At 38.6% G+C, this 72,089-nt stretch overlaps 1 long non-coding RNA gene across 1 annotated transcript; it reads right to left on the reverse strand.

Moving 5' to 3' along the window:
- Window positions 1–1,724: 1,724 nt before the first annotated feature.
- On the reverse strand, window positions 1,725–49,123 carry LOC143692225 (uncharacterized). Its single transcript, XR_013180112.1, has 3 exons — window positions 48,807–49,123; window positions 47,291–47,870; window positions 1,725–1,820 (listed from the first exon to the last, which is right to left on the reverse strand). It is a non-coding gene; the product is annotated as an uncharacterized LOC143692225 (long non-coding RNA).
- Window positions 49,124–72,089: the final 22,966 nt, after the last annotated feature.

A 72,089-nucleotide genomic window follows, 5' to 3' on the forward strand; every position in this document is an offset into this window, starting at 1 on the left:
CAGCAACAAAAACACCTCTCCTCAAATATAAAACAATTACTAAAGGAACATAACAATAGTTCATTTTTTCTTCACAATTAGTGCTATTTGAAAAAGACATGAAGGCTTCATTTTTGTTGCCCAGTTCTCTAACAATTCCTCGCATTATGTTCTTTGTCAATGGAGAGAGACTAGGCTGCAAAGGGTCAATGGTATTTTTTCCTAAAAGAGCATTTCCAAGATTAAAACTGCTCATGAAACTCAGCACTTGACAGCCTAAAGGTCATCTTCTGAAAATGCAGAAAGAAAGAAAGAGCTAACTGCCCCAGACATCCTTGAAAGCAGAAGGTAATGCCAAGGAACAATCTTTGTGACTGACAGAAAGCTTGCAAGTGTTAGAGTTATTTATAAATTAGCTTTAAAGATCTTGGCTCTTGTTGGTGTGCACTGGTAGAAATATCACAAAAGTAAACCATATCTGAAGCAAAGTTATGGACAAAGAAATCACCTTTCCAACACACCCTTTATTTAAGTCCTGCTGAAGAAAGTTGCATTACCTAGACCTTTCTAACTGCTACATTTCTTCAGCAGGACTGTGATTTATTATTTATGTTGTGAGATACTGTAATATTAATAGTTACCTAAAACATTTAAGAGTTTTTACTATTTAGCCTTGCTGCAGAAGGTTTCAAGCATCAGAAATTTGGACTTTAACTGAAAATTAACAGGCAAAACCTGATAAACTAAAAGGGGGGAAATGCTCTAAGCAAACAAAGTGAGCATTAAGATTCCTGAGCTGGCTTGGAAGACATTGCTATCATATCAACAGCAATTAAAGGCAGAACTAAAATCTTATAGAGAAGAAATCTTAGGACAATGACTGAAGAAGGTAAATGAGGTAACATGCAGAAGCCATACCTAATTAGATGAAGAATCTGGAAAGGCTTTCTCTGTTGGAGATGTGTCTGAAGACTTTGACTAATGCTGTAGGGCAAAAAACCATATTTTTGTGGCTCTGTAATAGTCTTAGTCATCATCAGAAACCAGAAACTGTCAATTTCCACTTAATTTTGCTTGTGCTGGTAAATGAAAAGTAGTTGCCAGCAACACCTTTTAGACTATGTTCTCTGTAAAAATCTCCCCATACTTTATGATGTTAGCAGCATCCTAAAAGGAACAGTTTTCACACAGAGAAGACAGCTCACTGAGAAGCCTGGGGAATATCTTGGGAGGTAAATATTATGGGCCTTTTTAAGCATCAGCAGCTTAGGCTGATGAAACATGGAGCTCTTAATAAAAGGATCTGGATTTATATAGGAAAAATACAGGGAAATATATGCAAGACAATGTTATTCTTTAAAAAAAATTAATTCACTAAAATCCAAACAAAAAACCCAAACAAAAAACCAACCAAACAAAAAACAAACAAAAAAAACCACAAAAAACCCCAAACAAACAAACAAACAAATAACAACAAAAAAATACCTCCACAAAGACAAGATAAAAACAGTAAAACAATGGTGGCAAATGTTTTCTGAGAATAAAATTAGTCTGCATCACACGGCAGAGTGCAGATAATGTACTGAAGACATGACTCTGCCAAAGTGGCAACATCTTTCTTCCTTAAAAGGTTAAGTTTTAAATTAAGTGGCAACACAACAAAACCAAACAGACTTGCAATCCTACCCACAAATCTTCCAACAATGAACAGCAGGCATCCTTAGCTTGGAATTACCTCCTGACACTTTTTCGTGGTCTTCAGGCAAAAGTCTAACTCACTGAAGTTATTGCCATTGCACTGAAAAATTATTTTTCCCACTCTTTGTTGAAGCTTCTTGTCACTGTTTAAAGAAATAAGTATGTGTCAGTTCATATTTGATGCAAAAAGTAAAGTTTTGAAAAAATATATATAAATAACACCAGAGGTACATGTATCATCCATGAAATGCTGGTAGAGATGTTAGTCCAGTTCCTGAGGTAAAAGGAAAAAAAGTGGGCAGAGTATTAATGTCTTTTTCTCTCGTTTCTTAGAAAAAAACTTAGTGGACATAAAAAGTAACTTTTGAACACACACATAAGAGTGTGATACACATAAACACACAGTTCCTTAATATTAATTACAGCTTGGGAAAAAAAAATCCAAGCAGATGACTCATAATTCTTCAGGACATAATAAGTGCTGAATGGGGACATTTTACTAAAAAACACAACAACATGTTTGATAAATCACATCTACAGGAAACATTTCCCAGTGGAACAAGATGATCTTTAAGGTCCTTTCCACCTATGATTCCATGATCTACCTTGCTATCCCACTCAGTATTAAATACAAACCTTGCAAAAATCTGCTCACTACTCCTCCAAAAATTTAAATATTACAGGCATATAAAAGTGGAAATTGATTTTTTGAGTCAAAAAGCATGATATCTGTAGATCTGTAAGGTATAAAATATCAGCAGGAGAGGAACAAGAATTTTCCTTATAACACTGTATGACTCATATACCTGAGATCACCATCTTACAGTAGACAGAAATGTATTGTTCAGAATTCATTAGACAAGGTAAACTGATTGCTATATCCTTTTTTTGCTGCTAGCTTCATATCTCTCCCTTGCAGTTTTTAAGCTGTTCCTCTGACAACTGACAGGCTGCACATCTAACTTTTTAAAATATTGAATATGAGACTGTTACTTTTTCCAGAAGAGACTTGGCTATTCTGAAAAGTACCCTTTTGTGATCAGGAGAAAATACAATGCTGTAAGCAAAGCAAAGGTGATGATTTTGTCTTTTTTTTTCCCGCTTTATTACCCTAATTACACAAAAGAAACTCAAGACTGAAAGTACCTCCCTTATTATTTCAGAAGCAATATTATGAAAACAGCAAACTAAGATCCCCTTCCTACAAGCACTAACTGGCTTTCATGAAATGATTTCCAACAGTGATTGTAAATCCATGCATAAATGCTTGTGGCAACTGTGGTCTTGTTTTTTGGCTCCTAAGTGTAAGCATGTTGCCGTGATGCACATTATGCTACTGCCAGATGTTAAATGACATTGCTTTTGTCATTACATTTACTCCCCTGTTTGTTTCCTTTGGTTTGGAAAGACACAGACTTTTGGAAAATCCTATTCTCATGTAATTCAGGACTGCTTGTACTCACAGTATAGCTTATTTGCCCTCACAAACTGCTTCATAAATATGCACTGACAAAAGCAATAAACCTGCTTAAAAAAATGATATACAGACTTGTTTTTTAGGTATTCTCATAAAAAAAAGCTTCACTTGCACAAATCCTCTGAACCAAGGGTTTAGCTGTTAATTGTGACACTGCATGCAAGAATAGTAGAGAGATCCAGAGACAAATTAAAACAGAAATTCTACATGACAAACTATTTCACTAAGTCCGGTCATGAATCACAACCTTAACCTTTCTGAAAAATTTATTGCCAACATGGGACTGAATATAAATAGTTTACAATGCTTGTGAATTTGAACTTTAAAATTAATTAGGGTCATCCAGAATTTCTTGAAGAACGTTCTTTCAGTTCAGAAGTAGCAGCAAATTTTGGACGAGAATATGGAAAAACAAGAACTGCTTTCTATCCAGGACAGGGATAGTATCACCAGATTCCCTGCACTTGTATATCTTCATCTCTCTTCCATAGAGGGAGAAATGTCAACCCCAAACCTTTTATGTCATGATATAAAAATTCAGGCCCAAAACTCAGGGAACAGAGCACCAGAACTTTTCTTTGTCTCCCGCTGGCTACAGCTGCTGCACACAGTTCACTTTGCTGCTTTGAAGCTTTGGGCAAAACATGAACATTGGAAGCAGGAGTGGTATATGAAGAGGTCACAGTGACTTTTTTTAAACTCAGAGAAACCATTGCTTTGTCAAATCAATACTCTCAATGACTTATAAGTGCACTTTCATAACCATTTAAATAAAGATTGGGATTGTTTGTAAAACTGAAATGTTTGAACTGTTAGGCATTTCACACATCTCACCAAATTGGTGTTGAATGTGGGTAAGAGCAGTTCACCTTGCACATCTGAGAGGACAGCAGCTTTCAGCTGGAATGGTCATTTGGGGATACAATATCTTCACTAAAACAGGACCTCTGACTCCATCTTAGACATAACTCTAGCAGGACATAAAACAGAAAGTCTTCTGCTCAAATGGCCTCTAAACTGATGTTTCTCCTGAGTCTTCAGCAGAAAACCTTCTGCTTTTCTGGACCATCTCCCTGTCCTCATTCTGTCACTCAAACCTCAAAGGAAAAAAATAGAGAGGAAAGGAATTCAAGTTCACAAACAATGGCAACTACAATTTAATGCAGAATTATCCTCATCTATTACTAGAAGGTATTAATTAATGAAACAAATTCTTTTTATTCTCATACACAGAAGTGTGTGCAAGGTAAAGAAGTTCTGTCAATTTCTACAGTAAGATAGGGATATAAAGCAGGACAACTCTGATTTACTGAAAGCAGATAACCCAATGTGAGCAGGTGAAGGCAGGAAATATCACTACTAAATATCCCTGTGGAAGTGGAATTTGTTCAGCTAGAATAAACTCCTGCAATAATCCTAAGCAGAAATTTTCTTCCAGAGTTTTTATTCCCCAGTGAACAAAAGTAAATATGTGTGTGTGTGTGTGTGTGTGTGTGTGTGTATATGTGTGTGTTTATGAGAGAAGCCCTCATCTCCTCAGCAATAGATATGTTAGAATGGGCTTGTTTGAAATGTCTACAAAAGTTATGGCCACATAAGAGGCAAAAGATTTGCAGAAAACACCTTATTATTTACAAGTGTCTACTGTAATTTTCCAAGCATTTCTTATTAATTTTGCAACTATCTTTATATCTAAAATGTGTTTCCTGCACAGGATTAGGCTCTACACTGTTATAAGACTAACACCAGAATCTGACTGACTTGTTTACGCTGCTTTTTTTGTCAACAAGGAGAAAAAGGGATTCTCTATGGAAATCTACATTGCAATGAAGCAAATTCATCATAATTTTGAGGCTAAGCATTTGTGGAATAGATTTGTTGGTGTTCTTTATGAGTACATTTATTCCTTTTTAATGATTCATTTCTTATTCTGTTAATAGCTTCTCCAAATCAAATGTTTTAATCAAAATTGTGTCTATTGTTAGATGGGTAGAAGACTAAAAGTTTGGGTTTTAAATTTTTTCATGCTAGGGTATATTTTATTGTTGAGAGTACATAATCCAACTGGCTTTTATTTCTTTTACTCAGAGACTTATGCAAAAGAGAAAATAATATGTCCAAACTGTGTCCAAGAAAGGTTAGTCACTCATCCTCTATTAATGTTGTGTTAGTCATAACAGAGATCTGACACTTAGAAGAACTCCTCCTTGGGATATCACAAAAAGTTTTTTCTCCTTTTCTTTACCCAGGGTTCATAGCCCTGGTGAGAGGCAGCTGCAGGTTTTCCTTCAAGTTTCAGCCCACAAATACAAGTGCTGGTGTTTTACATTTTGCTGAGGGCTCCAAACTTTTGGTTATTGAATGTAATGTAGAAAGGGAAAAAACTGACTGATCACAGCAAACACATCACTAGCTTGCAAAGACTTGGCTAAGCTGCTTTATGCATTTGACTCCATGAAAACCAACGTAGCTGTCATTTTCCTGAAAAGAGAAATGCCGTCACCCAGATTAGAGCTAAGCACTTAAGCTCTGAGTGACATGGACCTGGAAATCCAACACACTTAGGAGAAGTCTTCCACTCCTGCCTTCATACACCCATTCAAAGCCCAGTCTTCTTTGTGCATTTTAAATTGCTTTTCCAGACCACTGCTGAGGCTTAATGCTGGAGTGCCTCATTCTAAATCCCCTTTGTGGTCTAATTGGATTTCCAGAGCTTAGATACTGCTCCAATGAAAATCATTAGAAGCTAGTTCTCATTTTTAACCAGCTGTTCTCATTATCAACTATCCAATTAGGCTTTTGATAGCCCTACTTGACATCTTATTGCATGCTTGAAAAGCTAATTTTCTTTAAACTTTGGCTGTTTACAGTCATTTTCTTGATGTTTTGTCTTGAACAACAAATGAGCATGAAAATCAAGAGAGATCCGAAATGGTCAAAGCGTCCCTGTATTTACATCCTTACTCAGTTTGTCACCTCATACAATTCTTATTTCAGTGCTTCAGCGTTATTCAAGAACTTCTGTAAATCAGTAAATTAAATCAGTCATATTGTCATTGTCTCTCTATTTTTCTGACCTCATATCACATTAAGACTAAACAAGAAATCATAGGCTCACTAAGGTTGGAAAGGAAAGGGTGTTGAGTTCAGCCACTAACTCAGCACTGCCAAGCCCACCACTAAGCCATGTCTCTGAGTGCCATTTCTACGTATTTTTAAATCTCTTTTGGGATAGAACACTGCCCTGGGCAGCCTGTGCAGAGCTTAACAACCTCTGGGGGAAGAAATTTTTCCTAATATCCAACTTAAACGTACATTGGCAAAACTTGTGTTGATTTCCTCCTGTCTTATTACTTGGTACTTTGGACAAGAAATGAGCACCTACCAAATTACAGCATTCTCTCAGTGAGTTGGGCAAAGCCAGAACGTTCCCCCTGAGCCTCCTTTTCTCCAGGCTGAGCCCCTTTCCCAGCTCCTTCAGCCACTCCTTGTTCTCCAGATCCTTCCCCAGCTCTGTTCCCTTCTCTGGAGGTGATCCAGCCCCTGAATGCCCTTCTTATCATGGGGGGCCCGGAGCAGCACCAGGATGTGAGGTGTGGCCTCAGCAGAGCCAGCACAGGGGACAGTCACTGCCCTGCTCCTGCTGCCACACCATGGCTGGCACAGCCCAGGGGCCATTGGCCTTCTTGGCCACCTGGGCACCCCTGGGCTCATGTCCAGCTGCTGTCACCAGCACCCCCAGGGCCTTTTCCAGACACTTTTTCCCCAGCCTGGAGCTGCAGGGACTTGTGGCCTGAGGGCAGGACCCAACAATTCCCCTGGTTGTACCTCACCTCACTGGCCTCATCCCATGGATCCAGCCTGTCCAGAGCCTCTGCAGAGCCCTCCTGCCCTCCAGCAGATCCACATCCCACCCAGACTGGTGCTGTGAGGAACTGAATGAGGGAGCCCTTGATCCCCCCATGCAGAGCTTTAGTGAGGATGTCAAACAGGCCTGGCCCAGCACTGATCCCATGGGAGCTCCCCTCATGCCAGCCCAGCTGGGTGTCCCTCCATGTCCCGCAGCCCATTCTTCCCCCAGAGCACAGGGCCCTGTCCACGAGCAGCCAGTTCCTCCAGGAGATGCTGTGGGAGAAGCTGTCAAAGGCTCTGTAAGTTCAGGCAGACACATCCACAGCATTTCCCTCAGCCCTGAGCAGGTCACCTTGTCCCAGGAGGAGATCAGGCTGGTCAGGCAGCACCTGCCTCTCCTAAATCCAGGCTGGCCGGGTCTGATGCCCTGGTTGTCCTGCTCCTGCTGCTGATGGCACTCCAGGTGATCTACTCCATGGCCTCCCCGGCACTGAGGGCAGGTGACAGGGGTGTCATTCCCTGGATCCTTTTTCCAGTTTTACTGGTAGATTTTCATCACGTTTGCCAACCTCCAGTTAACTGACACCTCCCTGGTTAACCAGGGCTGATCAAAAATGATCAAAAGGTGCTTGGTTTGGTCTTCTGCCAGCTCCCTCAGCATCCTTTTGTGGATCCTATCTAGCCCCAAATGATCACTGTGATACATCATATTTACTACAAACATTCTTTGGGGGGGGTGGGGGGGAAGAACCACATGTTTATATTATGTTTTCAAGGATATTCAGTCATATCTCTGGTGTTGCAGCAGAGAATTACTCCAGTTGAACTGGAGGAGAGCCTCAAAATATGGCAGAGGAGAGCCTTAACCCTCTCCAGTCACATGAAATTCTCTCTATTAGTATAATACCTATATTTCATTACAGACCACAAAAAAAAAAAAACAAAAACAAAAACAAAAACAAAAAAAAAAAAAAAAAAACAAAAAAAAACAACAAAAAAAGAAACAAAAAAACCAAAAAAAAACACCCCAAACAAAAAACCATCACCACTTTTCAAGTTCATCAAAAAGATTAGCTCTTAGGATACTTCCTAAACCTTCCAGAAACTGAGTCAAGACCACAAATAAAAAGCTGTAGAGTTTGCAGACTCAAAATAACAGACAATTTATTAACAACCCATTATGTAGACTTTCTAGATGGGTTTTCTCCCATGTAATTTCTCCTTCCACTGACACCTTTAATGAAGGTTCAGCTATAAGGGATGTTTTTTTTTACCAAGTGAAATGTCATGTACAAGTCCCTAGCAGAGGTTCAACAGAGAAGGCCATGTTTAAACATCAATCTCAGCGATGCTTGCTCTGATATCTGTCCTTGTATATCTCCCTTATTTTTCCCTCTGCCAAAAACAACTGAAATAACAAAGAAAGATAAAAAGAGGCTACCAATTGAACCAGCAAGTTCAATTGTACTTACAGTTCACCTGTAAGTATGCTCAAAGCTCTTAATCAAGTAGAACAAAATAAAATCCTGTTGCATTCAAAGTGAAGCTCCTCTTTTTATTCATATTAATGAAGTCTCTGTTGAGAAAGGAGTCTCTGATTTGTAGCTCCAGCTAAGGCACAGTATTACAGACCATTTCTGGTTGTAGAAGATGTATTATACAAAGATGAAATCCCTGTGGATTTCTAGTAAGTACATTTTCATGCATACTAAGAAAGAACATCAATATTACCTTAAATTCCATATATATATATATTTAAAAATAATTTTCATTTTTTAAGTAAAACATGAAAATTAATCCTCCCATGATCCAAATGCTGTATCTGTACTTCTTGCGGGAATAAGGCAAGTTTCTATTTAGGGTTCTTCATATCAATCCCTCCTCACAGTCTGTTTTCATTCTTTTGCTGCTTAAATTGTGGGCAAAAGTTTCAAAAATTGTTACCTATTAGCTGATAGATTTCTGAAATTTATTCTATTTTTACTACTGTAATCAGCAAATCAAACAGATGGAGAAAATATATTTGAGACACGTCAAATTAAAATAACTGCAACTTTCATGGCTCAGCAAAAGTTGAATTCACAATAGAAAAGACATTTAATTTCTCTAGGATCTTTTTGAAGTAGTTAGATATTTGGACTTGAAGCAAAACAATCTGTTGACAAGAACATATTGCAGTCTAAAAGAGAGTTGATCTGGGAAAGGCATAATTCAGAAGTACTTTTGCTCAGTATTATGATGGGGTTGCATCACTTAAGGGAGTTGTATTCTACTGGTGTTTTTCATCTGGTTTTGCATCAGCTGACATATGTTGGTGTTTCTACTCTGGGTTTAGTTTCACTGAAAAAAGTTTAAAAATATTTCTATTAATTGCAGCACTATATGATAGCAAACATCCATCACAAAACTCTAAATTCAACACTGAAAGTTCCTGTTTAAAAATCATTAACTCAAAATTTAAGGAAATTGGAAAAGCCATCTGAGTTACTTTGTGCACATCTGGATTGCACTTGCTTGGCTTCTTATTTTAACTGAAGACATTTACAACACAGAAACTTCACATTTTTGTTATTTAAAATTCAAGAAGCTTGAATTATCCCAGAAACTGTGACTTTAGAGAACTATTATCAGGCTATCAATACAGTAATGAGAAGTGGCAGCTCTGAAACTAAGTGTGGGTGCTCCCAACACAAAAGCGCTGGGAAGCACAGAGCTTCAAAGGCAGGCAGTGATGAAACAGGGTGTTGCATTCTCAGAGGTGTTAAAAAACAAAGCAATAAAACAAATTCTGATCAGCTTTTCTCTATTATATTTTATATTCCAGAAAAATTCCCTCAATTAAATACCACATGACTAATAAAATTAGTAAAAACATTTAAACAAATAAACAAACAAGCTTATATCATGAATTCAGAGAGGTCTTTAGTGGTGCCACTTAGTGGGCAAAAAAATATTCCAATGCACTTGCAATAGGCAGTTGTGGAATTCTGGTAAAAATTAAAACCTTTGCAGCATTTATAAACTGAAAGCCATAAACACATATCACACCCATGAGAAAGGGGTGGGTTGAACTGGAGCTGGGCGGAAACAACACTTCAAAGAAAAAGGAGGCATTTCCTACAGGGATAAAGAGTAAAAAACTAAATTTGGACCCTGATCTCACTGTCAGCCCTCATTTAACAAGCAATCAGCAAGTTTTCTATTTCAGTGAACCATTTCCATTCTGGTACTTCTTTTCCTAGTTTTCATGGCTTTGCTGCCCTTTGTGGCTGTAGCCCTTAAAGCTGCATGATAAAAGTTTTAATCAGAAAGTTCTGTGAAACCATCTGCCTGACACACAAAATATTTACATTTCAAATGATCTGTTACAAATAAGTGTTTGATTTTAATAAAGCATTTATTAAAATTTAATTGCTAGCTGATAAAAGTACTTGCTTTGGTCAGTGGGAAGGAAATATGAATCTAGTCAATCTACTCTTATCTAGGAGTAAAACATGGAATAAAACTATGAAGTCCTTTTAATATGTTTTTGGGTTGTCTTTTTTTTAATTTCATGCTAGCACTTGGAAATAAAAGGATAATCTTTAATTCTCTGGACAGACCTTACAACAATGCTTGCTGAGATTAAATCGCATGACCTTAATACAGATCTGGCACAGAACAGGCCCAGCAGAAAACTCATTAAAGTTGAAAAGAGTCTAAAAAAATCCACAAAAGTTGTCTTTGTTTTCTCTGAACTGTGTGAAAGTCCACAATTTGTCAAAGGTAAAATACTATACCCATATTAATTTCTTCTCCCAGTGCCACAGGGGACAGAAATGTTTCCATTTTCTCAATGCAATTAATAACAATGAATAATTGACTCTTGTGACTTTGTCACTAAGAAGTATTATTTTCCCTGTTCCTATATAATGTACATCCTGAAATGCCTGTGCAGCTACTCAAGACAGATTCTAACATCCAGAAATAGTGTCAGAGTCCCTGAAAATTTGTTTTCTTTCTCTTGTTCCTCTAGTACCTTCTTCTCTAGTATATAGAATAAAATTAAAAGAAGAAAAAAGAAAAAAAAATAAAGCTGTTCTCAGTATCCCAAAAACTCACATTACTTTGTGGTTTTGTCCCCTTCCTTTCTCTTTTTCAAAGTCTTTCCTGTAATTCTGATGAAACGAACTTGCTCTTTTTGATAGGCTCAGGCACAATTCCAAGGTGGGTTGTTACTGCAGCCACCTGACTCTGTATTCATAGGAAACAGCTCTGTAAATTCTATTGCATGACAAATTTGCCACCTGGAGACTTGCAATTAGGAATCTTATAGGTGTCTTTATTTAAGCTGAAAGGCAACTAAATTATCCTAAACTTCTTCAGCGGAGCTGAGCGTTGATTCTTTGCCATTTGCAGGTTTGTGGAAGATTCATTCCCTGCAGGGAAAGGAGGAAGAATTAGATGAGTGTCCTCCTTCTTGCAGGGAAGATGGAGCAGCATAACTAGTTCACCATTCATAGAGTTTAATATTGAATGAAAATCTGGCAAAATCTATGTACTCTTGCAAAATTTGATTGTTCTAACAAAGCAAATAAAGTTTAAAAATTGTTGCAAATGCCAGTCATCCTACATGTCAGCACAGGGCAGCATTCTCTGTGTGATTAACCAAGGAGAGACAACAGCCACACAGCCAAATGTGAGCTCAGATGTGCAACAAGAAGTTGTTTTGTGACAGGCTCTTGGTGAAAGAAAATCACTGAAATATTTCTGTAGAAGTATTATAAATTATCAAATTGGCAGCGAAATTTATAAGAAAATTTAACAATTATTTATTAGATCACTAACAAAAATAGAATTTCAAAAAACCACCGCAGCCAAGGCAGCGTCAACCCCAGGTGCTGGCGCTGGGTGAACCGAGATCCGACCAACAAAGTGTCAGCGTCTCCCCAGTGGTTCACCCGGACTGCTTCACGCCGCTAGCTAATATACAGTTTATTCTGCCTGAGGCAGAAATGACCAAACGTTCCTTTGTGTCTCTTCACAGGTAGAACTGGGGCCATACATGAGCAGAAATAGACAAAGGTAAGTCCAGGTGTCCAGACGGATGTCTGAGCACTTGGGCAGAGCCTGCATGTAGCAGAGTGGTGCCGGTGCTTGAGTGTGGTAGATGCAATCTTCCCAGGTGCAGGTCCTCGTGAGGGGGCTTAGGCGTTCCAAGGAAGTCAGCACTCATGGCCCAGGAAGGTTTCATTCATAGTTAACAGACTTGATATTATCTTAACGTTGTCCAGGAACTACTTGAATAAACATAAGACTTTGCTCCCAGCCAGGATGGTCAAAAGACATACTTTGGATTTTACAATATTTTATACATATATAGCATGAATTATCTCTACCATATACTACAGAAGCCTTCAGCTTGGAGACTTTGCACCCAAATTCCTGAGGGATGCAGAGCTCTCCTGAAGAGGATTGTTGCTTGCCAAGGGCATGTTTCCTGCTGATGGAAGAGCTGGTGCATCTCCAGCTGCCCCAACAATTGCTTTTGGTTTCTATATTGTTCAGATCCTCAGGTGACATTATCAAGGGGATCTTCAGATGTGCTTGAAAGGTTTTGTTCTATCAATAAAAATGGTAAAATTAGCCCTATGATGGGATTATTTGAAGAGTGTGGATAGCTGAAATCAGTTGGTCCTACTGGGACTACTTGATGTTTACGCTCAAAAGACTGAAATTTTAGGAAGTGTTGAACCTACATTAACTTGTATTAACACCTTTCTGAAAACCAAGCCCTGTGAAAGTTTCTTGGTTTTTGGAATTTTTACAACAAGGCACTTCAAGTTGTTAGAGTCTTCTGAAAGTCTTAGCCTTGAACAAAATAAAGCCAATCAGAATGAGATTTGAAAAAGGAAAAAGAGATGAAGATCTGTAACACTGGATTTTCTTCGTTAAATATCCTGGGCACTTGCATTACAAGCAGAAAAATCAACAATCCCCACAAAAAGGAGGAACATAGGAAAAAGGCGACCCCTTCTTGTATTTTGATTAATATTAATTCCTTCTTCTTCCAAGCAAAGAGACAGGGGGAAAAGGGATCTTTGCAGGGCTCTTACAGCCTCCATTTTTATTTATTAAAGTCAAACTTCCACCAGCTAAATAACTTTGTGTCTTGCAAACTGCAGAAGCCACTGGAAGTATTGACCAAAAACTACTCTTGCTGTGATGTTGAGAAGACAAAGGTCACTGATGGCCACCTGCAAGAAAGAGCATTAGGCAGCCAATGACTGAAACCCTAGTGCACATTTCCATCTGTATTCCATTCAGCACCCAGCCCTTATCACTTATTCCCTTTAATGTCACTTTCCCAAACCAGCTGCTTTTGCTACAAAGTTGCCTCTTTGCATCATGTCTTGATGTCCTGTTCTTGCAATTAGCAGCCAGTGCTAATTGTACTCAGCTGCAGGTCATTTTGCTACTGCCCCTTGCAGGGAGCTGGCTAAGACCCTCTGTCAGTTAGATTTATCCCACACTCATCCTTTAGCCTATATACAGCTGGGGAAAGAAAAACTACAACAAAAAGAGTACTTACCGCTTAGCTGCTAAGCAAAAATAGATATATTTGTGAAGAAAAATATTGTATTTCCAAAACGCCTCACTTGCATTCTAAATTCTCTTCTACCAATACAAATTTTCTAATTTCCAAATTTTCAAGAATAGAGTCCTTAAAAAAAGGAGTAACAGATATGCTGCCAATTAAAAGTATCACAATGCACAAAATCAAAAGGACACATAGCTATTAATTAGAAAAAAAATTGAAATAAATGGATCTGTGTTAAAAATTTTTCTGAAGGAAATAAAACTGCCAATTCTTTTGAAATAAATTCACTTCCAGAGTCCCATTAAAAAAAAAAAAACCTCTAGTATGTATAACAATGTATTAATATTTTGAGATGGGCAAGTAAATGATGAGGGGGAACAGTTCTTAAGAACCACAGGTTCCTAAATTTGGTGACTCTATAAGTAGGAATTCCAGGCAATTTCATGATCCTTCTTTCTGGTCATACTAAGAATAAGAATCTATTCTGTTCAGCTGTAAGGTTTGAGGTTAGGCCTTTTTCAGTACTGGATCAGTCATGGAGAGTTCAGCCAAAAAGCATGTAGAAAGAAGTAAAATTAAAAATTAAATAGAAATTCACTTCCTACACTATTTCTACAAATGAAATTTTTCTAAATCATTAGGATTAGCATCCATTCATAAAGCTTGACAATTAATAATTACTTAAACATTTTCTGCATTATATTATTTAGATCAGTTTAAATACTTCTGCTGAACTCTAATGTCATGACAGGTCTTAAGACCAATCACTTTTTTAAAAGATTTTAAAGATGATCTAGAGCTAAATGTCACAGAGGATTACTGAATGTGAAAGCCTGAAATGCACACTGCTAATATTTCCTAGCCTATGGTAATAACTTAGACATTTTAAATGAGCCACAAATTTTGTTAAAAGAGACCATTCAGTGGTGAGACACCACCACTTTTGAGGCAGGCATGCTGTCCTGTCCAGAGGTAAAAGCATCTAGGCAGATTGATTCTGTGATATCCACAAAACAGACCAGTCTTAACCATGTATTTGATATTCTTGACACCCTAATAAAAACAGAACAATTAGTAAACACATGAATTGTAATAGTGAGGTCATATATCTCAGAGGCCTTTTCCAACCTAAATGATCCTGTGAATCTCTAAACATGAGTTTCTTTCCTTCTGGTGTCCCCCCCCTTCCTGTTACTGTGCTCCAGGTTTGTTTTCTTCCCAAAGCACACATCTCCTTCTCTCCTCCTCCCTGCCTCAAGCCCCTGTGCTCTGCTCTGGACTGACCAATTTGCTGCCATCTATTTGGCAGAGGTAGAAAAGGAGTTCTGTCACTGGCACTGCCAGACTGTGCAGTTTTGGCAGTCCTGTTTCCCAGCCCACACCTTGTGCAGCTCTCTGGGGAATGAAGGTGGGGCAAGAAAAGGCTGTGCTTGGCTTTGGTCACTGAGGAGGGCTGATTTATTCTTTGCGCACCTAGACATGACCTCCTGCCCTGTTTCAGGAGTGATAAAAGTGTGTGCAGTTTTCATCACTCATAAAAAGAAAAGATCCAAGGTTTTTATTAGAGGAAAATTTGGTTGCACTGATACTGCTGCAAAGATGAAACCACAGCTCTGTGTAATGCATTTTCTTTTAGGAGGTTAGAAGGCACTTGGACTAAAGGCAGGAGGTGAAAGGAAAGATTTGCTCTTGGGTTCTGTCTTGGTCTCCAGCTCATCAGCTGGTGCTCTTTGAAACAACTTACCCAAAAAAAAATCCCCCCCCACAAAAAAAACCCAAAAAAACCCCAGTCAAAAACCAAAAAAAAAAAAGCACCATCAAAACAAAATAAAACAAAAACCTAAAAATACTTTCCCCAAAGAACTCCCGGAATTGAAGGTTTTCCATTCCTGCTGCTATGACAGAGGTGACACAGAGTACTCAAATACAGGAGCCTGCTAGGAGCTCTCCTGAGAGCTGCTCGCTAACATGAATGCATCTGGGGAAACACCTACACCACAATTAGATTTGTTTTTCACCAACACAGCTGACACAGGACACTTCCCAAATAAGGAGGTAGGTTGCCATGCTGCTTGAATCAGAAGTCCCCCCAAAAGTGAGCTCTAGAGGAAGCAGTGCTACAGACATCTCTGTCCTGCTGCCTGCAGGTATCACCAGATGGTTTCAAACGGGCACTTCATTTTCCCCTCTCTTGCCCCACTAGCCAGGTCTGGCATGATTTAAATTTCACAACAATTTCTTCTCATATCTTTCTTTTCCAGGTGGTATGAAGGACACCTGCAGTCCTAGTCCTGTCAGCAAGAAAGGATTAATTCTTGGCACAAATTTACGTACTGTGTATAAGAAATTATTCTTACTCCTTGCCTACAATTTTTTGTACTTTGAATTATTTGTGCACTATTTGAATGAAGAATCCAAATGGCATCTTTTGCCTGCCCTCAAGAAAGGAAAGAAAAGAAGCTGGCTTGTGTTTCTTTTGTCTTTGAAATAAAAAACACCCAGCTAATAGAGCAACCAAAAACCCACCCACACAAACCCACATAACCCACCATCACTGAACCCTTCTATCACCACATGGAGCTGCTGGAGTCAACTCCTAGATATGACTGGAATACTTGTCTAGGATAGTTCAAGCTGAAGGAGGTTCCTGAGCAGGGAATTTAGGATACCACAAGGCTCACCATGTAAGTGCAGTCCCAAAGGCACAGCTGCTGTGGTATTCTCAGGAGGAAGGAACATACTGGTTGTGACAATTCATAACAGCTTTGCCTAAGATGCTCCTGTAGCAAAAGAAAGGCTTTTTTCAGGTTCTGAGCAGAAATTTTATCTCTGTCTCAAGGCTCCAGTGCCCTCATACCATCAGGGAAATTATAATAGTGCTACATACATATGTTTTCAGTGTAATTAGAATAAATCCTCCTTTTATTCTAGGAATTTATGCTGCAGTAAGAGGACACATTTAAAAAATAAAGGAAATATACAAAGCAGAAGATGAACAGCTCCTTCTGCTTTCCTGCCTCTTTTGAGCAAAGCAAGCATAGTGTTTTCTGTTCCTCCTCTGCAAAGACCACTACCAAATTTTGCATGGGAACATCTCCATGATAGGGCAAAGGACACTGTGCATGGATGCAACAGGGTTGTGTGTTAATCCAGTTCTTCAGAAGAATGAGAAAAGCCATCCCAGACCACTTCAAGAGGAGAATGCAGCCAGCCAGCTCTGAAAAGAAAGTTAGCAGGCCCCTGGATCAATTCAATCATTGCTGTGTATTGTAACCTCCAGCAATTTAATTTTTTTTCAGACATAGAGAGAAACCCTGATCCCACCAGATGCAATAACTCAATAGGAGTGAAAAAACAATTTTGACCTGACAAAGGTCTTTCCCAAGCAGGAAATAAATGGGTGGTTTTGAAAAATCCTGATGATCATGTGACCTCTCATTATTATAATTATTTGCCATGATATAAAAACCTGGGACCCCTTACATCAGCAACTGGAAAGCCAGTATTCCCTAGAAGTGAGCCATTCAGCAAAGACTTCAACAACAAAACACCTTGCTTTTCAACTTTTAGAGGTATTTATGCTCTGAAAGGTACAAAGGAATTTTTAGAAGTTGCAGGGAAGGCATATTCAGATCTAAGGGCACAGACCAATTGGAAGATAGAACCTGATGTAAAAATAAATAATTAAAAATTTGAATCACAGGGCAAAGCCAGTCTGTGGATGGCACTGAAGCATAGTTCAGAGTAATTATAATGCCTAATTGCTCCGTAAAGCAAAAGTCCTCTGTGCAGCTCTACAGGGAGAAGAAAATTAGAGGTGAAAGCTCATTTCTTTAAAAGTCAGGACTAAATGGCATCTGTTACAAGCTCTTAGTCACACGTTGGTATTACAGCCTGCCCAACTGAGCAGCTTACGCTACCCAGCAGGATATAATTCTGCTTTCCCATCAGGGAAAGAAGGCTCTCCTTCCCCCTGCACAAGAGCAAGAGTTAGTCTTTACTAAAGTCACTATATATTTGTCAGTGTTTGCTAAGATGTTTGTTCAGGTTTCAGTAAAAATTCTAATCTCTAGATGAAGCAGAGAGTATGCCCACACATCACTTTTTAAATCTGCTCCATGTAATGGAGCACAAACCTCTCCAACCCTGCAATTAATGTGTGGTAGAAGCTGGTCTAGGACACATTAAAATGTAAGTAAACTGAATTTCCATTCCACTCTCCTCTAGGTGGTCAAATTTACCTAGACACTCTTCCAGTGAAGGCAAGCAGGGTATTGACACAACCCAGGGGTTGTTTTTCAAAGGTATTTGTTTGCTGCTACTGCTGTTTGTGTTTCCATAAATTAATGTGCAGAAAACAGCATTAAGTATTCTCCAAAATACTGCTGGAAGAGTGTTTGCTCTTCTCATTTGTTGCCTCCTCATGTAAAGGACCTCCTGCTATGCTGTAATTTCACTAGTCAGATGTAAGTAAACAGAACAGAGAGGTAGGCCTGCCAAAATCAAAGATAACCTTTTCTAAAAGCGTATAAGAACAAACAGGGTGAACCTGGGGGGCTGGAAGGTCTGCTTCAGAGGATGGCAGATCTTCAGATCATGCCAACTTCTCTGCATGACAGTGATGGATGGTGCTTGTTGCAGTCGACAGATTCATTACACTCCAGATAATCTCCCTTGCTGCACGCTGATGTTTTTTAACTCCTCTGGGAAACGCCTATATCAAATTGTGCTGACAGGTACAGAGTTAAAAACCCAAAGGGGATAGGATTTACCATACTTGTTCAGCATATAAACAGCTCCTTCAAAATAAGGATGCATTAGAATTGAGCTTATCTTATTTATTAGGGTTGTAATAAAGTCTCTCCTGATGCCTAGCTCAGAAAGTTGGTTTAGTATTGTATTTGCTTATTTCTTAACTAAGCTAAAATAGTTATTTTCTCAGGATAGAGGATTGCCATGTGATCTCAGCAATAACCTGTGACTGCAAAACTGAATTCAGATCCCAAGCTATAATGACCTCAACTACACTGCTGGGCTTGAGTTTTGTGAAAATCCAGTTGGCTACCTGCACAGATGTCTGGTAACAAACATTAAGAACTGCAACTCATTCATGTGCTAGAATATTAGAGACTTATAAATGCTGCTATGTCTCTAACTTCATTAAAGCAGTCAAGTTCTGGACATACCTCAGCTTTTGGGATGTCCTGAGCAGACTTTGAAAATTAGAAAGATGTTCAACATTTTCTGATGCTAAATGCCTAATTCAAGGCATTCCATCTTTTCAACACAGTCATGTTAACCTGGGATCAAGTTTTTGGTGCTGAAAAATGTTCTGACTATAAGAGAACTTCAGTAATGTTAGCAAAGCACATAAATGTCCATCTTCCACTAACATTGGAGAGTCCTAATTTCAAAACACTTCATGCCTTTCATAAAGTTTCTCTCAACATAAAAGCAATGCAACATAGCAATAAAAAATCCCTTGGTCTTTTGCATCACTGGAATTGGAGGGGAGCTCTTGCCAAAACCTGAGGGGTCAGCTCAGGACTGATTCCTCTCAGATGCTTTACTTTTTTTCATGCACTGGACACAAAACTTAGAGACCTAATGTGGCTAGGAAATCCACTCTATTAGACCTTGTGATTAGGTGAATACTTGAGTTTCTTTTGGGCCCTCTAACCTGGGAGTAGTTTGGAGCAAAGGTTGCTTTGTACTCTTCTATGGTCCAACAGAAGTCTCCGTGCTCCTGTGAAGTTCCTCGGTTGTCTTGTCTTCCAGAGTAAAGGTATCTTAGGATACCTGAGTCTTAAACAAATGTCTTATTCTTCTGTCATTTTTGTTTACAGCTCCTCACAACTTTAAAATTTTAATTATGTAAATTTTATCAAGATTTTTTACTCCTATTAATAATCCACAAAAAAAGACAAGCCTCAAAATTATACTGATTGAACACAAGCGTGTGTGAAAGCCATCTAGCCTGAGGAATAGTACTGGGAAGGCCTCAGTGGGCCTCTTAGGTTTGTGTTTGTTGGGTTTTTCCCCATTTAAATTCATATTATCAGACACATGACCTTGCCCATTACTTCACCCTCTAGAGGCTACTCTGCTCAGAAATTTGACCTTCTAGAAATTCACTTACATCAGCTATTGCAAAAGTTAAAAGAGCAGAAGTTGTGGAATCTTTTTATATTAATCTTTTAATATTAATCTTTTTATATTTAAGACATTTTGACTTTAACTCCACCTACTTCCTGGCAGTGATGGTAGTGAAGTGGGAATTGTGAGCGCAGTCTCAGGCACCAGCCTTCTGTCAAGAAGTAGAGGGAAACTGAGCTAAACACATCTCTTTCCACCCGTGAACAATGAATCACACACAGACTCCCCATACTTAATATGGGAAAGCTAAATTTACAAGAAAATAAACATCTACAATACCTGATTACTGCTTTCTCAAGTGTGCAATAAAGCTTTTCCAAGTTTGCCTCAGACTTCCCAGAGGACCATGCAAGGGTTGTTGGTTTCTTTCATTACTTCTAAATGCATGTCATCCATTGTCACAGTTTACTGCATCCCAGGGCTCTGCAGCACATCCTGCAGAGGGAAATCTCCCACCCAAGCCAAAGATCTGCTCCTTTTGGCTACTCTCACTTCCCCAGTCACAGACAGGTCTCAGCTGCAGGGAGTTTTATCTCCCATGTTACATCTGCTCTATAGGAAGACTACATATAGTAATGCACAACTAGAACATGCACAACTTCTTAAAATCTTTTTGGGAATTAATACACCCATTATATAAAGCTGCTGATTAGAATGAGGCCACCCATGCCACATGCAGAACTGTGGAGCCAGTTTCATATATTAAGGATGTGTGAAAAGAATGCAACAAAATATGATTGATGTAGAAATTAATTATGTTTCATTCAAAGGCCCCTGTCATCCATGAGATGTTAACAGATATCTCTTCTCCTTCTGGGTTCTTTCCTCCTCTTCTAAGTATCGCACAGCAGCTGGCATAGATATTATCTTTGTATATAACACATAGAGAGAGCAAATCTAAAACAACATCACTAAAATAAAATCCCATTTCCTCAGAAAAACCACAGTGAAACAAGTACATTCCTTTGAAGTAGCTCCATCAGAGTTTCTGCTGGAAAGTGATATCAGTCATTTGTGCCCTTTTTTAAAACCTAATATATGTGTGTGAAGCTTTAATCAAAGTGCTTGTCAGTTAAACAGGTAAAATTTATTTTGTGGATAGTTTTAACTGTAAAGGACCCTTTGCAAACCAAATTGCCTCAGTGACTTCCCAATCTGGACCTATTGGTGCTGCATAGTTCTGGAAAGCCATGAGACAGTGGGAAAAAAAAGAAAATTAAAAAAAAAAACAAAACCAAAACCCAACCAAAATAACCTCCCCCCCCCCCAAAAAAAAAAAAAAAAAAAAAGCCCCAAAAGACACTAATATTGTAAGCTTGAAGCAAAAAATATTTTTCTGCTTAAAATAAGTGGACCAATCCATGGAAATCTCACAATATGCTACCTGAAATTGAGGAAGACTTCAAGTTATTTAAATATTTTCTATGAGATTGTCCCAGCCTTAATCTGACCAGAAGATAACTCCATTAAGAAAAGAACAATAATTACATGTTTCCAAGTAAATGTAAATAGCAATATACATGACGGTTCCCATTGGTTTTATTAGCTATTTGCCAAAGCTATCAGTTCCCACACAAATTCTTTTAAGTTAATTCAAGACTATAAAATTAGTTATGCATTCCTCTTTGTGCTTTATTTTTTATAATTAAAGGATAAATATTTGAACATTTCTTTGCCCAAGGCCTCTTAAAACAGATATTTCAGAAAAACAACTAAGCCACACTACTTTGCTTCATTTATATGATGATAAATGTACAATTAATTCCTCTGTCCTGAAGGGAGGCTTGAATTAGTTATTCATTATGAATAATATGTAAAGATAATAATATTTTCATAAAACTAGCATTATGGAGGGTAATTTCTTTTTTTAAATAGCCCACCTGAAAATCCATTCTGAATACTTTATTTGGCAAAGTGTGCCAATTACTGGAGAAGCTCGATGAAGCATAAAAATCACATTTTAAGTATTGAAAAAGTAAAGGACCTGATTTTTATTTGCGAGGGATTCTTACCTAACAGAGATGAACTTTCAAACTGTCTTGGAAACTTTTTTTGGGTGAAATCCATCCCATTGCTTACTGACAAACCTCTCCTAGGGAGTTTCAGGATAAGCAGTTACACAACTATTTTGTGTTAACATACTTGATTTTAAGAGTATAAGACCCAGTGGAGCAACTGTCAGCCCTGACAGTAGATTTATAATAGAGACAGATCTTCCCTTTTCCTCCATACTGCCTTTACTTATTAAGTGGTGCTGATTGCAAAGATACAGAAGCACCTTTAGTGTGTCAGCCTTAGCTAATGGACAGACTCAGTGAGTGTGAGCAGAAAATGCTCAGTGAGTCCTGAGCAGAAAATACAGTAGTTTACAGACTAAAACCAGATTATAAAGCTCATGCATCACAATAAAGACAGGGATATTTGTGACCTGTTACTATTATGAGCACAGCTGACTCAGGTTGAGAAGCATTAGTTTAACCTACTGCAAAAAAATACTATTTGGGCAGTGAAAAGCAAGCAGTAAACCCTCTCTCCTTCCCCTCTCCCAGGCTTAGCTTCCATCCTTCTCTCCTCTGAGAGGGGCACAGGGCAGCCCTTTGTTAAGGTTGGTGATTTTCTGCTGCCCTCTCCAGGCTGGATAGTCTTAGTCCATTCAACAGCTCTTTATTTCTGATCTTGATTCCTGCCATTATCACAATCTTTTTCTGTTAAGATATATCCCTTTTGAGGTGGGAGACAATGGAGTGGCTTGAAGTATCCAAGATCTGGGTATGTCTTACATGAATAGCAGCATTATTTTATTCTCCCTCTCCTCATAACTTCTAATTAATTCACTTCTTAAATATTTTCTGAGGGCAGTTATTTTGTGCCCACAGCTGTTGCACCTCCTTGGCTTCATTCTTCAGTAGTAACAACCCCTCCCTCTATAGGTGAGGTCTGGGTTGTTCTTTTCACGCTTCCATGCTGTACTTCATCTACATGGAATTCTATTGAAAATGTTTTTCCTGTAACTGCTTTGTGCGGCTCTTTGCTGATGGGGGGTCCTGTCACTGTCAGCAAAGCTTTGCAAGGCCATCCATCACTGTGTTGGCCAGCAGAGATTTCAGTTCCTGCTGTCTTCCATGGCACAGTCAGGCTGCAGAGTCAGAGACAGTAACACTTTTTACTATCCTATTGCCTTTGCATCTGAATTTTTAGTGTGTTTGTGGGCAAATAGACTAGAACTCCCCTCTAGACCAAAAAATCTCATGGAAACCACAGGCTACTCTATGAGCCTGCACAGGAGAACTTTTGTTTTGGGGTAAATCTAGTGTAAAAAAAACCCCAAACCAAACCAAACTAAAACAAAACAAGAACAAAAACAAAAAACCAAAACCAAAAAACAAACTGCTGTATGTAGCATAAAGGTGGTAAAATCTGAGCAAAAGATGTAGTTCCTTTTTAGAAATATCACATCTTTCTGTGCAGAGCAAACATGACTACAGGGCATACAGTAACACTTCCCAAAAATGCCACAGATTGACACCACCAGTTCTATCCCTGTGTATGAGCATCATGAATATCTCACATCACCTTCCAGCTAATCATTACACTTCTGTCACTAGGACACACAAAAAAATAAGTATTCTGTACCCATACACAGAGAAAACAAATCCAGAGTGAATCATATTGCCTTTTCTGAGTTTTCTAATCCTCAGTGTCAGAAAACAGCCTTAGACTGACAGAATTATATATCAGTCTTACAGAATATTTCACAAATTGCCTCTTCACAATACCTAGTTTTCTTCTGAGGAATGTCTTCAATCTACTAAAGGCTTACTGACTTTGTGCAAAACATAACAGAAAATAGCTAGAGAGCAATCACTCTCCTCACAGTCTTGACATGATGGCCTCTGACTTTGGATATCGTGTCAGACATGGAATAAGCAAAAAAAAACCACAGAAGTTAAAACCTATTTTAAAGAAATTAAAACCTCTTCATCAGTTTTGTTACAAAGAAAGAAACTTAGAATTGTTACTACTTCATTAGGACTCTGATGATCCACTGAACAAATGGGGATAGAGAGAGAAGCCAGCAAAGAAAATTGTTATGAAAGAACTCCATACACTGGCAGAAAACTTCTTAAAGTTTGCACTCCAGCCCACACAACTCAGTTTTGGGTAATGAAAAGTTTGACTATTTTACTTAGTAATTGCTAGCAATGATGTAGTTTAAGAATATTTGTGTCTTTCTCAATTAGTATTTTTGCTTTGAGTATTCCGCCGGGCAGCTCTAATGCTGTCTGTGTTACGAAAGAGCAGATGACCCACACCTTGGTCCACATAATAACAAGACAGTTTCTATTAAAGGGACTGGATATCCCTAATGACTTTCTTTAAGATCCTACACATCATGACTATGAATGGAAAGGGAGAAAGAATAAAACTGAAAGATAGCAGGTTTTCATACTCTTTTAATGAGATTTTGGCTCAGACCATTATAAAAGCATTATTTTTTGTGAAATCAGAGTTCTAGTATAGCATATTTTGAGCTGTTGACATAAATTAAATCTGATTCACTCCATTTCCTATTACATGAACCAGTACATATACCCAGAGACAGAAGCACAGCTGCAAATGTATGATCCATCTTTAAAATTCTCTTAATATCCCACCTCAGGACAGTACTTGTTCACTGATCCAAAAAACCTGGGTAGTTACAGTTTGGTAGCCTAGAGCATGAGGCACAGATGAAGAGAAATAAGACTTTAAGAAGTAAAACCACTCTCCCAGATCTTATTGATTGAGCAGGCTACAGGCTCTCCTTCTTAAATTATTCTTAAAATAAAAGATTGCATGTAAGACTGTCCGGTTAAAAATAGAAAGGAAAAAATTGACATCTGAGAAAATGGCACTCACTTCCCTCTGCTTGATTATTGCAGCTGATTATTTTACACTGCAAAGTACCACTCAAATGGGAACTGTTAAACTGGATTCTGGAATTTTAACAGAGTTCACACCCTTACAGTGGTGTTGCGACTCCTGCTCAAGCTACAACTAACCTAGACCTTCTCTGGCTTGAACTGCTAGTCAAATCATCAAATAAGCCCTGACCTGGATCAGCTGTAAAGTGTAATGAACACAACAGAAAGAAATGGAAAGCCAGCTGAAGTAGGAAGAGAATTCTGCCACCTGACCTTTGAAAAATTAATTCCTGTTGATCCACTGACTGGTGAGAAAGGCAAAAAGGCTTAGGTGAGGGGTTCTGCTCTTGGGGGAAATATCTATAAGAAGGAAAATTGAGTCATTCTGGGTGAAAAATGTCTGGCACAGAGGAAAAAAAAAGGAAAGTAATGAAAAATACATCTAAAGACATTAAGGTCATACAACTGCCTTTGTCTCACTTTTCATAAAACTTGCACTGTTGCAGGTGAAGTTGACCCTTCAATTCTTGTAGGTTGCACACTTACACTGAGGATTTGGAGAATTTTAGCTTTCTTAAACATCAGACAGCAATTTCTGTAGTCTTGGCTCAGCAGCCATACACAGCCTCATCTTTCTTCACCCCATTATGTAGCACTGTATATTGAAAGAAGGAAATTGGTGCATACAAGATTGAATTTTCTTTCCCTCTGCTCTCCATAGAAGCATTTAGTGGTAACATTGCACAGGTTTACTGTGAAGAATCACAAAAGTGTGTGATGTGCCCCTCCTGTCCCAGGTGTCAGATCTTTCTTTCAAACCTACCTACCCCAGCCTGTCAGGCAGGCTTTGTACATGGCAGCTGCTTGCTGATGATGCTGGAGGTGAAATGAGGGAGCAGGGTGAGCTGCAGATGATTAATCCATTTCCATACACAGTTATTCTAAACAAGAAGGCAAGATGAACACACTGCAAGTCAGGAAAATAATGCCTTCTTCAAGCTTATATTAAAGCCCTCAATAGAGCATGGCTTGCAGGATGAGCAGGAAAATCTAAATGATTTCCCAGTAGAAATAGTTGCACCTGTGCTGATGTGAATGCGCAGACTTTAGCAGAGGGAAAACAACTCAGAAAAAAAGACAGTTCACCAACCTCTTCAGGTATAGATGACTGCCAAGAAAAACCCCTGGATACCCCAAAGATTTCCACCATCTACAGTGATGTTTAAGCATATATATGTCATAGAGTCAAAGAATGGTTTGGGTTGGAAGGGACCTTAAAGTTCATCCAGTTCTACATCCTGCCATGGGCAGGGACATCTACTACCCCAGGGTGCTCCAAACCCTGTCCAGCCTGGCCTTGGACACTTTCTGGGATCCAGGGGCAACCACAGGTTCTCTGGGCACTCTGTGCCAGGGCCTCACAACCCTCACAGGGAAGGATTTCTTCCTAATATCTAACCTAAATTTATACTTATATATCAGTATAAGTAAATGAAATCTCCTGGCTTCCACAAGTTTGTGGTTCACTAAGGGAAGCTCTCTATTTCAGTGCTGTGAACCCATGCAGCCTTGCAAGGAATTTCAAGTCAACTGCTCATGACTGCAGTAACACTGGTACATCAAAGATCAATATCTAGTCCTAACTTGGTTTTTCCTTATGCAGTTGTAATGACAACCCCTCAGAAACAGGCTTCACAAGGTTATCTGATTGGCACCAGTTGTCCTAAGAACTGTATTTTCTGTACTTTCAAGACTTTGTTGTTTTCACCATATTTTCCTCTTCATGATGAAACCATTAACATTCAGCTTCTCTGATTTCCCCTGCACCTTGTTGTGAAAGGCTCTCCAAATGTGTATGGCTGCTTATTTCAGCTTTCTTCTTCTCAATGGTGCTGGAAGGAAAGTCTCCCTGTGCAAAGCAGCATGTATCAGAACTAAAAACAGAAAACAAAAGCCTGGGAGTTTTATTTGTGCAAAGCTCTTTGCTCCCCTGAGTGTTGCTGGCATTGTCAGAACTGTGTTCTGCTTGAAGTTGGCCTCAAAATGAGAGCAAATAGCATTTTGATAAATGAGCTGGAAGAGGCTGTCCAGTCACACTGCCACTTTTGCAGCAAAGCAGCATAATTTTTTTTCAAATGTCTGAATGACAAGCAATGACATTTCAAAAGCAAGCAAAAAACTATCTCTCATAGGGTTTGCTACTATGTGAACAGAGCTTAATGATTAAGATGAAACACAGCCAGTGATATGTGTTTATCTTTGGGATAGAAGAAAACTTGTTCTTGTCCTTTTCATGCACCAAGCCTTTGCTGGGGTTTTGTTGGGCTTTGGGTTTGTTTGGTTTGAGGGGGTTTTTTTGGTTGGGTGCTTTCACTTCTTTCAACTACTTGAGACAGGGAGAGCAGCTGACATAAAACTTCAGCTTTTGCTTTAGGGCCTTTCACAGTACAATTTAGTATTTGTAATTATTGATTTTTTAGAAGTGGAAGCTCTTAGGAAACATGCAACACAGTCTCTGAACTCATCTGGTTTGTGCTCCTAAACACTGAGCTGCCAAGCCAGAAAAGGCAACCAGTGTAATCACTGTCCATTCCTATTTGTACAGTGTAAGAGCCAAAATGAGAGATGCAGGACTCCAAGCAGCTCTTCAAAATGCAGTTTATTACACCCAACTGGTTACAGCAGTCCAGGGTCGTGGGTGACAGAGCCTGTGCCTACAGCTGTCAGCTCCAGCTGCAGGCAGGCCTGGAGACCCTTTGGTTTTGGTTACAATGCATTATAGACTTTTCTTTGCTTAGCATCTTAGTACAGTAGAACCAACCTATACCTTAACTATTGTCTGTAGCCTACCATAACTACTATAACTACCACATTCATGTTACTATTCACCAGTCACTAAAAGTCAGTACATTACAGTTTAAACCAGAAGTTGTTTTTCACTTTTCTTGCAGTGGAAAATTCTGAGACCTTTTTTCTACTTGCAGCATTGGCAGGCTTGTTTGCCTGTGCTATCTTTCTGTTTGGTAAAAACATCTTCTTGTTTGAGGTGGGTTTATCCTTTGCTCTAAGTCATAAAAACCCCTTCTAACTAACATACCCTTTGCTTCCTTGGTTATCCAGTAAGACTGGCTCAGTAATTCTTTTCTTCTATATCAAAACTTGCTTTCATTTCTACTCCTTCTTCAGATTCTACATTCAAAAATCTTTCTGCCAAGCATACACATCTGTGAGACTTTCTTGTCAAACTTTCATCCTTCCCAACAGTACAGCATGCTGATGGGCACAGGAGAAGCACAGGGAAACAGTATTAATTCTTCATGAATTCACATTTTCATTTTCCATGGTAAAGTTTCTCAGGTTTTCTGCGTGAAAAGATTCTCGCTTTCCAGGCTTTTGCCGAGCTGGAAAGAGCTGGATGATTTTGTAACATTCAGAAATAGGGAATTAAAGCCCATAAGTGTTTGGATTTGGATGTGCAGATACTGAGACAAGGATTAGAGCATAAAACAGCCAAATCAGCAGCAACATTGTTATTTCTCTTTGGTTTAGAACAGTGTTTAAACAAGAGGGTGTTTATGGTGCTTTCAACTACAGCTTCATCCTGATCCAGGACTGTGATCAGGTGATCCATGCACGTGAATGAAAGGTCCAGGCACAAGCTGAAACACAAGGAGTTGTTGTCTGATCATCAGGAAAACCTTTTCCACTGCACAAGTGACCAAGCACTGACACAAATCACTCAGATAGGATGTGAAGGCTCCAATATTTGGAGTTATTCAAAAGCCATCTAAATGTGCTCAAAGGCAGTCTCCCACAGGTGACTTTGCTTGGGCAGGGCGTTGGACCAGGTGGCTTCAGAGGTTCTTTCCAACCTCAGCCACTCTATGGATTTGTGGGTTTGTGATGTTGCAATCTGAGTATTATAATAAAATAAGTAAATTCAGGTGAACATGAGCAATTCTGCGAGTAGATTCCAGCACTGCCCTTGGCCTAGATGTGGATTAGGCACTAGGGGACAAAGAGAATACAGTTGTGTAAAAATATGTTAATGAAGACCAGTTTCACTAAGTCTGTCCTTTTCAGTTAAGTACCATTTTGTCCTGGTGGGAAAATCACTTCTGATACCAAAAAAACCAAATTGTAATCTCTCTAAATAGGCTAGTTGTCTTGTAACAGCAGCCTGGAGACAGAAGTAGAAGAATCTTCTGATTATAACAATAATATTAAAAAGACCCCTGCAAAATTTTGTGACAAGTGTAATTCAGAATAATTATCTTAGTAATGCTTAGTAGCTTAAGCATTTGCTGATTGAGCACAAAACAAGCTTCATACAGCAAAAGAGCAGTATGCATAATCTGGCAATAACTTTATAGGAGATAAAAAGATAAAATAATCCTTTATAATACTGCTGTGGTTTAACTCAGAAACTAAGTACCATGCTCATTCACACACATGTCTGCCCATGGGTTGAGAAGGACAACTGGAAAAAAAGACAAATTCTGTGGGTTGAGATAAGAAAAGTTCAACAGTTTAATAACAGAGAGAAAATGAACCAACAAGAGCAACAGCATCTTGTAATGAACATGTAAAGCAACATCATGTAAAGATAACAAAAAGAGAGAAATAAAATCCAAAACCCAAAAGTGACACACAATATAATTGCTCAGCACTTGCTGACTAGTGAAAAATGAAAATTCAAACCAGGATGTTAAAATATGAAGATTTTCAGGTACAAAGGATAAACTACTATTTTAAAGAAAAGAAAGCCTTGCAAATAAGCAGACCATGCTATGTTCCTCAGTAGCCTGCTCCACTAGTAAGCAGGCTTGAAAAGCAAGCAGGCTACACCAAATTTTTTTTCAGTCATGTTATATTTATGTTCTCTGATTTTTATAGACTTTCTTCTTATAACCAAAATCAAAGCAGGTATATAATTTTAGTTTGTTTTTTTGGAGTACTGACACAAAGCAAATGGTAGGGCTGAGGAGTAATGTGCTCTCTTGATATGCAAGTGGTGATCTAGAGCCAGAAAAATAGCTAAGAATAAAAACCTAGAGTAAGCAGAAAAAAACTCATATTAAAACTGAAATTGGGATGCTTTTTTAAAAGCAAAACTGTCTATTTCTGAGATAACAAGCTCTTGCTTGGCACAGAACTTAGGTTATTTTTTAGTGATGCCTAAATCACTAAAAAAAGCAATTTTTTTAGGAGCAGTCTACAAAAATTTCAATATTTTGGACCATAGAGGAATGCTTGGCAAGCAGTTTGCTGTTCTATATCTAGAACTTCTTCAAGTGGAATAACGAACAATGCACTCCTTAACAGCAGGTAAGCAAACTCAGCAGGGGCAAAAATCTTCTCCCATTAAAATTAAGAATTGTTCCCTCAATCAAATGCAATTCTCCCATTCATTTCCACAGAAGATAATCCATTGCTTGTACACAGATGATTAAAAAAATTCATTTATAGTTTGCTGGAATCCATATGGAATAAAAGTGAGGTGTCCATTAGTCTGTATACCAACCACCACCTAGGCTCAAACACAGTTATTTCTTAAGGAAAGTGAATTAATACCTTGTTTGTTGTTTGTAGGTTAAATTAGTGAAAGGCTCTGCTATTTGTCAGTAATCAGAGGGAAGAGAGTTGAACACAGGCTGTATTATAGCAGAGTTAGTACTAAGCTGGTATCAACAGACACATCATGAGGAGTTTGAAATCAAAACATGATAAAACTGCAGAAGATCTCAAGTTAATGAAAGAAGGAGTAATTAAGTTGGGGGGCATTCTTGTGTTTGTTTTCTGGGGTTTTTTTTTCACTCTTTTGTCATTATTGTTTTACTGTCATTTGGTATTTTTGTGGCATCCTTCATGGCATTTATCAGACTGAGTGGTTCTCATGATTTGTTAACAGGGCTATACTGTCTTTCACAACACAGTAAATAAGAGAATAACCAAAATTTTGATTTTAAAAGGAAATTAAAGAACAACCAAGAAAGAACAACCAAAATTTTAATTTTAAAGGAATATTTTAATCAGTCTTCTATGAAAGGAATAATTTTGTTTCTGAGTCAGACTGCTACTTGTCAGCAATCTGATATTTTTTCTATGGTAGGTTAAGAAACAAAAATAAAAATGTGGAATACTGTCAGAGACTGTAGTTCCGAACTACATTGTGGGCCCATGGGTCCCTACTCCTTTTGAGTAGTAGTGGAGTATTAGTACATTTAATTTTAAGAAAGAGAATAATCCCTTTATAACTGATGGTTGTGTTTCAAAAGTACTTTACTATTATGTTACATTATGGAAGGTTTCCTGAAAAATGCATGTTAATTTGCAAAACATCTATGGTGTGAAAACTTTGTGATTAATCCATCACTTTAATGTTAATTTCTTTCTTAATAGTATTGTGTGCTGGAATAGAATTATAGGCAGATATGTTTCATTAACTAATTGAGGTTTAATTATCTTATCATCTAATGACCTAATTATTGCATGCACAATTGCAATAATCAGAAAGCAGTTCCGAAAAATTCATTACCATTTGCAGAATCACGTCCAAGTGCCTACATTTCAAAAGCACATTCACCATCTCAGAAATCAACCCTCTGTACAGTTCAGAAGTGTTCTTAGTGTAAATTACCAAAGAACAAGCCCAAAAATTCTACATAAATTTGCTTATAATGCTTTTCTTGTAGGTGACTGGAGCATTGCTCTAGAAGACACTGATTTGGCCTCCTCCAAGGAAATTAATCTTACAAGTTTTTTCTTAAGGTGGAACTTAGGCCTTTAGGTCTAGGACAATACTTAAATTTCAACTTTAAGCTAAACATATAGGAAAACGAACATCTAAGACCTAACCTGGTTTGTATGTTATTCAGATATTTGAATCCATGTGTTTTGGGAAGCAACTCAAGCAGTTGCAATACTGGAGGCCTTTCTAAGTGTTCTTTGTGCTTCTGAACTTGCCTTAGAGCCTTTCTTGATTGGTATAATATTTGAAAAAGGGGGTTACTGCTTGTACTTTCAATTAAAAAAAAATCAGTGACAAAACAAAAGGCCACATCAAAGCAAAGAAAAACAAACACTTCCTCTGTACCATACTTACAGTAGTCTGGACACCTTCAGCTAATAAATCATTAAATTTCCTGGAACTTATTTAAATCCCATCAGCATACACTTATCAAATTCCAGCAAACTATGATTGAGTTGAACATAGAAGAAAAATGAAAACTTTACATTATGCAGACATTATAAGATAGCAATTCTGACTGACAGCAAAAAACAACTGCAGACAGCTTGGAAGCAGCTGCTCATTACAGTGAATTAGGAAACTGAAATATTTCAGTGAGAGAAGTATCTTTCCCTACAAGTGCAGCCATTTCATGTGCAGTTTTAATGCAGACTAATCATGAGCGTGAGGGATGTAAGAATATGATTGCATCAAAGGCAGCAGGTACAATTTAAGTCGTCAGTATAATTTAAAAAGTTAAATCTATTCTGTAGGCTCCATTTCCTTCCATCACTCTTATTTATTAGTAAGTATAAGTTGACCTATGGAAGCAGAGCCCAAATTACTCAAGCTGCTTCAAAGTACCTCACCACAATGCAGACAGAAGAGCTACTTTTATAAAAGGCATTAAGTGCAAGACATCAAAAGTGTCAATGGATTTGATGTCTGTGAGATGTTTGAAGGGAATAATCATATTTAAGAAACTTCTGAATCTTTCCTACACTTCATGAGATTTCAAAAGGAGCACAAGATGCAGCCCATGAACTCTTTTATAGACCTTGACTTTATAGACCTATTGCGTTGAGATACACAGTCCTGAAGAATATTGGTTGTTCCGATTTCATTGATATTGCACCACTTTCTTGTCAGATTAGTCTGAATTCTTTCAGTATTTATTTTACATGCCTTCTGCCAGGCAGAATAGGACTATACTGACCAGCACAAGCATTTGCAAATAAATTTGTTCCTTAAAAAAACCATTAACAACACTTCTGAGTCAGAGTAGAATAGAGCATAATCCAAACTGCATTTCATCCAGGATGAACTGCATTTCATCCAGGATGAGACCCTGCACATCATCACCCTGTTAGATATTGTCACGTTGTTATAGAAGTCAGAAGAGTTGGAGGTCAGGGTACTATGGCAAAAAATAATCTAAAATATGTCAGAAGAATAGGTGGAGGGGAAATATTTTCAGAGAAATACTTTGAGTGAGCATATACTATCCTTCAGACGGTGTTAATTAAAACAATTCCTGTAGCAGAAATGTATTTTTTCAAATGCTGGGGACCAGAAGGCTTGCTGTTCAAATTGACCCAGTCATTCTTAAAAGACTAAGAGCAGCTGTAGGAGTAGACATTTCCCTAGAGATATCTTTGGAGAACAAGCACTTAAACTCATCACCCCCATTTGGTGCATGGACACTACTCCAAACATTAGCATTAACAGGATCTATAGGCAGTTCAAATGTGTGGCCTTAGTCAAACAGGACATAGGATGTTACAAACTCTTGGGTTCCCCAGGAGAGCTGGCCACTACATCACTTTTAACTGTGGCTAGGAGAAACATTGTCTGTGTAATAATCTGACATCTGCAGAGTCTGAAATTTTACTCTTCCATTAAAGGCAGAACTTCAGAGAAAAGTGGCAGACTTCTATTTGTTTGGATTGTGAATTATCTTCATGCTTTCCATTATTTCCAAAGTTACTCATCCATTATAAATAATTTTATGGCTGTAAAGTTAATGTGTTGCTGAATCAGCCTGCCATTCCTGTGCTACTTGATCCAAGCTGAGGGTGATGGATGCTGTCCTCAGAACCTGCCAAATGAACTGCAGCCTTGTTGTTATTCCCCATCCCTCACAACAACAAGATGATTCTTCAGGATGAGTGTCAGAGAAGCATCTTCAACAAATGCAAGTATCTCTATAAGCAGCAATATGGTCTGTGCTCAAGTGATCTTGCTCTAGACAAATTGTTACCATCTAAAACCTCGTTTCTGCAAGTTTTGGGAGAGGCAGGTTTGCATCTGGTATAACTGAGCTGTGTGGTGAGAGGGGTGTGGCACCCCTGGGGCAGTGGAAATTTTCCAGCCCCTGGCAGGCAGTCACCTGCAATGTTCTCAGCACCAGGCAGCACTGCCAGCCTCAGCAGCCATGCCCTGTAACCAAACACAGCTGATATTTAACCAAATCACTCTTTTAAGGGAGACAGGGAAAAAATGGTTGTGCTGGGACCATGACAGAACAAAACATACATTTTGTCCTAATTTCAGTGGAGTATTAGTAAAGTGTTCTCATCATCTTGGTGATCAGATGACTGCTTCTCCTTCTAAAGTTCGCACTCTTCAAGAGTCCCTTGCTGTCTCCTTTTCTTAATTTTGGGAGAAGACTGTTAAAAATAGCAAAAAACTTACATTGATGGATGAATTTGGCAGGAAATCTGAAGGACACTTGTTTCATAAAGTGTCATTTAAACATGACAATTAAAAAATGCAATTTCCCTTCTGTCTGCTTTCACTTTGATAAGTTATCTGTAACCATGCAGGGAAAGGTGTTAATTATTCCCCATTTTTGGTTGGGCAGCATTTCTTTCCATGGGCCAGTAGCTGTTTCTTACAATAACTCATGAGGTAATTAACCTACCATAGCTTTTTTCCTGCAGTAAGTGTTTCTGCATCAGTCTTACTCCTTACATATTTTAAATTTGTTGCACTTCCTGCAGGCTCACATAAGAAAAAAAAAAAAACCACAACAAACAAAAACACAAACTAAAATAAAATAAAATAAAATAAAATAAAATAAAATAAAATAAAATAAAATAAAATAAAATAAAATAAAATATACAAGAATAAACAGAACAAATCCCCAAGGCTGATTACATTCATAACAGTTCACAATCTCTAATTTACTTCTCCAAAAGTGATCTTTGTTGTTGGACAAAAGTGTACAACTCAGCTAACAAAATTAGGCTTTTTCTACAATATATTTAATCCAAAGTCCTTTTACTTCCCAAGGCCTCTCTAAGTAGATCACACAGAGTAAATGCAAGGCCTGTGAACAGGCTCATTTGGAAGGAAGTATTCTACTGACTTTGACAAATACTCTGTATATTTTTCCTTTGGCCTCTCCATGAAAAATTATTACACCAGCCCAAGGTGAAAAAATGGGAAGAAAGCATAGTTTGTATGATAAGGCTGTAAGAATGTTACTGAAGTTATCAATCATCGTGACTTAAAGTCATCACTTGGGCCTGAAGAACAAAAGCACTTTAATTTCTGCTACAGCATTTTCCCTTTTTCCCATGTATTTTCTGGAACAGTCTTCTGGTATGGTGCTCCTTGCTGGGCCATGGACACACTTCTATCAGGATGAAAGCATCCCTCAGAGCCTTATCCCACCAATGGCAGCACCAAAGTAAAGAGATTCATCAGGAGTTAGACCCATTCTCATGCCCAGCCTGCCACTGTGCATCCCACAAGGATGTATCCTCTGTCACGTAGGGGATAAAAATTTGGCAGTGGGAGCCCCAGAGCTTCACCTTGATCCTGACCACAGACTGAACATCGAAGGTAAGTACATTTCTTTTGCTTATGAAAAAAATGTACAAACATTCTCTCACACTGCTGGACTAAGCATCACTGGGGATGTGAGACCGAAATCCACTTTTTCCTGTTCAGTTTTTCATGGTTTTCACTGCTTCAGCAGGAGCAATGGATCAAGAGTCTCCTGCTCCCTGTCCTAAGCCTAATCCCCAAGTGACTTTGCCTGTAAGACTCCATTAACCATGATTTATGGTACAGAATGGCAAGCCAGAAAACATGTTAATTTTTAACAGCTGCTGCTCTGTGCTTTAAGTATAAGTGCAGTGTAGAGCTTAACTTTTGCAGCATAAAACTTTTTTACTCTGTGCAAGTACTGTCCATGTTGCTGCAGGGCTCTTTTAAATCTTTTTTTGTGGTAATACTAGCAAACACAATGTAGCTTTAAAGCCAAAACCCTCCTTATTTTACCTGAAATGTACTAATGCTACAGTTCAGGAACCACTTTCAAGGAATTTAGCACAGAAATAACAATTTAGTAGATTCACATGTAAGCTCATGGAATCTTTTAGAAAAGTAGGCACCTGAAGCAATCTTTTGCTGATTACCAAACTAATAGACTGCTCTCACTGTCTGTACATCTAAATATCTACCAGAGTGTAATACGTAGCATAAAAAGCAGAATCTGGGTGAGAATGGTGCCTGGAGCTGTAACCCTGAAGCCCAAAGCAGAAGACCAAAGATGCTCAGTGAACAAATTAAGAACCTTTTCACATTGTGTGGAGGGAGCAGAAAAGCACCATTTTGAAAATTAAATGTGATGTCCTGAAGTGCTGTAATAATTTTGTAGTAAGTCTATAACCATGGTGAATTTTTGCCATCAGTGAAGAAAGCCTATATTTGTTGGTTTGGTTTTATACCTAAAAAAAAAATGACTAGTACTTTACCAAAACAATCAAATAAGCAAATAAAAAGTCCTCATGCCATTCTCTCCACCCCTACAGGGAAAAAAAAAAAAAAAGAAAAAAAAACCACAAAAACCAACAACAACAACAACAACAACAAAAAAACCACTACAAAAAAAACCCCAAACGACTTCAATTCTCAAAAATATTCAAGCCCCCATCTTGGAAAGAATGAAAAAAACATAAAGCAAGGCAGCAAAACACAAGCTCATGTGTACAAAGCAAGTATTTGAGACTTGAAAAAGACCTCACGATAAACACATCAAAACACCAGGGTGGAAGGATGGGATATGATGATTGTATTTCATGTAACACTTACACCCCTGGAAATTATGCTGTAAAATGCTGTCACTTTCCAGGTGCTGGAAGAAATGCAAGTTTTGGAGCAGACGGAGTTCCAAACCTTTCAAGCAAGGGGGATGAGGGGACTTAGAGTTTGGTACTGATAAAGAATATAAATTACATCAAGTCTGGGAGTATTTTAAAAGTATATTATGCACACAGCAAATCCCCAAGCTCCACCCTAAGCATCAAAATATTAACTCAGATCTTTTCTGGCAGAAATGTGTATAACAAAGAGACTATTTTGTTTTAAGCCACACAAATCTCATTTTCCAAGGAAATGGCTGCAAATCCGTGGTTTTTAGTTACAATACAAATGAAGTTTTGCAAAGATGGATTTTGAATTTAACCCCTGTAGTTCACAAAGCCATACTGAGTTCCTGATTTCCTGCACAGAAGCAAAAATCTTCTGTGATTCTGTGACTCACTGCTGGGTACCTGGTTGGATTGAGAATAGAGTTTGGCCCAGTAGTTTCAGCAAACATTTCACAGTCTTCTTCAAAGCAGAGCACATATCATGTATATCCTCAAGGATTTCTGCATATCAAGCTGAGACTTCAAAGTTTTTTTAGGAATCCAAATTCCTTTATCTTGATGTCAAGGTCTCTCTGTTTGTGCGTGTGTGTAGGTGAAGGTGGGTGAACAGGAGTCCAGTTTGAAGCATATTGTGGTTTTAACATTGATGCTTTAAGCTAGAAAGCCTTGTATCTTCTATTCATAAATAAAAAATATACTTCTTTGTCAACAGAAACAAATAATTAACTTTTTATAGCAGCTTTTTGTGTGTTTCTAGTTTTCACACAAATCTCAGGATCCAAATTTATTATTCACATTCAAGAAATTCACACCTGAATGCCATTCTTCTTCCTACTACTTCCTCCTCACTGAGCAGCAGTCACAGCCACATTTCCTCGGCATCAGGTCAGAATATCAGGCCTCAAACTCAGCTGCAGCACATATTCCTGCTTGCATGTCAGCTGCTGCCAAAAGGCATCTGTGTGAGTTCAAGGTGTCATTTGCTCCTCGACTAGAAGAACGTGAGGGCTCCAAAAATGGATGGTGCCTCATACCCTGAAAGGAGCAAATTAAACTTCATCTTAAAAAAAAAATTCCTGCCTGTTCTCCAGTTATTACCATTTGTGATACAGAGAAAAGCCAAGCAAGGGTAAATATTCACAGAAGATAAAAAAAGAAAGGGGTTTTACATCCAAGTCTGAACCTACAAGGTATCATACCAGCTATCTTTTTCAGATCAGAGGGACACAGAAAGCAACCAGCCCACAAAGAGTCGTGCTCAAAGGCTTGATCTAGACCCATACAAGCACATGCCTCCACTCTGGTGTATGAGATAATAGTGCACACACACAACAACAAGCATGCTTTTCCACACAGCAATTAATGAAGGGGTATCATCTTTCTTCAGGAGAAGTGCCAGATCTGCTCATCATTATTTTCAGTGACACATTTTCAACCCTAAAAATCTGTCTTGAAGAGAGGTCAGGAAAAGAAAGATACTCCAACAGTCCAAACATAATTTCAGACACTATTCTGGAATTATTCCTAAGTGAGGATTAGAAACCCAGAAGGGGCTTAAACAGCTTGTATTTCCTTACAGAGAAACCTCATCACAGCAGGAGCTCTGCAGTATTCAGCAGGTTGCTTTCAGAGGCCACAGCTGCATGAAGAGAGGGCTTGTTCCTCCCACAGATGGTTCTCCTAGTCTGTGGAGTCAGAAATCCTTTCAGAAGGAACTTTTTCTGTTTCCCTGACATGATATTCTTAAATTAAGGATGCATTTGCTTTGTACCATTTTCATTCCTATAGACACCTTCATAAGAATTATGGCTTCAGCTAATACGCAAAAAGTTTAAAAGAAGAAAAGGCATCCTGAGCACATAAAAGCAGAGACAGGGAGTTGGGGTTCCTAATAAGAGCTGAAATCCAGGAGAAGTTTTACAGGATGAATGAGATGGAAAACTTCACTAAGGTGTGTCCTGTGAGCTGGACTATATCTTCCTAATACAGAGATTGATTTAACTAGATGAATCCAGGAAGAAGAGGGGGAAATAGAGGAAGAAGATAAACCCCCCAGGTGTTTCAACTTATACTTAATACCCTAAAGACTCAAAAAATTCAGCAGAGGAAGGAATTTGGCTGGCTTTCTTCCCTGGCACACAGTCTCCAAATGTAGGAGTTGTAGAGTCTGGAGGTGCTGGACCTAATTTTGTTTGGTTCTTAGATCTCAGAACACATAGACTCAGTGAGGCAGGATTTGCTCCTTAGGATGAAGCACAAGTTGCTAATTACTCAAGTTGGCAGAAAGTCATTGCTGGGGAGGGAGGTCCTTTTGATCACTCTCAGGTTCAGCTCCTGGGATGGCTCTTACTGCAGGACTGAGCACAGGGGATCAGCTGAAGCCATGACAGGGGCAGCCTTTTCCACTTTTTTCCCATACAGAGGTCATATGAACTCTGCTTTCTGGTGGCTGGATCAGTACAGCAGACAGATCCCTTAGGTGATGACCCTGCAAGGATGTCTGCAAATAGCTAAGCAGATCAATTATTAAAGTATGATATGAAAGTAATTTCCTTACTATTGTTGATGGTTACACATATCAGCTTCTAAAGAGGGGAAAATCCATTTTCTCGTCCTCTTATCCTTCACTTGCTTCAGAGACCTAGTTTAGAAAATAAGGTCAACCCATTCAGGATAGTGGCAGAGGACCACAGACATATGGATACATCTCACACAGCTGCTCTATTACAGCATTTTGCTTTCCTCATTTCTACACCAAGCAGCTGAAATGAAGGGATAAAAAAGGCTGATTGGATGACATAAAATCTTACAGCTCACAAGCCAACATCACAGACTAATGGCAAAAGCTTCCCTTTTTTCAGCTAAGTTGGTTTGTTTGTCTCTGTCAGCTGGCATTTCTGGAAGGGATGTGGGATTGCATTATAAAAATCCTATAGCACAGAGAATTTCACAATCTCTTGTGTGTTGTAATAAAGAAGACATACTAAGAGGTTGCAAAGGTAGAGGAAAGAGGAGTAGCAGGCTTTGTAAAGGCAAAGGGGAGGGATGATCTGAAGTAGCTGAATCATTGATGGCAGTGGGAAAGGAGACAACCAGGCCAATCGTGTTTATGCTGTATATGTAACAAAGATGAAACTTCAGCTTTCTGGATAAGGAAGGTCACAAGATTTCTACAGTAGGGAGAAATCAGGTATTGCAATGAGGAGCATGGATAAAGGTAGAGAAGATGCAGAATCAGAGGATTTTTTCTTTTAGTCTCTTGAATATACATACACATATACACAGGACCAGAGAGGCAAATACATTTCTTCTGCTGCTGCTGCTGGTTTCAAAAGTGGTTCTAGCACTCCCTAGCGCCAAAAAAGTGTGTTTGGTTCTACTCTGTGTCCAAATGAGTAAATTATATTAAGAGGGTGTATTTGTGTGACACGGTAGTAAGTGAAAGCCAAGCTTCTATGCACAGATTTTCTTTTGTAATCCCCGGACCTGATTCAAATTGATTCACATGCCACATACTTTTCCTTTTGTAAAGCAGCTGCAAGAAACTCGCCACCCTGACTAAAGTTAAAAATAACTCCAGCAGACATGGAATGCAGAAAGAAATTACTCTTCTCTCCCCCCTGAGACCAGCCTGCTTGAAGCAGTAAATATTAAATGTATCAGGACACTAAGGGACATTTCTGCAACTCAGATTAAAAATTAGGTCTGTTGCCAATATAATGAGTTCCCTGGTAAGGCCTGGACTTTCTACTAATGCTCTTGGAGCAGTTGAAAACTGAAGTGCTTTTTCAAATGTGGGAGGCAGGTCACAAAAACTCATGTGTTCATTTACTGCAAAGACACCTGTGCTTCACAATTCAAAAGAATGAGCCAGGAGATTTTTCACTGTGAAATATCAGTTGTGCACTTATCATCTTGGCAGAAAAGTGAAGGGTTGCCTTTGCAATGTCTCCTAGATTCCTGCAGCAGGCTCTGTTTGCATGTCTGATAACCAGACTGCTGGTCTATCTTCATAAAAATAATAATCAAAAAATAACTGCAATTTTTGTTTCCCATGTTCTTGCTTTTGAAAAAAATTTCTTTCTCCAGGAGGTGGAGGAAGAAATGGTGAGGACCACTGGATGAGGACAATGGGACTGTGAGCTTGTAAGAGAAACCCTTCTGTAGCAGTAAAAGCTTTTATTTTCTTCCTTCTAGTGCTAAGAGGTTTATCAATCATCAGGGTATAAAGCACTAAGCAGATACTGAGCCACATGGAAATTATTTTAAACACACTTGTGCAGTCACATGTTTTTAGAGAACCTGCCTTATCTCATATTCTTTCCCCATTGCATATATAAATTACCAAATGAAGCATCTGAGAGGCAGTGTGGATTTCAAGATGTAGCATGGTCCTGAGAATGAAGATCAGTCTTCTATTCCTGATTTTGCTTATGGTCTCTTTCTTTTTTTTTTTTTTTTAACTTTGAGAAAAATTGTGGTTTTTCTTTGACCAGTGCCCTTCATTTTAAAACTGGGAATAACTACTTGTCTCATGGAGGAGCTCACTGATTTCAGTGTAATGAGCACTAAAGACAGCTTGGACACATGCTGTGAGGAAGTGAAGTTCTTTATAGATATAGTAGGCCAAAAGGGGGTTTATTGTGATTGTCTCATTAGTATTTTCAGCTCTCGAAGTACTACCATGCCATTAACACCCTTCTTTGGAATAGGGAGTCATAGGCCACAATGGACCCGAGTGATCTACTTTCTCCCATCATCACCCCTGAACATTACTCTCAGAGCAAAAGTAACATTTTCAATGACTTCTGGCTTCTACAAAGGGGCCTCATTAATGGGGACGATTAAAATTTTTAGGCAACATCTAAGTCCATCACTACCACCACACAAAAAGAAAAAAAAAAAATTAAAAAAAAGAAAAGCAGGAGGGAGGGAGGGAGATACAAGAGGAATAAAGATATTTGTACTCCTGCTGGTGTTAGGAACAAAAGGAAATAATCCAAAACTGCACACAATATTCCAGGTGAGGCCGCCCCAGCCCAGAGCAGAGCAGGACAATCCCTCCCTGGCCTGGCTGCCATGCTGGGCCTGGTGCCTCCAGGAGAGGAATGTCCCTCCTGGCTCCAGGGCACTGCTGGCTCAGACCAGCTTTCCAACCAGGAACCATCAGGTGCCTTTCTGCAACACTACTGTTGCTTTAAACATCAATCAAAGAAATAATGTTGAGGTGGTGAAGCTCTCTCTGCAGCTTAGTTCACTGTCTCTCTTGCTTACTTAATAGTATATTCATTTTGTTTGGAGGCATTAGTTGCCTTTAGCTGCCTAAAAGGAGTTCAGCATACAAGGACCTTGAATGATTTGGGTGAGGTTAGTGATGTCCTCTCCTTCAGCATCAGAGGCAGGTTTCACTCCACAAGTTTCTGAGTGGAAAGTCAAAGAGCTGCAGCTAAATCTGGGGGGCATTGCTGGGCCATGTCAACAAAAAGCCAGGAGCCATTTAGCCAGTGGTCAGAACTGTTCCTTTGCTCAGTAAGGGGACAAAGGTAAACCATCTACTGAGTCTTGTGCTTCCTTAGAGTAAATGGGAGCACTGGGCAGCAACCCCTGCAATCCACCCCCAAATACAGTGGTGCTTTGTTTGCAACTCCACTTGTGCCTTTTTCAGGTGCCTCCAACTGTTGTTTCCTTCAGGGGCTGTAGCATGGTTTGGCTGACATTAGAGTATCCCCTGTGCTTCCTTTCTGCTCATGCCTCAAAGGCAAGGGGCAAACCCCAGCAAGGTGTCTGTCAGCTCTGTTTCAGACATTTCAAGTGATTTAATTTTTGGGGACTTAGGTGGAAAAAGGAAGGAAAGTGGATAGGGAGAAAGACTGGCCTCCTAAGCACAAAACTTTACTCCTGTCTACACAATTAGGCAATGATTTTGCTGAAAGTCTTTTTCTTGTTGTTGTTGTTGTTGTTGTTGCTGTTGTTGCTGTTGTTATGAATCAAATAAAAAATATACAACATGATGTGTGAACATGCTCTGCAAAAAGTTTTGAGGTGCACACAACTTTGGTCAGAGCAGGGCAGAAGTTTTTTCTGCAATACCCCCACAGAAAAAGAAAAGAGGGACAATCTCTCGAATACCAAAATAAACAAATCCTTCCAGCCAGAAATCATCACAGTCCATGAGGGTCTTCAAGTACAAGAAGCCTCCAGCTTGCTGAAAAAGGATGGAGTTTCTGAAATGCAAACTAGAGTTCACTTTACCACATGTATTTCACAGTACTTTTCTTCCTGTTTGCCCATAGGATCTCTTCTGGAGAAGGTTTGGGGCTTTTTTCAACAGAGCTAGTGCTGACAGGAAGCTTTCTACAGAGAAGTAGATCATGAAGTCTTCTTAGGATGGGACCTATTTGATTACAATTAGCTGAGTATTTTCTCTGTACAGCTGAACCTGTGCTGACTGTTCTTTCTTTGCAGCCATCTCCATGCATGGACTATCCACAGGGGGAGGATAAAGCCTGCAGAGCACAGCAGAGAAGAGCAGAAACTTCCATCTTCCTTCAGATGTGTACATAACCCATTGTAAAGTGTAAAAAAACCCCAACCAAACAGACAAAAAACACAGAAACAAGACAATAGAAGCAAGTAAGAATCAGAAGAGACCTCAGCCACAAGTCTTGGGCATTCACTTTGTGAGGACTATACACATAACCTAAATATGTTGTGAAAATCCCAGCAATTGAGCCGACAGCCATATCAAAGCCATACTCACATTTTTTGCAGGGTGTTAGCAGAATTTTGCTGCTGAGCATTGCCAGGTGGGAATATAATTAATTTTTGCCCAATCTCCAGGAGATTTGTTAACAGTAAAGAAACATTTAGTTCCTTGACTCTCATCTAAGTAATGAAATTTTTATTCTGGCACCTTGTGTTTCCCACTCCATGGCAAGCCATTTAAGAAGTGACATTGCTTTCAATGGATGACAAGCTAGAGGAGTTCCAGCCAGGTGACAACCAAGACTGGTGAAGAGCAAAAAGATTGTGATGGATGTGTTAAGGAATATTGGATACAGGTCTGAAGCTGTCTGGAGTTAACAACTAGTTACTAAATCTTCTGAAGCCTTAGGCTGTAAGCTGTGAACTTTCATGCAGGTATCTTGAACTTTTGAGCTTTTATCTACTTCTCTGAAAGAGGGACCCAAGAGATGGCTGGAGCTGGAAGATAAGGAAGTTCCAGCTATCAGCAGAAAACAGAGATAAGATAAAAAAATAGACCATCCAGAGACAACAGACAGACATGCTGAGCAACATGCATGACCCCAGACCCCAATATTATGGGTCTGAACTGCTACATAAGTGTTTGGAAACTCAGACTGTAGAGGTATAAATGCCCAGGAATTTTTTCTTTCAGGTTGCCTCCCCAGAGTTACCCAGCGTCAGCTCTTCCTGCTGTTATGCAATTCAAATAAATCACTTGACTGGACTTAAAGCCTGAGATTCTGCTATCCTCCTCTGAGGGAGGTTAAGTTTCTTTAAAAGATGTAATAATAACCTCATTAAGAGGAAGAATATGCAAGGTTAGAAATGGTGGGAGGAGGGTGAGGGGGGGAGGGGAACAAAACAGCATCAAATCACAAATCACAGCAGTTTCTATGTCAAACTACCTATTATTCCTCCTTCCCTCCAAAGCGTCTGAAGCAGCCTATAAATATCTAAGCAGTGACCAGGACTTTTTTCCTGACAAGCACACACAAAACACAAAAGACGGGAATCCGGCAAGAGTTCTGACATGACAAAACATCAAAACTGGGATCAAAGAATACCAAATAGCCTGGACATTAGACACACAGACTCATCCCCCTCACCTTCTGAAAAGAAGAAAGTGCCAAATCTTTGGTATTTGTATGCAGACAAACAGGATACACTGCAAAATTACAGATAGTGCTGTGACAGTCATCATTCTGCTTCAAAGGCAAAATTCCTCCATTTTCAAAGGCCACTTATGTGTACTTCCAATGCAAATTATTAAATCTAGAATTATGTTTAACTTCCACTTTGCAAAATTAAGAAAATTCTAATCTGTGTTCACAGGTAACCTGCACCTATTATCTTAGGACTCAATAAAAAATAAAAAAAATTTTAAAATTAAAAATAAATAAATAAATAAATAAAAAAGCAAAACATGCAAAACATGTCATGTATTTATGTATTTTTTTTCTGGAACAAGTTTGGGTCTCAATACAGAGAGTCAGGTTATAATTCAGACTATGTCAGCTGACTGGCAGACACTGACCTTGTTTGATCTCTCACAGCGTAAATCTTCTACATGCAAATTTAAAAGACATTTTCCTTCAGTTTTGCAATATCTGGCATCTGAATTATGCACATCCACACCATCTTTATGAAGTTCACCTGGTTTTTTGGTTGAAAGGAAAAGGAAAGTTATTAAGATACTTTTCATATTTTTGGGGGGTATTTTTTTGCAATCAGGGTTTTATGCTGAAAGAAAAAGAATATGTTCTTGGAAAAACTAAAGTAAAATAAAAATGCTTCTCTCTATCATGGGACCCCATCAGAACACCAGATGGGCATCAATGCACATTCTACCATTTCTCAGGATTTGGGGATGGATCATTAAAGGGATATTGACGGCTCATAGAAAATGTGGAAACAATCCTATTTAGAAATCATTCTACTTATGCATTACACATGCTTTGAATTTCTTTCCCCTTGCACTTTATTACTAAGGACATATGAATGAAAGTTTTTAAACAGTTCATCTGTTCTTCTTCTGCTTTCCATCCCTGAGACTCTTTTCAAATATGGAGTTACTGGCTGTAGTAGAAAATAATGTTGTAGAAAAGGCAATTTAATTTCTTATGGGAAAAGGGGGCATAAGAGTGTCAAAAGAATGAACAGATTCTGTAATAAAGAGATGCAGAAAACATATTTTTCTTGTATTGGAAAAGCATATTACAGTGACATTCAAAACTCATCCAGAGCCCCTGCTGAGAAAAGCACTTAACCACATGCTCAACTTCCAAGTGGCTGCTTATGTCCATCAAATTCAGCAGGGTGTGGGTGTCTGTCTGGAGCTCCCCAGCTGGTTAAATCACTGCTCAACAGGGTAAACCACTCACCCAGGCCTAAGAGAATTATTGTTAAGACATGCACTGACTTCAGACCCTAGTACTCTACTTCAGGTCTCAATGGGGGTGTTCTAAAATGTTACTACATAACATTCACCTCTGAGTAGATTTTTTTTTTTTTAATAAATTAATCAGCAGTCCTTTACAAAATCTTTTTCTGAATTACAGACGAATATTAGCAGACAGCCAAGACTTGAAATGTGTTACAGGAGACAAAAAAACCAATTCCCACAAGGATTTGCTGCCCCTATGTGCTAGCTCAACTAAGAATAAAAATTATAATCTGGAAAGAGATGTCCATTAAAATACACCAATTCACTTGTGTCTCCTGGAAAATAACCAGCAATAATTCTTACTTTTCAATGTCCTCAAAACATTTTTCATCAACTTCTCCTGTCATCTAATCAGGGCAATTGGAAGTTTTGTTTCAACGCAAGGTAGCCTTTTCAGCTTGCTAATAGCATTTTGTGCAACAGAAGTGTCTTTCTTTTAGGATACAGCATTCCTTTCTCATCAAAATCCAACTTTAGAAGATTAATCCTGATCCCCACACATCATATTACTGTGGTCATTATCTCTGCAGAAATTATCCACTGATAAAATAGGCTATTCAACACTTATTCCATGGGATGGATCCCATCTAGAACTGTAAATCCATGGCTGCATGAAATTGTTTTCAAATAAAAATTCCTAAGGGATCCGCATCTAAATTTCATAAAGCTTGTCTCCAGCTATAGGACTTCATCATCACAATCTTTATAACAGGAACCCACAGAATATTCAGATGAGAAGAGATTTTGAAATTATTAGTTTGCATTACTTATTTAGATGCCATTCCTGCATAAACATTCAACTAGTTTATTTAGAAACTGCCATCACCACCATCATGATGCTGAAAGATGTATCTCAATGCAAATTCTGTAACAGTGAAGAACTAATTCTGTTACCATAAAAGCCTATTAAAAAATCAGTCAACTGAACTGTGTTGCTCCTAATAGCTATTTATATGGGAAATCTAATTTCAGTTTAGATAAAACACTGTATTTCAAAAGGAAAACTTCATCTAAATATAATTGGATGAAATTACTTTGAACCAGTGCCAAAGTCTACTAGTTGAATGCAGCTCATTATGGCTTTGCTCTTTGGTTGGAATAACCATTAAAACTCAAATCTCACATTTGGTGGATTCTAAAGGGTATTTTAGTCACTTGCACAAGGGACATGCAATCCTAATCCCTACACAGATTTTCTGTAGCTATGTTGGTTTTTCTGTCATGAGAGGACATCATGGAGTCACAGAGACACAGAACCACAGAATAGCTAAGGTGGCTGATCTGAAGGAACATGGAAGATGGGAGAACCGTTAATGAAGACAAAAAGTTTGCTACATCACACAGAGTAGTAAAAGGTGTTGTCTAGACACAGTTCTGTCCAAAACCTAACAAAAACTATCAAATTTATGAATTACAGCTACTAAAGCCAAAAGCAAAATATCCCAGAAGTGACAAGCCTGTTGAATTACACTTCATTCAGTGTTTTTGTAGAGTGCAGCAGTGTTCCAAAGCTTTAAAAACAAACTGCAATATTCCTTTGTACTTCAGATCTCATTAAATACCTTTGTACTTACAGACTCATCCCAGACAGAAGGAAAAGGGATTGCTACCAACCGTGTGGCTGATCCCAGATCACCACCTCAAATAAAACAGGGTCTTTACAGAATCACAGAATGAATTGGGTCCAAAAGCATCTTCAAAGCTCATCTGGTCCAAAATCCTTGCAACAAGCAGGGCCATCTTCCACCAGAGCAGGTTGCTCAGGGCCCAGTCCAGCACCAAACATTTTCAAGCTGGGGCATCTACCAGCTCTTTGGGCAACATGTGCCAGAGTTCCACCACTCTCCTAATAAACAATTTCTTCCTTCCATATAGTCTGGATTTACCCCTCTTTAACATAACACTGTTACCCCCTATCCCAGTGCTACATGTCCTATTAAAAAGGCTGTCCAGGTTATCCTTACAGGCCCCCTTTAGAACTTGGAACGTGGCAATAAGCTCTCCTTGGAGCCTTGTCTTGTCCAGGATGAACAATCCCAGCTGTCTCAGGCATTCCTTGTAGAGGAGATGTTCCATCACTCTCATCTGCTCAGACAGATCCATGTCCTCCCATGCTGGGGACCTCAGAGCTGGATGTTGGTACTGGAAGTAACACACAGAGGGTCACAGCTCTAGCATTTTGCTAGCAGGCATAAAATATCATCAGTCATCTCCTGGGACTAATCCAGGAGGTGACTACTCAGGATACATCACAGTCCAAATTATTTAGTTCTGTCAATGACTTTGATATCACGGCTTTTTGTCACAAAAACCACATTATTTTATACTTTAAATCCTATCAGAATAGTAACAATACTCTCATTAGTAAATTGTCTCGTTTCCCTTATCCTGGTTCCTGGAAGAAAAGTCAACATAACTAGAGTAACAACAATTTTATGTCTGACCTTCCATCATTACAGTCTTGACTGTAGCTCTAATTGGATGTTGGATACAGGCTTTTTTCTTCAAATTTAGCTTGCAAATCTGCCTGGCATTTTCAACTGAGAATTTTACTCCAGCCTCAAAGATTCAGTGTCTATCTTCTCTTACATGGGTTTCTTTATGTACTATACATCCAGGAAAAGAAAATCTAAGAAAAATATTTCTTTTAAATTTTAAAATTATAAATTTATTTTTCTGAGAAAGATAATTTTTTTTAAATTTTTACTGTCAAAGACACATTCTTAAAACTGAACTTGGCCCTGAATTATTTCAAGTATTGTTTGCTTTAAAAATTGCTCTATTTTTATTAGAAATATATGCTGCAGGTGCCCATCCCATGGGCCACTGAACTACTATCACATATTTATGGAGACAGAAATTATTAATGTTTGTGTGCTGTGGTGCACACATAATACTGTGAAAACATTATAGGGCCTTTCAGAAGAGCATATAAAGAGATTTTTAAAAGAGTTTTGCTCCAAAACCAAAGTGATGGCACCAGTTCTCTGAAGAGAGTAAAATATCAGTGAGAGAAATATCAGAGCATAATTTAAGCTGTATTTAGTTATTTACCTGCAAATAATCATCTTAACCCACCTTCTTTGATTCCCTGTATAGACAGTGGATATTCCTCCTCAGGGGACAATCCCAAGCAGTGGGGGCAGTGAGGGTCCTGCTTAGAGTCATATTCTGGAATAACAGCTCCTTTTCCATTTCAGAGATACCTCCTTCATTTTGGCTGCTCGTTTCCAGGCATGTTCCAACACCTCTTCCTTCCCAAGGAGGAGCCTGAAGGCAGGAGTCATTCAGTCCACACCATAGTCAGGCTCAGCACAAATCTGGACAATAAACTCTGGAAGGGATTTTTCTGATCATGTGCAGACTTCAGGGTGAGATAAGCTGCACCCAGTCCTCAGCTGATGCTCCCCAGTGCCTGTAAGGAAATTGTGTGCAACAGATTGATCTGCCCTTCCCTTAGGCAATGAAATTAGGCATTTGAATCCTTCCTGTGTCTTTGATTAGACACTAAGTGATATGACTAATACCTGCCAGTCACAATTCATGTTCTAATTTCATCCTCTCTGGTGAGGAACACAGGAAAGGAGGAGAGAAAGGAAGAGAAATTCTGACATTATTTAAACCCCTGCCATGCCGTGCTTCTCTTTCCAGATTCATGGCACAGTAAAGCTGACAGCAGTGAAAAAGTAAAAGGAGCAGCTGAGGCATTTGGAAAATCTGGTTCTGTGCTTCCTTAGTCTTTTCAACTACAAGGGCACTTTCCCTGGGTTTATATTGCTTCATTAGTAGATTTCAGCTCATTACTCCACCTAGCAGGCTACAGAAAGAAGAATCAGATTTAATAGGGACATTTATATTTAGTACCTAAGGGGTTAGCGTGTTATTTCTCCAGGCAAGGAAGTAACAAAACCAGTAATCCTAGACAGACACAGAGTAGGTAGAACAGCGATGCATAAAACCCGGTGAGTTGGAGGACATGAATTACAATGTGTCTAGGTCTGGAGGAAATGGTCATTTTCATAGAGCCATTTATGCCTTGTGTTAAATGTATTTAGCTAGAGTTTCTGGCTTCATCCTTCCCCCAAGAATATAAATCAGTGCCCCCATGAAACCAAAGCTATAATGTTGCTACGAGATGCAGACTGAAAGCACAGCTACAGAGGCTTTTCTGGGGCAGTATAATTTTATACCACCACATATTTCTTTTCCACATCTGATACTTTATGCTGAGAGCAGATTTCTGCCCTGTTAATGGAAGCACAGCTTCTGTCCAGAACCACTTCCAGTCAAGTTCTGTCAATGACAGACTCCTGGGTTGGTTGTTTAAAAGGAATTTTTGTTGTTACTGTTGTTAACTGCTCTCAGAAAGAAATATTCTCTGGAGCAGTGTCTAATCCATTGACCGACCTGATCTTTCATTCTAGCAGAATGCAGAAAAACTCATTTTATAATGAAAAAGGAGTCCCTAGTAAACTGCAAATGAAAAGAAAGGATGAGCTTGTTATTTAACTGTCACTTTTCATGTGTGTCAGATAAATGCAATTTCAAGACACTTTAATCAAAACAAAAATTGTTTTATATATGTGAATATTTGTCCATTTGAGAATCAGTCTTTACCTTGTTGAAAAATGTCAGGATTCAGGCAGGTGCAATAGCAAGGGGCACAAAAATTATCAGAGAAGAATTGATAGCAAGAAAACAAAGAGACCATCTCCCATCTGCTGCTCATCAGCACGGCTCTGCTTGTGTCAACAGAACTGAGGTAATTCCTGGAAAGTGGGTGTAAGGAATGCAAAACAGTTATTAGCTACCTATATGGTATTGAAATACATCCTTTAGTTTGGTTTGGACCCACTATGTGTTCATTTTACGTGGCAGCTCCTGGATTTTTTATCACAGTGAACAATCATTCCCGATCATTCCCTCTATCATCCTATCTCAGCTGAACATCCTCCAGCCTGAAGGGATTAATCTACTGTTTCCTTAAACAGAAAACAACACCGTGATACCCTTTACCACTGTTTTTCATAAATTTTCTAGGTTTTTAACCTTTTCTGAGAGGGAAGATTAGAATTGGACACAGTATTCAATAGTCAAATATACAATAGAAACCAACCACATTTCTTATTTCCCCACAGCCAGTAATTCAGCCAGGTCTTTCTTTTCACACATCTTTGCATTTTACCACTCCATTTGAACTCATCCTAGTTTTGGCTAGTCTTGCACATTTTGCTTGCCTGGGCCACCAAAAGCAAAAAGTTTATCTGATATTCTGCCAGTGAGGCTGTAGCCCTGAAGAACAGGGAATAAATTCCCAATTCCTGACTTGTGAATTCAAAGATGAACAAACTCCAACCTAGAAACAAAACAAAAAAACCAAACCAAACCAGACCAAACCAAAATAAAACACACACCAAAAAAATCAGCTGTGGCCACTGTCCAGGCAGGTACAGCAAATTACAATGAATTTCCAAAAATATTATTTTCCAGTAGCATCTGAGATGTCTTCAGATAAAGACATTATCCAGTTGCCAGTGAGAACACTGAGCTTTGGGATTGACCTTCTCCTAACACAGTGAATGATGGTGTTGTTTGAAAAATCAGCATTTTACAGCAGCCAGAAAATTAAGCATTTGGTTACAGACAGGGGATGTCAAGTGGGACACTCCAGGACCACTGATCTTAGACCTCTCAACCTAAAAGGGAATCAATGCAGAGAGTTTAAGTTCACCTCTGCCTGTTGGAAAACAGTCAGGGAGTTGAGCAAGGAGCCTCAGGCTAGACCATCTGCCTGCTTAAACTGGTGTAAGCTGCTGGAAGTTCACATTTGTGATAGGGAGGCTTTGATGTTCCATACTGACTCCCAGATCCAGAACAAGAAAATATGCTGGTATGGAATTAATCTTTCACCATTAAAAGACATTTTCATGAAGTACTTTTCTACCTGCAGGCCATGGGTCCCAAGGATTGAAGCAGCTTAATTGTTTAGCTTTTACATTTCCACGTTTGTCCATTTTGCCTCCTAAGGGAGAACTCGTACTCTTGGTCCTTTATCTCCATCCCTACACTATTTCTCCCTCTCTCAGCACAGAGATCTTCAGTGAGGGATAAAAAAGGTCTAAAGAAGCTAAAAGGAGAGGAGGTTCAGAGTGAAGGGACACCAGATCAAGGCATATTCTCCAGTGCCTTTTGGGAAACTGTTATCACTGCCATTCCCAGGGGCTATAGCAGCAAACCAGAACATGGTCTCTGTGAAGCTGGCAGTCACTCTAACAGTCCTGCCCAGGGTATCACATGGGGTGGATGTGCAGGAAATGCACAGGGATCCTTATTTGCACTAACAGCATTTTCTCAACAAAGTCTCAGGTGTTTCAAGTGTGTCCTCCTCCCTTCAGCTCCTCCTTTGTGTCTCCTCACAACTCATTGCTTATTTCTGGAGTGTGGTTCTGGCCCAAATCAAATCAACTCACAGCTTGTTTCAGGCAAGGGAAGACATTGAATTGTACAGTTCAGTTAGCATCTGGTCTGATTTTCAAGCCAAACCACAAACCACCTCTCCAAAATCCTCTCCTATGGAAAGCTACAATACAGCCACAGAAAGAGGACAGCAATTTCCCCCAGGAAACTATGAAGCTGATGCAGAGAAGAAGCTCATTCTCTATAAAAAGCTTTTTTGTTGGCTGGAGTCGTTACTTCCCAAGAAAATTTCTGAGAGCAGGTGAGAAACCTCCTGTTACTGATCAGGTGATCTGTTATGAAGACACTTTTCTTCCAAACTTCACCCTTCTTTCAAGTATTATCATGAGCAGGGTGAGTAGTGCTCTCGCTTCCATTGTTATGGCTGACTCTTGCTTCAAGAAGCAGTGAGACAGATCTCTGGAGTGGCCCTTCACACATAACAAGCTCCACAAAAGATGATTGCAAGAGAGAACTGAGAAGCAGACATGATTGGGATGCTTTTCATTGTTTTAAATAGAGGAGGTAAACCAAATACAGAAAGCAGAACATAAACAAGGCCAGATATAACCTTCCTCTCAGCATTGTGTTCTCATAGTCCAGTTCCCCTTCATGGTTAGAAAACTGTGATTTTTATTCTCAGGCAATGTGAAACTATGACCTTTTTCTGAAGAACTTTTTCCTCCTTTCTTTTTTTTCTTTTTTTAATTTTTTATTTTCCTCTAGAGAATAGCCAGATCCACTGCATGCTACACAAGGGTTTGTGTTGGCAGAGCTGCTGGGATGGCATGGGGAAAAGAATGATGATGGGGAAAGAAGAAAGCTGAAAACTTTCATCTTTTAGAGGAAAAACAAAAATCAACCAACTCTAAGGACATAGCAAAAGCATAAATCACCTTTCCAAAATCCTCTTATGTGGAACTTACTTGCTCTAGGATTGCTAAACCATGGAATGAAAGCAGTTTTACTTTCTCAGACAACTTTTTATATTCATATCATGCATTCCTAAGAACAACTAAGCTCAGCACCTAATTGCTCACAGCTTGACAGATGCAAATGCAAGGTAAGCTTTGGATAAAAAAAATTAGTTTAAAATTAGTTTCTACATTAATATCCCATTTCTACTAGCACTATATCAATTTCTGCAGCTTTGCATAGAGGGAACTGAAAGACGAGGAATATCATTCTTCTCTGAAGTGTTTGTCCTTCCTATCCACAATCTGTAAAGAAGACGTGCTGCTGGTACCAAATCTTCTACCATTACACAATAAGAAGGTACTTTGCTAAGAAATATAATCTCAGAGAAGATGATTTATTAGACATACATTTTCTTTACTGCAGCAGCAAAGTAAAAACAGTATGGATTGAAGCAGCAGTTAGACCAATGGAAAGCATTCCATAATGTGGTGTTAGCAAAAAACTTCAAACTTTTACTTCTGCTGAAACAAGAGGGCCTCCCACACTGTCTGATAGGAGCAAAGGACAATTGTCTCTGCTCTCAGAGAACAGAAATTGACAAAAAGACCTGCACACACTTCTTGAAGAAAGGTTACCCTTCTATTGCAGTCTAAAGTCTACCAGTGAATGTGAAAGATGAGACAGATAAAGCTTTATCACTTTATAATCTTAAATGTGAAGTGCTAATGAACGATTAATAGATTTTTTAAATCTGGTTGGGATACTAATAACTATTAGGGTTGTTTTCCATATCATCTTCAAAAGGAGTTCAAGGCAGTGATAACTCAGACTTTCAAGCTACCTGCAAGTCTACTGAACTGTATGAAAATATATTATTACTGAAACCTTGAATTAGTTTCTTATCAAAGTACTTTACACAGCTTGGCTTTAATTCAAAAGTTTTTAACAGGAAGATATTCAATTGGAGGTATTTTAAATGATAAATCAAATTTCTTTGGATGGGAATTGGATCTATGTATCTTTTGGGCATCTTTGAAAGTCTCAGCCTATTTACATAGGACGATGAGGAGATAGGCAAATTTTAATTACCATGTGAAAAAAGTTCTTTTAAATCAGCTCTTTTTAAAAAATTATTTAAAAAATTCATTTTACTTTGCTAGACTGCACATAGCTGCACATTAAAAGAAAGATCCTTGTGAGTGAGAAAGTGCAGTGAGTGCATTACTAAAGACATATTTCAGATGGTTAAATTATGTCCTTGGAGATACAAATTAAGGTTTTTCTCCTTTTAAAAACAAGAATAATATTGCATAAGAAATGAATTGCTGAAATGAACCTAATTTAAAATTATTTTATAAAATTCATTTCAAATAAATGAAAGGCCTTATCTGGCTGGAATGGTAGTATTTTTTTATCACTCCTTTCAGTAAAGATGAGATCTTTTGCATGCATTTATTGAATTATTTCTTTGCATTTTTCTCCACAGCTGAATGTGGCAATTTTCCTCTCTGCTTTAGCATTATTGTATTGAAAAACTCCTACATTTCCCCTCCCAAAAGAATTTGCATAATACTTATTCTTTTTTCATATTTTTCTTGAATTGAAACACGTATCTTTTAAAAGACTATTTCAAAGAGAAGCCAAGAAGAGTAATCTTCGTGAAGGGTTCAAGATACTGAAGGAACTATTTGTGAGCTTTATTTAGCTGAGAACCAAAAGTACACCTAATTTGCCAAAAACCAGTGTAATGTTGGTATGTTTTAATGAGTCTGGATCCTGCACTGATCATAAATTCGAGTGTCTTGTAGTGGGGAGCCCAAATCACATATTCAAAAGAAAAACAAAAAGTCTTTCTACTCTTATAGAAATGGAATTATTGCAATTTCACTGCCAAAATCCTTAATTGCTCACTCCTGAAAAATGTGCTTTCCTCTATTCTTCTTTCCCACAGTGGAAAAGAAAACACATTTCCCATGTGTTTCCCATTTTCAGATTTCCTTATGGAAATATTTTCTGTTATGGTATGCTATGCCCAAGGTAATGAAAATAAAAACATCATTGAACCATTCAGAGTGCTGCAGTTTGGAAACTGGGTGTAAAATATGAATAACAGCTTTCCTCTGAGATATTTTGTTATCTTCTGATGAACGCTGTTTGAAGTGAAACTCAGCGAGACAGAAAATGAGCTGCTTTTTTGTAATAGGCCATCGAAAAGCTCATTGTGGAGGATGCACAAAACCCCTCTAATAAGTCTGTGTATTTGACAGTTTCTGGATACAATATGTGATAACAGTGGCATAATTGCAACACAAAAATTTCTAATCCTTTTTCCTCAAAATCTTCTGGTTGCCTTTTCTTGAAAAGATGATGTAGAATCAGTTCTTTTGGTCTCAGAGCAGCTGAAGAAAATTACTGGCAGATCCAGGCATGGAAAATTTTCAGCCCAGGGAACTGAAATAAGAGTGGCTTGAGACTAGACATAAATGGCACAGCTGAGTGGATGTGGTGCAGGGATGGGTACATAAATGCACACCTTTAGATTGAAGCCCTTTTCCTCAGAACTATCAGGGAATTTAGGATAATTTTATGTTGAAAAGGGTTAGGCTTGACAGAAGTGGCAATGAATACCATGCTCCCATCTACTGGATATCCATACCAGGTAATTTTCTAGTCACTGTTGCCAAGACCATTATGTAATTTCTGTCACAAGAGAGCTCCATAACCCTTCTGGACAGCTTGATTTAACACTGAGATTAAGGCAGCTCCAGGAAGGAGGTAGGATGAAATAATTTCCAGAGGTCTCTTAAAATATTTTTTTCCCCTGCGATTCTGTTTTTACCAGAGAGATATTTGTCTAGTCTGAGCAGCTACATATTTACTCTAGGAGTTTATGGGTAGGGAAAGAGACAGCAGGAGGGGGGAGTGGTTATTGGACTCTGTTTTCCTTTATTCATCACTCTCTGACTAATACTCTGTCTGTCTGCCTTTGCTGTTACCATAGAGTTGATTTCAAAACAACAAAGGAAATAAAATTATGCAGGCCACCTCACTCAAAAGTTCATAACAAGACACTAAAAGTAATGCAATTAATTTAACCCTAATTTACACTGGGGAAGAGCTGCCTATTACCTAATCCTGAGTCAAATATTCAGAGATTCTAAAAGGGTCAGTGTCTTCCATTCTACAGCTGCATGGTTACTGGATAAAAGGAGTCAAATTTCACTTTTTTCCCTGTGATGTTGAACTTGCCCAAAGTAGATCTGAGATTAATGACTACAAATTACTGTAAAAGGATGATTTCTCCTGCCTGTGACACCCATGCAGCATTTTGCCTGTAAGATAAACTAACAAGGAAGAGAAAATAAAGGAAAAATTCTGGGGACAAGGGAGGTGAATGTTAGGGAAACATTGGAGTCCAGGCTTTTACCTCTGTCATGTTAACCGAAAATCTGTTTATTTGAATTAATGAACCAGACTTAGAGGGATCTGAGGGAACTGTATAAATGAGTAGCTTGACTCAGGATGTTTGCTTGACAAATTCCATATGAGATCTTACTTCTCCAAAATAAGGATACTGGGATTTCCACAAGCATACTTAGTTATTACAGCCAAAAATATATCTTCCTGCTATTTGGGGAAATTTCAGATATTTGTTCCCCCTGAGTATAAAATTGTCTGGATTTTGGAGACTATTTGTTCTTCCAAACACTGTGATGTGAAACATTTTGTCTCCAAGTCTTTGGCAGTCTGAAAAGCCCATTATCCTGAAAGTGCTTTGTAATGGGTGGATAACTGGGATGCTGTGCTTCTCTCAATGCTAATTGAATGGCTGTATAATAAAAAGCTGTCTTATTCTTTGTTCCATTCAGATGAGATTCTCTGGAGACAATAAAGAGTGCTATCTTACTATCTTTTAATGTTTCTATTGCAGGCTCTCAAAAATATATATTGTTTAGCACTTCATTGTGAGATGATGTCTGCCCTCAACCTGCTCTGTATTCTACCTGCAACTTCCCTCAGGCAAGTACTCAGGGAGTACATAGGTTTTTTTCTGCACAATGTAACCCTTAGTTTTTTGCTAAATTATGAATTTTTTAAAAAGGGAAAAAAACCACTTAGTAATCATTTTTCTACTTATATATAGACAAAATATATAGATATATATATAATCATATTCAAATATATAAAATGTATAAATAAATAAAGGTTTGGGTCTACTTTTAAAACAGTGGTCAGCACCTGTCAGCAAAGACTATTTATCAACAAGAAGGAAATATTCATAGGCAGCAGGATGCAAAAAAACCACTATCTTGCTTCAACTCTTCAGCTATTTTCAGTTTGCCAGCATTATTTCTTCATCTCCTAATTTTATGTCTTCAGTATTTGTCGCATTTATAGCAATAGTTGTTAGCCAGTGTTGCAAACATCTCCCAAAACTCTTCAGAGAGAAGCAGCCAGAATAGACTGCTGGCATCAGTGGCACAACTCCATAACCCCAAATGTGCAAGAAACTCTGACACTTATTGAATGGGAACTTAAACCCAAGGAGAACAGAAAGCTTGGGAAGGAACGGTAAAGAACAGCAGGCCTTTTGTAAAACAGCAGGAGCAATCTGACAGCTGAATTTCCTGCTCAGAGTACCTGAGGTGCAGTTGTGGTGAGGCAGGAGTATTGATTGCACAAGAGAAAAAGCAATATGTAGAGTCAGTATCCAGAGGTCTGTTACAAATTTGATTTGATAGAAAATGCAGTTTTTATTTTTCTTCCTTTGTCAGTGCTGCACTTCCACCACTTTAGGCATCATCATGATGGGATGGACTTAAAAACAAACAGAAAGAATGAAATCCTGCACTGCCCTCCTGCAGCCCAGGCAGTCAGACCATATTTCTGGGGCTGCAATTGTGTGAATGGAGGCATAGCAGTGGTACTAAGTCTTGTGCAAGCCACAGCCTTCCTTCGGACAGCAGTGTGGATGGGCAGTTTTGTTCACAGCTCATTTTTTGCTTCCATGGTTTTCCTCACCTTCCCATAACCTTTTAAACTGGTACAACTCAGAAATGTTACTCTGATTTAGCAGGGCTTGCAACAGGAGCAGACTTCTCAAGACAGCCCTGACACTCTTGTTTTGTAGATGCAGGCTGTTTCTGGGTGTTACAAGGGAAAAGACTTTTATTTGCTCTCTTTATATTTTACTCTGCATTAATAGTTTGTCTGAATGAACAATCTGTCACTGTATCACCAAGGGAAGGCTAATCTTGCAGTCACCTGTTATCCAAGGAACTTTCAAAATACCTTCAAGGGATGAAGAAAGAATAAGGGAGAAAACAAAAACAAAAAAGCCCCAAACAAACAAAAAAAGCTTTAGCACTTTCTTTGCCTTTCTTTCATATTCTGAGAATTGTAGTTACAGCATAATTGAGCACAGTTAGCAGTACTGTTCTCTCAGTAAAACTTGCCTTGAAAATAAAATTCACCAACTTTAATTCTTCCGCAGGATAAAAGTCAGATATGGCTATGATGCAAGGAGGCACTGGATCTGTACATTTGCTCATCCATGCTCATTACCAGCCAGCTGCCATGACCTCGCCCTCAGGAATAGAGCAGAAACAAAAGATAGAACATGGAATGATCTTTCCTCCAGAAATCTTCACCTGGTTCTGGCATGTAAGGGATTTCTAAAATGGGTGTTGCGTCTGAACTGTTGCATTCACCATCCATGATGCAAATTCCTTCTGTGAACATGTCTAAATCTTTTCTGAATTCACTGAGTCCTTTTCAATCCCCAATATCCTGTAGCAATGAATTATACTCCTAAATTAAAGTGTGTAGAAAGATATTCCATGCATCCTTTTAGTACCTATTGGTAGCTCAGGAAAACTGCAGCCTGTCCTGATCCTTTTAGAAATAGGGTGAACAGTAGAAAGACCTCACATGTAGTTATTGGTAAAACACCCAGGGTCTTACATCTTTTCAATGAAGTTTTCAGTAAATCTTCAATAGTAAAGGAAATGCTCAGTCAAGGGGTAAAAAATATTTAGAATAAAAACTGTACACTTACTTAATATGTAAGTTTCCTCAGTTCCTTCTTTCTTTTTAAACTTTGATTATGAGTTATTGTGCACAAATTTACTCGTATATGTATTTTCACTCCCATGAGTTCTACCATACAAATGATAATCGTATATCCCATTCAAACCAGAAAGAAGATTATATTTTTACAAAGAGAAAAAAATCATCTTCTATATCTCACCTATATCTTGGCATTTGTATTTTAGCTTTATCTTTTCATCCAGAATGTTTCATTAAGAATAAAAACTTTAAAAAATTTATGCAAGAAATCAACAGTTGTTGTAGTGCGTTTTTATATTTTGTAATACTTTGAAGTAGTTTTGTTTTGTATTCCCATATTTTTCCCAAATGGTTTATCCCAGACTGTACCCCCCTCCCTTTACCTGTGTTATCCCTTTCCCGGGATGAGATCATCCCCAAACCCCCACCCTGGCTCTCTGTCAGTCACTCAGCATCCCATCCCCTCCATCCAGAAGTTTCAGTCCAAGTCGTCGAGTGATCAGCCAGAGGCCAGGGGTCAGCCCCCCAAGCCTTGCCCCATACGCTGTCCTATATGTCTATCCCCCAGTACCCATCCCTTAGAGTCACTTATTGGTTGGTAAAATGTTATCTGCTTTCGGTTTCCACCTCCCTTTAAATGTGACCTTGGCACATCTCCCGGGGCTCTCGGCAGGAGGCCCCCCGGAGGTGCAGGAGCTCCTTTGGGATCCTAATGAAACCTTGGATTAACCCCTGCTAAGAGTCGGCCCTTTCTCTTCCACCGATGTCTCTGGTGTCTCTTGTGCTGCAAAGGCAACCAGCCCAGGTGCCCTCAGCACCCTCGGGGCACACACAGAGAGTGTCTGCCCCCAGCCCAGGTGCCCTCAGCACCCTCGGGGCACACACAGAGAGTGTCTCCCTGCCAGCCCAGGTGCCCTCAGTACCCTCGGGGCACACACAGACAGTGTCTCCCTGCTGTCAGCCCAGGTGCCCTCAGCACCCTCGGGGCACACACAGAGAGTGTCTCCCTGCTGTCAGCCCAGGTGCCCTCAGCACCCTCGGGGCACACACAGACAGTGTCTCCCCCCAGCCCAGGTGCCCTCAGTACCCTCGGGGCACACACAGAGAGTGTCTCCCCTCAGCCCAGGTGCCCTCAGCCCAGGTACCCTCGGGGCACACACAGAGAGTGTCTCCCTGCTGTCAGCCCAGGTGCCCTCAGCACCCTCGGGGCACACACAGAGAGTGTCTCCCTGCCAGCCCAGGTGCCCTCAGTACCCTTGGGGCACACACAGAGAGTGTCTCCCCCCAGCCCAGGTGCCCTCAGCACCCTCGGGGCACACACAGACAGTGTCTCCCTGCTGTCAGCCGTGTTGGGGCTGCCCGCCCGGTGTCTGCCGACTCGGGACTGGCCCAGGGTTCCTGAGACGCTCGCAGAGAGACAGAGACAAACAGTAAAAGAAAACACATGGTTTTATTATTGACACATTATAAGAAGGGATTTCTTTCTGTTGATGAAACCTTTCATGCATACTGTAGTAAACATTTGCAAAACTTTTCATGCATCTTGTAGTAAATATCATATCACACTGATAAATGCAAGGATGCTAACTTACACAATTGACTTTAGAAATGTTCTGCATCTACTTCCAGCTCTAGAGGCTGTGCTAATGAAAACTTGCCTATTTTTTTCAACTATATGAGAAAACAAAAAGAAAAAAATAAAGATATATCTCATTTCCCTCTTTACCTTTCTGTTAAATCTCTGCAGGCACTCAAAATGCAAAAACAAAAACTCTTTGGTTTTACAGCCATTAAGTATCAACAGTATTTTTTGTTGAGCAGGGATTGAACAGAGCCAAGGCCTTTGCTGCTCCTTGTGCTGAGGAAACCCAGCCAGGACAGGTGACCCCAACTGACCCCAGGGATGTTCCAGACCATGCGGCATCATGATCAGTGTAACAAGTGGGGGGTGGAAGGAAGGGGGGACATGTGGACTGGTGGCATTTGTCCTCCCAAGTCACTGTGATATGCAGTGGGACCCTGGGAATGGCTGAACACCTGCCCAGCCATAGGAAGGGGGAATTCATTCCTTGTTCTGCTTTGCTGCGCAAGCGGCTTTTGCTTCCCCTATTAACCTGTCTTTATCCCAGCCCACAAGTTTTACCCTTCTGATTCTCTCCATGATCCCACTGGTAGGGGAGTGAGTGAACAGTTGTGAGGGGCTGGGCTGCTGGCTGGGGTTAAACCACAACAAGAGTGAAAAAGAATGGGAAAGCATTTTGAAAACATTAAGTTTTTGTGTTTGGACCTTACCAGAGTGGTCACTGCAGAATGGCATTACACGTGGAACACTGGTCACTGTTCTTTTTCAGGTCTTAGCCAGAGCAAAGAAAGTGTTGGAAATACCTAGTCTAAGTATGGTTTCAAGTTGACTCTTGGTATCAGATACCAGATAAAGCCCTGTCCCAAGTGCTCCACTTCTTCTCTCTGCCCTGCTTTGGGCAAAGAAATCTGGCTGGGAACTTTTTTATAAATGTAGGAATGTTGGGTTATTATTATCTAAACCAGGTGCCATATCAGTTGTCTTTGCTTGTGCCCTCACTAGGCTAATCCTACCTAAGAACCATTCATGAGGATTCAGTGAAATAGCATCACTTAGCCACTTACTTAAAAAGTGCTGCAAACAGCTACATTTGGCATTGTTGGGAATGGTTACTGTTATGGCCTATGATAGAGATTGAGATCCCTTTTTTGAAAATTAGTGATGAGGCTACCAATAGCATGTTTGGCTTCTTGTCTAAATTCCCCAGGTGTATTCAGGGCAGAAATAAATAAGACATAGTGAAGTAAGGCTCAGAAAGAGTATGTCAGCTTTTTTATTTTTTCTGAACCAAAAGGAAACAAAAACATACAGCAATTGTTTATAGAAAGTGAACATTGTTAATAAAATATGTTGGTCTTGTTAGACAGGACCTCTGAATCAGTCCTTAACTTGACACTCTAACCCAAAATCATTGGTAGAAGTTCCTGTGGAGGCAGCATTTTAGACTAGGAATTCAGAAGCTGCTAAACAGACTGTTTTTTATCACAGACAAAAGAAATATCTGCATCCTGCAGTGCTGCAGCCCAGTTCAACAACTTAGAAACAGAATCCCTCTTTCCTTTTTGTCCCTGCTCCTTGCTCAGAACTGTTTGCTCATCCTCACAGGAGGCTTGTCTGCACTTGGTTCTCTCAGGTCTCTGCTTTCCTAAATAAAAAGCAGCCATGACCTTTCATGCTCAGTTATGCTTGCTGTAGAGATCATGAAATTTGGTAAGAATATAATATTGGAATTTCTAGATGACTGAGTTCTTGTGCTCAAAAAGTCATGGGATTTTGAGTCACGATACTTGCAGTGATGAACCACAAATGCTCTCACCCAGCTGAAGGAAATAAAGTGGATTGGTGTGTATTAATCAATAGATAAAAGAGTTCAGAGTTAAATTTTGGTCTGTTTAAGCACTCTAAATCACCTACATGAGAGAATAATGTATGGGTTTCACTCCTCTTAAATAAAGGAATCCATTGGACTGTAAAGTCTGGATTCTTCTCAATTAGGCAGCTAAGTTGTCTTCAGCAACAATCTCTTTCCAGCATTTTGCTCAGATAAAGAACAAGGTCATGATAACAAGGGATCCATACTAATTATGAAAAACCAAACTTGTAAAATTGAATGCAATATGTAATGGGATTGTTCAGGTTATGTGGTGCAATAAAATCAAATGTTGAAGAGATGAAAAGAGAGATTTGACTATAATTGAAAATGTACCCATACAAGCCTTCTGGGATCAAGGAGGTTTTCTCTAAATCTTTTCATGTGTCAAATAAAAAAATGCCTCAAGAATAGGCTGATGACTTACTTAATCCTTGCTTAAAAATTGTATCAGGCCTACAGAACAAAAATCTGATTTCTGGCTGTTGACAGAAAACTATTTTTTAAACTGGAACTGAGTTGTGCCTAAATTTCTATGAGTAAATTTTTCTCGCTATTTTATTGCCATCCATGAATTTCTGAGCACCATGGATGAAAGTCCTTTAAATTTTCAGGTAATTTAAGACATTTTTTCTCTATCTTCATTATCTGTCTTGCACACTGCACTAGATCTCATACAGTGGTTGACCTCAGCAAATTGTGCAAGCACAACTGAATTACTGCCTAATTAGCAGAGGAATTATTAAAACTGTTGGGTTTGGAGTATGTGTTGGGGGTTTTTTTGGGTTTGGTTTTTTTTTTTTTTTTTCTTTGTTAATAATGAGCAAAGTGTTTGTAAATCCCTGAGTTCAAATCAAGAAATAATGAACAGCTCATTTTAGGGAAAGTTGTAAGTGAAGTACTCTGGAAAATTTATTTTAAATTCTTTTTCAATTAAACCAAATGTCAGCCTTGAATTTCAACAATTCAAATTATTTTCACTTTAAATATGTTTTATTGGAAATTTATTTCCATTTATCCAATGTTTCCATGAGAAATTCCAAGAAATTATGATTCATGATTGCCATCAGTTTGAAGCTCCACTGAAGGCCCTGGCCAATACAGGTAATTTCAGTCAGCCAGAGGCTGGCTGCAGCGAAAACAGGAGCATCCACATCATCTATGAAGTCTCTTCTCCCTCATTCAAAGCATGGGTTTCACTAAAAGACAAATGGCATCACGAAAAATTAAAAGTATCCCTTGACTTACCCAGTTTGAAAACCATATTTTTAGGGCACAGAAATTTTTGTGATTAGGTTGTTAAGTTGACAAAGGTCAAATCATTTATATTTAGGATTTGCAAATTCTGCATTTGTTGCAAGTCTCTAGGAGATCAGGAAAAAAAATGAAAACTTGACTTGGTTATGGATAATATCATACATCAGGAGTCCTGATGAAGTCTAGGCAAAGTGAATAATCATAACTTCCTGTAACATAGCCCAGGCACAAATTCTGATCAGATTGGCTGGAAAATAATTTAAGATTCCACAGATGGATAAACAAATGTATTTCATCTGGTTCAAGGTAAAAAAAAATATTCCACTCTTCATTTCCTGATAGCTGTCTGAACCTCTCATATCTAATTTAATATTGTCTGCTCTGCTACATTTCCATTCAGATCTGAGGATATGCCATATGTTTTACCCACTGTTCTCATTACATTTACAAAGCTTGGGTGCTTTTTACTGAGAAGTGTGTAGAGGTTTTTTTTCTTTTTTTTTTCTTTTTTTTTTTCTTTTTCTTTTGATTTTTTTTTTCTTTAGGCAACACAGAGCAGCCACTCTCAGAGAATGCAAAACTATTGGGAACATGGCTTACAAGAGCCACTGGAGCACTTGGAAAAAAGCTGTTGAATACAGGAAGAACCTAGATTCAGTAAATATTTAAACATATTTTTATCTCCTCTCTTTACTTCTCTGTCTTCTCTCTCCTCTTACTTTTTCTCTTTCCTTTCATGAGACCTGTGGACTGCAACTATGATTACTGAGATGAGGCAAAATATATGAAATTATGGTTCTTCTCTAAAAGAGGACACAAAATATTTTACTGAAACGGACCCCTTTTGCTAGAAAGGCAAGCCTCAGATTTATGTCCCAATGACAGCTCTGCCAGCACCTCCTGGAGCACATCAGCCTCCAGATACAGGTGCCTTTATTGCCCGGGCAGCTCCGACTGGGCTGCAGATCCCTTGGCAGCAGTTGCCGCACTGGGCTGTGAGAGGAGAAATGGTTTCCCTGCTCTAGAGCACCTCTAGGGCATTCCTAAACACAGACCTGAGGGCTATCTTTGTTTCATTACTGAAAATGCTGTCTTCATCTGGGCTGTGAGCTGAAATGGAAGATTGAGCATGGTCTATGCAAAATCTTTTTTCCTTATGTCTGTTTCCCTAGCATTAGTGTTTAAAACATATTTTCTCCTCTTGGATGTGCAGTCTCATTTTTTTCTTGTCTCAGAGCTGTTATATACACACACTGACAGCAAGAAATACATACTTATTAAACCTGATTTTGAAATCTTAATTTTTTTTTCCACAAGTCTCTTAAGTGACATACCCTATGATTTAAATATATTTTGCTTCATTTTGAAAAGGGTTACTCCCCTCCTTTTGGAATCTCAAACCATATTCTACAAAGGAGAAGAGAGGTTTTCATGAGCCAAAATATTCTATGTGTTTATAGTTCTGCTAAAGGGCACTTCCACATAAATGAGGGACTGGGCTTATTTCCATTTCCTACATAACTCACAAAGTCTGGATGGCTGCAGTACAGCCTTGGAAGATGTTCCTCATCCTAAATTGTGTCTGTGCCTTCTGTTGAGTGTCCTGGGAGATCAAGCATGAGGCAGCCAAGCCTCTCATCTTACAATTGTGCCAATATTTTCTCTGATCCTCAAAGCCTCACACACTTGACAGTGCCCATCCTTTGCTACAGGCAAAGGCTTTCCTGATGCCCTTTTGCAGACCTTCCAATGAGGTTTTGACATAGCTACAATGTGAAAACAGTGATTCTACTTCCCTGAACTCCAAAAATGAAGTGATCCACTCCCACTCCTTTGCCCCAGAGATACCCTTGGCTGTGTGGATGATGTGATATCCCAGCTGTGTCCCAAAAGCACACTCAGCCTCAGCATCTCAACTCATGCAAGAACACCCACAGTAAAATCTCTGTGTGCTTTGGCCTGGATCTTTAACTGAGTTACCAGCACGATGCTTTAATGACTAATTATAGCCTACCATGCTTACAGTGCTTTATAATATTCTATATTATCTCTATTGCTGAGTTGTTAGAAAGCCAGCTAAAGGCAAGGAATCATCCCAAATGAATGTGGTCCTTCAAAAACCTCTTTCAGTGGAGAGGCTCAGAGGCTTCTGCTAAGTCCAGTTAATTGTGTGTTTACATCTGCCCCTAACTTTTAATCTGTACCTTTCAGCAAAACAGCCTCCAAAGTTTCATGTGTCCTGTGGTTCCTGGTTGATTTAAATGAATACTTAATTAAAGTTAAATTAATACTTAATTTAAGAGGCATGCTGGCTTTGTTAATGGGATCACTCCAGGTGCATGGCTAATTTAGGAAATGAAAATGACTTTTATGCTGTTGGGTATATCAGTGGTTTTGAATTTCCTCAGGACTGAAAAAAACACACCCCTTACTTTGTTTAGCTACATAGACATATTGTGTGTTTGTGTATGAATATGCATATTAAATATGAATGCATATTAAATATATTCATATTTTAGGTATATATATATCCACATTTATTCCCAGAAGAAAGTCTCTGCTGGATGAGACATTGCAGAACACTTTCAAGGGGAAGGGGAAGAATCTATGTGTGCATGGGTGCCAGAAATGAATGAATTGATAGTTTGGGGTAAAATATTTCACTTATAGGATTTAAGAGAATTAAATACTTCAGTCTACATGAAATCTTTGACACAGTTTGGAACTGTACCAAATGTACAGCTACAGATAGAAATGTTATATGGCGGAAAGAGAAAAAAAAAAGCCAACCCTGAAAAGTATTTTTGCAGGTGTATCATAAACAGTAGGAAATTTGGGAAAGCAATTACTGTCTCCAGTTACCTAATCCACAAAAAAAAATTTCTTTTAATAACAATTACATTTGATGAAATGCAGTATTACATGTCATAGTGCTTATTGACTATACTTTTTCATTGGGAACCACATGACTTCTTAAAAAAAAAAGGGGGGGACAAGAATATTTACCCCAGTAATTTATTTCATTTTAGTGGTTTAGCAATGACACCATCATGATAAGTTCAATATAAATATACTGAGCACAAATGCACCTATGCTTTTAAATTAGATTTTCTAAGAGTTCAGACAAGCTAACAGGGCAATTGTAACATTCATCATGATCTCCTGTGTTAAACAATTTCAGAAAGGAATTTTAGTCTGATATTTTTAAAACCTATGCCCAAAGTACAGTGTGACAAGGTAATTTCTAAATTAGAGTAATTAAGACCATTACCAACCAACATGTTTATGCAGATTTCATAGCTGCTCAATTTTCATTTTTCCTGGTGACAGATTTTCTCCAATTTTAAAGATGCTTAAAGGCTTTTGAACAATTTTTAGTAGTCATAATCTAATACTCTCATGAGATTCATCTTTCATTCATTTATCTTTGCAGCAGAATTGGACAATACCTGTGCCTATTTTTATATTTATGTGTTTCATGACACATTAAATCATTCAGACTGTTTCAAGGTCATTCTGACTAAAGCTGTTGAAGATCAGAATGGTTCTTGTTATTTCTATATGTGTGTTCGTGTATTTTGCCTGCACAGAGACAGGGGATAATGAATCTTCAACTGATTTTCATTTTCCTCACAGCCTTTTGGTGAGAAGGGGATTGCAGAGATGGGAGTAAAGACCCAACAGATCAATTTTCCCTACTGGCATTATCTTTACACACTCTGAAGCCAAATTACCTTGCATTGTTTTACAGCTGTAAAGGAAGAGGAATCAAATTAATTTGATTGACTCAAGAGAAACAAGTTGACATTTTACCATGTAAAGGTTGCTTCTTCTGCTTGCCTCTTTCTTTTGAGAGATTATGTGCAGGAATAATTTCTGTTTGTGATCTCGTTTTCCATTTTCACAGATGCAGCACCTTTGCCAGTACCAGTACATTGCCTTGTTTCTCTCATTACTGCATTACAGCAAACACTGGTCGTTGTAGGGGGCTTTAAGTCCCTCACTCCTGAGCTTCCCCTGCACTGTCTGATGGCAGAAATTCTCCTCCACCAGTGCTTTCAAGCACTGCACTGACAGTCTGCCAGAACAGTGCAAAGCTTAAAAATCCATGGTGACAATGTCCTCTCCAGCTAAGAACAAAGAAATCACTTTGTCAGAAAACCCGAGCCAGACAATATTAATCTTGTATTTCAGCTAAATGCTTCATTCTTCCTTTTCACTTTTGAGGCCAGTGAGGAAAAAGTACAAAAATATGTCCATTCAAGAAAGAGATGAGGCCAATGAGACAAAGTAGATGAGAAAAAATAGCAGGGAAAGGAACAGAAGCAAATTTAAAAATCTGTTGCAGCCAGCTACATAGGGACACTAAGGAATGTATTTGTTCTGTCACTGGTGCAGCACATGTTCATCTATGCAGCCTCTATTTCAGGATGCTCTTGGTTCAGACAACACATTTAAATTCTTGTAGAATATTTTTTTTCTTTTATTTCTTTCTTCAATTCAGAGAAAATTTAGCTCTAATGCCTAGAGGCATTGGGCAAGACATGCATTGGACACAGCACAGAAAAAAGTCACTGCCTGAAATAAATTTAGAGTCTGAACAGCATTTTAAAGAAAACATGTTCTATGTGACATGGTGTCCACATTACAGAGAGAACACTGATGTAGAAGAGTCAGAAGATGCCCACTTTTTAAGATGAATTGGAAAAGGTATAAATGTAAGGGGAAGAATAGTATGGACTTTACCAAGTTCACAAATTACTACAATAGATTTGACAGATTTCTAACCCGTGAACTGAATAATTCCTATCCATCTCTGAATCATGTTAATTCCAAGCCAGTTTGGTGCCTGAGGCTTCACACTGCTGGTTTAATGTTTGACAAAATTCATTGGCAGATCTGAGAGCTATTAGCTGCTCCCAGTTTAATCGCTACCTTTCATTCTAACTTGTTAAAAAACACCTGCAGTGACTGCACTCTTTTTTTTTTTTTTTTTTTTTTTTTTTAAATAAGCCCCGAAAGCAAACAGGACAAGAAACCAAAGGGGAAAAAAAAAAGCAAACTCAAATCCAACAGTAACAAGGGCTAGTAACTCCAAATACCAAATGCTGCAGTGACACCAAGAGGTGAAACACCAGTTTTCACCCTGCGAGTAAAAGGCTGAGTCAGTTTTAGCAATTTTCATTTCTTCCCTGTTTAAAATTTCCTTCCTCTACCACGGTACCCCGTGCCAGTATCAATGTTCAAGTATATTTTCAGTAGCAACATATAGCTTTCTCTACATAAACCATAAACAGAAATCTACCAAAAATCTTAAAAATCTTAAAAAAAAAGACCAAAACAACTAATTCTGTTCTGGTGGAAGAGAAAAAAATGTGTATTCCCCAACAGGTCCATCTGTTCTTGCTTATACCACATGTCAGAAAATGCTGAAAAAATTCATTGAGAGTAAGTCTCTAAATTAAACTGCACAGGATTTTAAAAAAATATGTATGTCATAGAATCATAGAATATTTTGAGTTAGGAGGGACCTAGTGTCACGTGCAATGAGCAGGAAATACAATCTAGAAGTGTCTCCTTCTCCTCCCTCAATTTAAAGGCCAATTTTGTGACCAAAAGGGCTGCAAATCATTTTGTAATTAGCTACACTAATTTTATTAAGGGCTTTTCTTCACAGAGATATTCTTTTGGACAGACACCCAGAAATGTTCAAACACAATGCACATGCACACAACCAGGGTTCCTACTGCTGTAATAATTCTCTGGTACTCTTCAGATTTTCATTCACTTTAAGATCTTCCAAAATTCAGTTCATCCATCTCAAGGCTTCTTCTTTTTTTTTTTTTTTTTTTTTTTTTTTTTTTTTTTTTTTTTTTTTTTGTCTCTGTATTCAAACTGGTACCAATAAAACATTGATAATTTAAAAAAAAATTGTTTGGTACTCCTACTAAAACACAGAATATTTGATTACATGAGATTACTATTTTTTGTTGGCATTATCATTGCACCTCCACAACCATTTTCTCACATACTTCTCAGTCTCCTGTGATATATCAGCTATCTTTATAGCAATTATGTCATGCCTGACGTAGCCTAATAAAACTAATTCTTATGACCAGGCCTTACACTGGATTGATCCAGAGATATGTTCCCAAGTAAGAACAAGACTCTTCTATATGTTTTAACTCTATAAATCCACTGGAAGTACAGACTTGATATTACTCAGATGTTAACTTCAAAATGCAACAAGCACTCAGTAATTTGGAAATTAGCAGAATTAAACAAATACTTTTAAAGTCTTCTTATTGCAAAAAGAAATCCAAAACCAACCCAGAATTACTAATTATAAACACAGTGACGTATTAATTTACTTGAATATCTAGAGAATATATTCTTTCTATAGAAGAAATTCCTGTTTTAATGCACAGGAACTGCAAGCCTACTGACATTGTATTAGTAGCCCAAAGGTTCTAATTTATTAAATAAAGTTCTAGAAATTATTGATATGTATGTAAATGAATTGCCATCAGAAATTTTGATTTATTTTATTGATATGGGAAGTTATTCAGGACAAAAATAGAAGCTGCCAGAGGAATTTTCTTCTGGAAAATAATCAGTCATTCCACACAGGCTGACAATAAAGTGCAATGCACAGGTCTTTTCATTGCTTTGTATATTTATTGGGAAAACTGTGTTGTAGTTTTCAAGTTCTTCTTGCTCTTGCCATACAAATGAAGAAGAACCTAAGTGATAAACACCCAACATCTTCAACAAAACTATGTGGCTTTTTATAAATCTTCACTTCCCTTGCCTGGGGTGCCATCCCATATTTATTCCACAAGTTAAGAAAGTGACAGACAACACAACAAAGATCTGGGCAGGCACTCATGACACTGACCTAAGAGGTATCAAAGGTCCAGAAAGAGTCATATCAGAATCCTGAATAATGGATAATTTCTATCCTGGATTAAAGGTGTTAAAGTACAGTCTTGGCAGTTTCAGGATGTATATTTCTTTCTTTTATTTCACTTTTTTTTTTTTTTTTTTTTTTTTTAGTTTAAAAGTTTATTTCCTATCCAGCAGATCTGAATTCCAGAAGGGAATTCAGGTGAGAAATATTCCAAAGCAGATATTTAAAGGATTCTTAACAAAACTTGTGAATGTCTATATATACATATAGATATACATATACACACTTCTATATAGATACACCTTAAGCTATACATATATATATATATATTTATAAATATATACACACACACCTATATACACACAAACACTAAGTGAATTTCTGACTATGTAAAGGCAACAAAAGAAAACAGCTTGAAATCATCATGAAACTGTAGCTTCCAGCTGATTTCTTGAACTGTTCCCAAACACTGGAAAGAAAAAAAATCCCACTGCAGTTGTAGAGTTCCACAGCTATAGGACATGTCTCAGCCCAGCTGCAGAAATGGAGCAGAACTGAAGTGGAAAGCTCATGAGGTCAAAGCTCGAGCTGTTCTTGCTGGACAGTGCATGGTGATAATAATAAAACCTAAGGATTTATAGAAGCTTGATCAGCCTGAACGTCATCCTTATTTTCACCAACCCACAGGAATTTGGCATTGAAGAAATTGTCAATTTTCCTATTTGAAAAGCAATCATGTTTCAGGGCAGGTCCCTGAGTAGATTTGTCTGTTTCACTGTAGATAAGGAAGCTTTGATTAGAGACAGTCAGAGGTTAACAAACAGATTTAACTAGACTTAACAAAAAAAGGTTAACAAAAGAATGTTCGCTCTTCCATGTGCCCAGGCAAACTTCTATTCTGCATTAAAGGAACTTCTAAAAGTTGCTTTGGGTACTGCCATGTTGACTTTTAAACCCATTTCCTGATATTTTCTTGGAAATGGCTAAATATGTTTTATTCTGTTTCTAAAACTCCTGATTTTTTTAAAGTAAAATTTGGATTTTATTATCTCACACGTCACTACAGAATTAGGTAGTACATTTTGCTTTAAAATCCTTGTAGGGAAGGTAAAGTCATAGAAGACATTGCAGATCCCAGTTTTTGCTACAGATGAAGGATACCTTTCAGTGAGTGTTAGAAGGATAATAACAATGAATAAATGGGAAGACATTATGTAAAATGTAGGGGAAAGGCTCCACCTTTGCACATATTCACCTCTCTATGATTACATTTTAGCCTTTGCAGAGGTAATTGCACAA

This window comes from Agelaius phoeniceus, chromosome Z (assembly GCF_051311805.1).
Source record: "Agelaius phoeniceus isolate bAgePho1 chromosome Z, bAgePho1.hap1, whole genome shotgun sequence".
Taxonomy (NCBI): Eukaryota; Metazoa; Chordata; class Aves; order Passeriformes; family Icteridae; genus Agelaius; species Agelaius phoeniceus.